Source organism: Impatiens glandulifera, chromosome 1 (genome assembly GCF_907164915.1).
Source record: "Impatiens glandulifera chromosome 1, dImpGla2.1, whole genome shotgun sequence".
Classification (NCBI taxonomy): domain Eukaryota; kingdom Viridiplantae; phylum Streptophyta; class Magnoliopsida; order Ericales; family Balsaminaceae; genus Impatiens; species Impatiens glandulifera.
The window spans coordinates 54,249,289-54,321,377 of NC_061862.1; the positions used below are offsets into that span (position 1 = coordinate 54,249,289).

General features: G+C 30.0%; 4 protein-coding genes and 1 long non-coding RNA gene across 8 annotated transcripts in view; all 5 read left to right on the forward strand.

Moving 5' to 3' along the window:
- The first annotated feature begins 20,431 nt into the window (after positions 1-20,431).
- LOC124928196 lies at positions 20,432-22,169 on the forward strand. Its single transcript, XM_047468730.1, has 5 exons — positions 20,432-20,566; positions 20,654-20,758; positions 21,156-21,296; positions 21,560-21,685; positions 21,783-22,169. The coding sequence occupies exons 1-5, from the start codon at positions 20,432-20,434 to the stop codon at positions 22,167-22,169; spliced, it is 894 nt and encodes a 297-aa protein (XP_047324686.1).
- Positions 22,170-24,761: 2,592 nt separating this feature from the next.
- Positions 24,762-27,958, forward strand: LOC124922339. Of its 2 annotated transcripts, XR_007097799.1 has the most exons (5): positions 24,762-24,972; positions 26,232-26,540; positions 26,608-26,848; positions 26,919-27,140; positions 27,210-27,958. It is a non-coding gene; the product is annotated as an uncharacterized LOC124922339 (long non-coding RNA). The 2 variants fall into 2 exon arrangements; XR_007097798.1 differs by having other exon boundaries at positions 26,919-27,958.
- Positions 27,959-35,378: 7,420 nt separating this feature from the next.
- Positions 35,379-47,341, forward strand: LOC124928204. The gene is made up of 7 exons (XM_047468740.1): positions 35,379-35,609; positions 45,871-45,975; positions 46,089-46,253; positions 46,323-46,484; positions 46,575-46,628; positions 46,731-46,880; positions 46,946-47,341. Exons 1-7 carry the CDS (start codon positions 35,379-35,381, stop codon positions 47,339-47,341), a joined length of 1,263 nt encoding a protein of 420 aa, XP_047324696.1.
- Positions 47,342-56,827: 9,486 nt separating this feature from the next.
- On the forward strand, positions 56,828-57,384 carry LOC124922509 (CDGSH iron-sulfur domain-containing protein NEET-like). The gene is made up of 2 exons (XM_047463240.1): positions 56,828-57,115; positions 57,178-57,384. Exons 1-2 carry the CDS (start codon positions 56,892-56,894, stop codon positions 57,275-57,277), a joined length of 324 nt encoding a protein of 107 aa, XP_047319196.1. The 5' UTR covers positions 56,828-56,891; the 3' UTR covers positions 57,278-57,384.
- A 9,234-nt stretch (positions 57,385-66,618) lies between these two features.
- The window catches only part of LOC124939457 (DNA repair protein RadA), a 16,277-nt gene continuing 10,806 nt past the window's right edge, over positions 66,619-72,089 (forward strand). Inside the window, exons 1-8 of one of the 3 annotated variants that reach the window (XM_047479939.1) lie at positions 66,619-66,707; positions 66,786-67,543; positions 68,112-68,167; positions 69,150-69,208; positions 69,605-69,676; positions 70,539-70,622; positions 71,415-71,522; positions 71,822-71,884. In XM_047479939.1, coding sequence (XP_047335895.1) covers positions 66,705-66,707; positions 66,786-67,543; positions 68,112-68,167; positions 69,150-69,208; positions 69,605-69,676; positions 70,539-70,622; positions 71,415-71,522; positions 71,822-71,884 — 1,203 coding nt within the window. In that variant the 5' untranslated portion in view covers positions 66,619-66,704. Of the gene's footprint in view, positions 67,544-68,111; positions 68,168-69,149; positions 69,209-69,604; positions 69,677-70,538; positions 70,623-71,414; positions 71,523-71,821; positions 71,885-72,089 lie in introns of all 3 variants that reach the window. The other 2 variants (XM_047479946.1, XM_047479931.1) reach the window with 2 other exon arrangements.

Genomic DNA, 72,089 nt, shown 5'->3' on the forward strand with positions numbered 1-72,089 from the left:
TTATTGAGTTAAGGTTGAAAAATCCAATTTTTGTTTGACTTTTGTCAAAACTTATTAATATACGTTGGCAATTATGTGTTACTGAAGTCATATTTTGTTGTAGTGTATTGTGAGGTGGATTTGATGTGCGGTTAGTTTGTTAAATGTCTTCATATATATAAACATTACATTACACTTGTAAGAAAATTATATAATAATATTATCACAATATTATAATATTGTGATAATATATTACCAATATATTATACATTCCTTCTTAAATCAAGATGAAAAAGACTTTGAAAACTAGAGGTTAAAGATGAGATTATGAAATGATAATGTTATATTTTTCAAACTAGATAAATTCGTGATTTTTGAGATTTATCCAACTACGAGATGATTTTGTAATTTATAATAAATCAACGAAGAAGATAGAATCTTATCGACATTAAATGTAATTAGGATTTGGATCCCCAAATTTGATCTGCTTGAAACGATCTGATGGCAACGTAATTTTTCTCATCCTCTGTTAAAGACGACTAATCTGTAGATAGTCTGAAGTGACTAGCTAAGGGGTAGTAACTGGTTTTATATCATACAAATTGAATTTGCTAAAAACTTTCTTCACATATTATTCTTGTGAAAGCTTGAAAACTTTTTTATTACTGAAAATTCTCATCCCAATGATTTGTTTTATACCACCCAATCTTTCATTGCAAACTTTTCAAATAACTATTTCTTTATCTTGTTAATCTCATACTATTGCTCCAACAATCAACATGTCATCAACGTAGAGGAGCTGAATAATGTACGATTTATCAAGCATGATGATATAGTAGCAATGATCAACTTAGCACCTCAAAAAATTGTTACTTTTAAATAAACTATCGAACTTCTTATATCACTGTCTTGGATCTTGGTTCAAACCAAACATACTTGAATCTAAAATTTACAAACAAAACCTCATATTTTTCTTTAATTTCAAATCCTTGTGGTTGTCGCATGAAAATCTCTTCATCCAAATCACCATGAAGAAAAGTAGTTTTGACATCTATTTGTTGAAGATGAAGGTCTTCTTTCACAACCAAACTCAAGATAGTTCTGATTGTCATCAATTTGACCACTAGAGAGAATATCACATTTTAGTCAATACCTTCCTTCTATTGAAATATTTTCACAACCAACATTGTCTTGTATCTCATAGTTTTATCATGTTCTGCTTTAATTTTGAAGATCAATTTTTTGTGACGTGTTTTATTTCCCTTTGATAGCTCAGTGAGCTCCCAAGTTTGATTCGACGTCAAAGAGTTCATCTCATCTTTCATCGCGGACTCCCACTTAACTAATTCATGAGATTGTATTGCTTCCTCGTTGCATTTAGTTTTTCCTCTATCTGTCAACAAGATATAGTTCAGAGACGGGGACCACTTCTCGACAAGTTTTTGATTTCTTGACGATCATCTCAACTGTATAACTGGTGTTTTGTTGATTTTTCTTTGGGACCACATTCTCAACGATTTCATCTTCAACAACACATTGGTCGTCTTTGACCGTCAATATATATTTAGCAGGAAAATCTCTCAAATTGATTGTACATATCAGTCTCTTCCATTTTGGAATCACCATCTAATGTCTTCCCAACACAATCTTTGTAGAGAACATGTTCATTGAAGATAACATTTCTTCTATGAATGATTTTCCGATTTTGATTATCCCATAAACGACAATTAACTCGATATCACCATAACCAATGAAAAAATATTTATTAGACTTTAGATCAAACTTGCTCCTATCACATTCATTAATATGCACATATGATAAAGAACCAAACACTTTCAAATAATAAATGTTTACATTTTTATTGTTTCAAACTTCTTAAGAAATTCTGAATTAAAGAGGAATAGAGAGTCCTCTATTTATCAAATAGGCAACAATATTGATAGATTTTACCCAAAAGGATTTAGGCAGTCCATCATGCATTATGCAATCTCATGATTTTAACACGCTCATTCAATGTTCGATTCATCCGTTCAGCTTTTCTATTCTCTTGAGGCGTTCAGGAACAGTCTTTACTATACTAATCTCATTCACAACACAATACTCTATTTAATCTTAATTAATGTATTCACCTCTGTTTGTTGATCTTATGCACTTCAACTTTTGATTTATTTTATTTTCAACCAAAGACTTCCACTTCTTAAAAATAACAAATACTTCAGACTTGTGATTTATAAAGTAAACTCATACTTTTATTATCGAATCATCTATAAACGTCACGTAGTAGTGTGATCTGCCATTAGAAGAAACATATGTAGGTCCCCACACATTAATGTGTACTAACTCTATCCTTTTTTTCTTGACCTCCTTCCCAAACTTTAAGAAACCCAGACGTTTCTGTTTTCCAAGAATGCAATTTTGTATAATTGATGTTCAACAAACTTTAGTTCTGGAATCTAACAATTCTTTAAAAGAATTTTCATCCTTTTTTATCTCATATGGCCTAACTTGCAATGACATAACTTATTATTCTTTGAGTCGTCAACAACAATAGCAACTGTGTCTGTGTGTATAATGTTCCAATTTTTTGACCTCAAGCAACAACTATTATTCATTTAGTCACCTTACACGCACCATTTCCCTATCTAAAAATGTGACCTTTGTCGTTAAGTTGTGAAAAAAGAACTTAGATTGCACATTAAACATAGAATATATCTCATCTTATTAATCTTCCAAACAAAACAGTTTGCCATATTCAATTTGATGTCTCCCCATGCCTACAATATACAATGCCTCTCCAACTACGAGATAAACTTTCCCATAGTTTTCAGCCACATAATTCTTTGTGGAAAGTAATATGGAAAGATGCTCTCGATTCTAAAACACATGAGTCTATAGGGATATCAATGCATAAGTGTCATTTTCTATAACTACGTTGGCTGCATCATTTTTATCATCACTGTTTCTTTTCGATGCTTTATAGTTCCTCTTCAAGTGACCTTACATACCACAATTCTAACTATCAAATATCCGTCCAAATTTGGACTAACTCCTCATGTTTAGAACTATATATACGCAGCAAGATTGAAAACATTAAACTCGCAACCGAAAATTGAAGGAATATGAACTAATTAGAGGAGTAACTGAGTACCTTTGTTAGTCCAAGGTTGATCACTAAGTATTGAGATGAGATCGTCGGAAAATTTGAGCTTGCCCTTAGCTATTGAATTGAGATGAATGATACAAGATTCAGTCACTAAGTATTGAGATGAGATCGTCGGAAAATTTGAGCTTGCCCTTAGCTATTGAATTGAGATGAATGATACAAAATTCAGTCATGGAAGCACAGAGAATTAAGAGCAGAATAAAAGAGAAAGGGCTCGTAGACACTAACGAACTAAAGTGAAGATGTAAGACGCTCGCAAAGCACATGTGAAGATTGGGAGAGAGGGAGAATGTAGAAGGATTAATCTTTGTGTGTTGGGAAAACCTAAATATCAGCGACGACCATAATATAATGTCATCGGTGATAATCTATCCAAAAATATTGCAAGAAAACCAGAAGCCTCTCTTTCGTAGAGACAACATTTATAACGAACATTGTCGCTAATAATAATTATCAAGGACGACGTTACTTGTTCGTCGCTGATATAGGTCGCTAATAGCCCTTATACCACCAGTGAAAATCATATCTATATTTTCTTTTGCTTGTTAATTTCTAAACATAATGAAACTTTAGAAGTCTTCTTTTATATAACTGACCAAAATGATTAATTTTCTCTATGCATTTGGGATATAGCGATAATCCATTTGTAACACCATGGATTCATAGAGGCCACTATAAGTCTATGACATTCATGGACCTTTCAAAGTCCAAAAGAACTATTACAACCATCAAGATTGTTAGAATATATTATGTGACCCAACTCATCTAAAGGTTACATCCCATCTAAAGGCTGCCCAATTTGGACTCTAAGATAAATCTTATTTATATATATATATATATATATATATATATTTTGTAACCCTGTATTATTATATCAATTATATATAAATATAAAATTATTTCCGAGAGGTATTAGAGTCGCTACCATCAGATCTTGTTGTCATCTGCCACAATCCAATTAAGCTTCGATCACCAACGCACCTGTGCGGTCAGATTTTTATTTCAACTATTTTTTTTATTTTTCGGATATGATATATTTTTTGAATTGTCTACATGCATTCTGATTGTTGTCTAAGTTCTTTATGGAATCTTTTAATATATTTTTTTGTCTGGTTATTGCTATTTTTCTATTTTCGATTATTCCTTTATGTCTCTTAATATGAATAATGTGGAGACATCCTATATTACGGTTATGTTGTTAGGAGACAACTATTATTTATGGTCGTAATTTATGAAGGGTTTTTTAATTGGTAAGTTATGGCAATATGTCACTAGTGACTTCACTATACTAGTAAAACATGTTGGATCTTTCTCTACTCCGCCGACTACAAAAGAAATTGACGATTATTGTGTGGCTATTGATGAATGGAATAGTAAGAATCATACTATTTTACCTGGATTTGAAATACGTTATCTAGGAATATCCAGATCTAGCTTTGGTAAATTGATACCACCAAGATAGCATGGGATTATCTAAAAGATCAATTACAGTGTACTAGAGGAATGCACCATTATCAGTTTTTGAGCTCGTTACATCCACTGAAACATGAGCCAAGACAATCTATAAATGGTTTCTTCTCTACTATCCAGTCACTCAGGAATCATATTGACAAGGCCAACATTATTTAGAAAAGCTTTAGTGTCATCCAACTACTGATTAAGCTTGGTCTTGAGTACAAGTCTGTTAGTAAATCATTGTTCCATCATAATCCACTGTCTTCGTTAGACATAGCTATGAAGGATATATCTTTTGGCTAATTACCTTGCCATGATTCGATCTTCTACTATTGATAATGTTATGATTGTTTCATCTTCTCTGCACGTGTTTCCTCGTATGAATGCTTGGAAAGATTCTCAATCAGATACGTCTACTAGATATCGTCGTTGTCCGAATGTTGATAATGTGTACACTCATTGCCCTAACATTAAGTTTTGTTATTGACACCAAAAGGGTCATGTCCTTCTGAAATTCCCAAAATTGGGTCATACATCTTCTTCTGATGGATCTTCCTCCTCCATAGCAGCTTAGATTCATAAAGTGCTCACTTAGATTTTATATGTCAATCCTTCATTTTCCACCCCATAAAGTAATCAAAAATTGTTCATAGACTCTAATTGTTGTAACTATATGACCTCTAAAACTAATCTATTGTATTCCCTAAAACCTCTTACCACCTCACCTCACCTCCCATTCACACTACAAATAGTGCAACTATGCACATCACACATACTGGTCATGCCACTACACTATCTCTCCAAGATATCTACTATATTCCCTGTATAACATTAAACCTTGATTTTAGTTGCTTGAGTAGGGACTTATGGTTACTTTTACGTCTTCTGGTGTAAAGGGTCAGAATTCACAGACGGGTCGAATTCTTGGGACGGGGTGCATGACGGGTCGTCTGTTTGAGCATTATTTCCTTCAACCTTTTTCTTCCATTTCTTCTGTCGTTTCTCCTTCCTAGATTGAGAGAGTTGTTCAAAAACATTTAAGCAACATCAATTACACCAAGATAAATAAAATAGGCGCGTTCCTGTACATGTCCCACCTGCTAAGAAGACTTATTAGCTCAAACCACATTTTAGCTCTTATGAAAATCATCACTATATATGAGGAATTGGTGGCATTTGTTTATTTTGTCCAATATTTTGAATTGTATTTGCATACTTTATGTTTCGCCTAATTGATTAATTCACCATAAATTATATCATAATGGATTGAACTTCTTTGTTGGGACGATTCACCATAATTTTTGTCATTTGTTTTTGTTAATAATGAAATAATGAATTGTTTAGATATTTTTTTAAAAAAAAGTTATATTTACAAAACTATTATAGATAATTGATTTAAAAAAAAAATAAAATTATGATTTGTTAATGATACAAAATCTTGATATAATTACAAAGAATATTTAACAATAGAAAATTAAATTTTTTAGTGTATAATCTTGATAAAAAAAAAATAAGATTAACACAAGAAAAAATTTAAATATTTTATTATGGTAATATTACAAGAAAGTATAATAACAATATTTTGTAATCTTTGGAATGAAAACTTGCAAAAGAAATCATATGTATGGTTTCTCATGTCATGTTAGAATAAAATGATATTGTATTAAATGATATATATTAAATAACCGTTTATATATAATATATAGATGTTACAAGGAATTAATAGAGTAATATAGTCACTATATTATAATATTTTAATAAAATCTTATAACTATATTATTCTATATAACATTAAACTCTAATACGGTTGTTTCCTTAACTCGTGACTAGAGGTACTTTTGCCATTGGTTGTAGACTCTAAATGTTTTATTAAGTGATCTTGATTTACTAATGGACATGAGAATTGGATTTTAATAATCTTGTTGGTGACACTAAAGCCTAAAAGATTTAGGTTCAAGTTAATAATGATCGACAAAAGGAATTGGTGCTGGTTTTAAATGAAAATAACAAAGAAACAAAATCGACAAAAAAAATCAAGTTGTTCCTAAAATTTTTAGGGTTGATTTTATATAATTGAAAACTAAATATATATTACAGTTATAAATGCAAAATATTAGATGAAGATGCAAACCATATTACAAGTCGAAGTTGTAATTATTAACATTGTTGAAACTTTTTAATACTTTTAATAATTGAATTCTTTGTGAGAAATGAGACCATCTAAACATTAATGAAGTTACAAGACTCAAGAGGTTATATAGTATTATAGAGTAGTTTTTATTTCACTTATATTCTTATCAAAATATTATTTATCGCGTGGAAGACTCTCCTACTTTTCTTGACATGTTTTAATTTTTAATTTATTTTTGTAAAACTCTCCTACTTTTTTTTATTTTCTATAATTTATATAAAATTATGTAAATTGTACTTTTGAAAACAAAAGAAATTGTATCCCTTTATAATTTATATAAAATTATGTAAATAGTATTTTGTTTTAAACAAAAGAAATGTCCTTCAAAGTATTAAGAAAATGTGTAGTTATTGCCTAAACACCATTGATCAAATCAGATATGTATTTCCTTTTTCTTCTTCATACAATTAATATATTTACAACATAAGAAATCTGTAAAGGTATTAAGTCCAGTCTGGATTGAGGTTTTTCAAAATACTTGAATATTTAAATGGTAATGATAGGTGATATTTTAAGGATTTAGAGATTTGTTTGGTAAAAATACTTAAAGTTATTAATATAGAATAATAATAATAATAATAAATAATAATAATTTAAAATAGAAATTATTTTGATTAATAAATTAAGTGATGTGAAGATATGATGAGAATGAGACGATATTTTTTAATTGGATTATTTAAATAATTCAAATGTTAGAATTATCCTAAATAAATCCTAATATAATGTGTGAGAAATTAAAATCTGAATGCGGTTTAAGCTTACCTTAATTTATTGATATGAATATTCTCTTTTCTTGTAATAGAAAAAGTCTTTAATCTCTCTTTCTTTAGATTTTATTTATGGAATGGTTCTTCCAATTTGATGAGTACATTAATAGGTTTCTCTCTGTTGATGGGACACAAAGGAGAATTGTTCGTACTTCAAATGGGGACCATTATCGTTACATATAACCATCAATAAGTTAGTTATTATAGTTAGGTCATTTCTAATTTAACCCTTCATAAAATTATAAATTCCACTTAAGTATCCTCACTTTATATTCATGACAAATACACCCATAAGCCATAAACTTAATTTCACATTAAATCACATTATTTTGATTCATATTAAATATGACATTTGCACAATTATTTATTATACTAGTGACCCTATAAATTCCAACAATCTTCCATTGGGTCACGTATGTACAAAAATAAATGTATCAACCATAATGCGCCTGAAGTTTTTTGTCATTTCAATCATTTCTATATAAACATTTTTATCAATTAATCATATCAACATAGGACTAGGATAGGTCGGTACGATATACCTTGGTATTTTATCCATACCTTATACCTTACCTAAAATTTCGGTATGCAAAAAATGCATATTTTTACCTTACCTTGATTTCGGTATACCTTGATTTCGATATACCTTAATTTCGGTATACAAAAAATTCATACATTTATCTTACCTTGATTTCGGTATACCTTAATTTCGGTAAGGTATCGGTATTATACCTTTCATACCTAAAAAATATATTAACTTAAAAAAAATCAATCTCATCGATAAGGTAGAGATTGTATATATATTGAATAATATTTCAGTATAATTATATTTTGATATTATTCAAAAAATATATTTCTATAATTAAATTAATATCAAATATATTTAATTATTTCTTTATAAGTATTATATATATATTTATATATATTTTAACTTATAAATACTATTTCGGTATTTCAGTATATCTCGATATATCAAAATTTTAAAAATCTCATACTTTTATCGTACCAATAATTTCGGTATGGTATCATACCTTACATTTTTTCGGTATACCTTAAATATCGATATTTTCGATATACTTTTAAAATCGGTAATTTTTTCCACCCCTACATAGGACCAAAGAGCTCATCGTTGTATTTGAGCACAACTAGACCCAACAGTGATCACATAAATCAATACAATTAATTGAAAAATCATATCATGAATGTGAGAAATGAAAATTCCATGCCATGTGATATTTTCATGTCTATTTTCAACAAGTCTTACTTGACTTTAGTGAGATCATATTTTAAACATAATTATACAAAGTGTAATAAACTAAATAATACTTAATTTCTTACCCGAATAAGAAACTTTATAAATATCTATAAAATAACTAAACTGAAAGACAATTAAACTACAAACTCCCACTAAAGTTAAAGATCGTTGATCTATACGACATTTAGACTAGAAATATTCTCATGAAAGACATTAGGCAATAAATCCATTGTCAAGGGTTCATAACCACAAAGTTTATACATAAATATTTTATACAAATCTATCAACTTTGTATCATTTTTTTCATAACAAGAAACTTGATGTCAATATCACATAATTTGATGCCTTGTAACATGTCAAAATTCCGCTACAATATTGGATGATTCCTTAAGTGTTTGTTTGACACTTTTTCAAGAAACGAAAAAACCAACTAGAGAAAAATATAACCCGAAGTAGATTTCATACTATTTTGGCATCCCGTAAGATCGGAGTTAGAATACTCAATGATCTCAAGACTATCCGACTTTCTATATGTGAGCATTTAATTCTTAGTTCTTTTCAAATATCTCATAACTATTGGGCTACTTAATATCAAGCAAATATGTGACAAATAAAATGTCACCCATATATAAACCATAAATAGGCATTTACTCCCACTGAACTTGTGATACACAAATAATTAATTAAATTCACCTCAAAACCAAAAGAGAGAATTGTTATTTTGTGAAATTTATGGTACCACTAAAGAGATACTTCTTTAAGTTCATAGATTAATTTCTTTAGTTTGCAAACCATATTAATTTGGTCTTTCGACACAAAATTTTCTCTTTTCACCAAATTGTTTTTCAATGTCTCCATTGAGAAACTCCTTAACATCTATTTTGGTGAAGATTCATATCAAAATATGCAATGAGTGCCATAAAATTGTCCATAAAGAGTATTTCGATTAAATTAAATTGTCATAAAGACACTTAATTTTGAGGTTGTTGAGTTTGTACTTTATAAACTTGATCATCACTTTCTTGTTACTCTTGATTTTTGAACTTTATCATCAATAGGAATAAAATCCTTATGAATGTCAAAAAAACATTTGAGATATAAATAAAATCTTCCTAAATATGAATTATTGCTCTAAATCATTTTCAAAGACAAAATTATTTTTCCCCTCAAACTCAATATCCTCAAAAAAAAATATTGCAGTCTCGTCTAAAAAAAATATATCTTTAACTTGATATCATAAAAATTATAGTCCTTAATCACTTAGAATATGTAATAATGTAGTTGCTCACATTTATAAAATTAAGTAACAACTAAATTCAAATAATGATTTATCCCATCTCAAAATACTTAATGCAACATTAATATCAAGTCTTTGGACAATAATATTAATTGTTAATAGTATTTTGGTGTAATGATCAAATATTAGTAATAAAATATATCAAATAATCAATTTATCTTTGGATAGATTAATTATTCACATAAATAAGACTTTATAATTATTACATATTTATCATCACAAGTATATATGAAATTATGTCAATTAATTATCAGCATTTGGGTCAAATAATATAATCACATGAATTACACAATACAACCATTCAAAATTGTCTTGAATTAATTTCAACAAACATTGTCACTTGGGTGATTATTTGTATCATTCAATACAATCCAAATAATGAACAAAAATATTATTAATTTGAATTTAAATGTCATATTATTGTATATAACCCAAATCAATAATATATAATTTACCAAAGAAACATTTAATTTATTTTATTATAAAAAATAAAATTATATGCTAAATCTTAATTCTTGAATTTGAAATTTTGTAATTTCTTAAATTAATCTACATGATTTATTTAAACAAATTTCAAAAAAATATAATAAGTGAAGAATTTAAATTTCTCTTTTCTAATTCTAAATTTATTATAAAAAAATGACTATACTCTTTTTTTAATTCTCAAACAAAGAATATAATTAATTTTTTTCTTCAATTTATTAATTTAAAAATGTGATAATGAATTCTCTCATAATATATTTATATGTATTATATATGGAAAAAAAATGGGACAACAGATTAAGTATGTAGCCTGCGATTAAGTATGTAGTCTGCAAACACACTTAATCATTTAACCAGGCGCAGAACTTGCCGCCTGACGGGCTCGAACCCAGGAACTTAGGGTTGAAATCCACCTCTTTTTGTCGCTAGTCTAGAAGAGGGGATAAAAATGGGGCAAAGGATTAAGTATGTAGCCCGCAAACACATTTAATCATTTAACCAGGCACAGAACTTGCTGCCTGACGGGCTCAAACTTAGGGTTAGTATCCACCTCTTTTTGCCGTTAGACTAGAAGAAGGGATTACTTTTACAATTATATATTGCATCAAACAGAAAATTCAAATATTCATAAATTTAATATTCATAAATTTAGGGATCTTATATTTTTAATATTGTAGAAAATTCAAATATTCATTAATCTATCTAATAACATCATAAAATTTAATCTAAATTCAAAATATATAATCTTAATGAAAATATAAGATATATATTCTTCATCAAATTGAATATAAAAATCAATATATATTTCTAATATTATGGTTTGAAATTATCAAAACCAATATATATATATATATATATATAATCCGAAAACATCATTTAAAATTATCATAGAATCTAAATATCCCTAAATCTAGGGATCTTATTAGATAATTCAAATATCTCTTCGAATCAATATTTATGATAACATTATACAATCTAATATAAAGATAAATATATATATATATATATAATCTGATTTAAAATTTCAAATCTAAAATATATATTCTTATTATCAAGAATTGATATGATTTGAAATTATCATAAATTCAAACACATATATCTTAAGCGGAATGATATATATATATTCTCACTACATTAATTAGGACGGGCTCTAATACCAGTTTTGTTAAAATTATCCTAATTAGATTCTTATATAATGTGTGAGAAATTAAAATCTTAATGGGGCTTAATCTTACCTTAATTCATTGATCTCTATTTCTTTAGACTTTATTTATGGAATGGTACTTCCAATTGAATTTGATGAGTACGCGTCAATAAGTTTCTCTCTCTTTTGATGTTGTTGATGGGGACGCAAAATAGAATTGTCCGTACTTTAAATGGGGACCATTACCGTTAAATGTAACCAACATTAAGTTAGTTATTATAGTTATGTCATTTCTAATTTATCCCCTTCATAAAATTATAAATTTCACTTAGGTATTCTCACTTTATATTCATGACAAATACACTCATAAGTCATAAACTTAATTTCACATCAGATCACATTATTTTGATTTATATTAAATATAACATTTGCACAATTATTTATTATATACTAGTGATCATGTAAACCGAAGAAGTATTTATATAACTCTTACTCTTAAAGAATGAATCCTCCTTGATGCATTTCTCATTTATGAGAAAATGGTGATTTATTTTTTCATTGATACTAGTCATCTCCCATCTGTTACACCATCTCCATCTCCATCTCCATCTCCATCTCCATCTCCATCTCCATCTCCATCTCCATCTCCATCTCCATCTCCATCTCCATCTCCATCTCCATCTCCATCTCCATCTCCACATTGACTTGTCAAAATCTAAAGGAACTATTCAAACCATCAAGGTCATTTCTCTGGTCACTCTGCATAGATTATAAAATATTTTATTTTATAACCTTAATTTTGAAATTGAAGAGAAATTAATGATGCATGGTTTTAACAGTTCCTTTAGGGTTTGACAAGTCCAAAAATTTAATAGTGGCCTCAGTAAATCCATGGTGTAACAAATGGGATATATCCGGTATCCCAAATGCAGAGATCGATGCATAACAAAATCACCATCTCATAAATGAGAAATGCGTCAAGGAGGATTCATTCTATCAGAGTAAGAGTTATATTTTGGCTTATTCAGTTTTGGTTATTTAAATAACCCATTGCCTTGTTATCTACAAACAAATCATTTTTTTATAATCCATTGATTAAGAGTTTGCAACTCAATCTTAACTTGGTAAAGCAGGTACATTATACCACAGAAGTCCCTATGGAAATATTTCATAAATTCTTAGTTAATTAATTAATCTTTATAGATAAAAAAAAAAAAGGGATAACTCTCTCCCCAAGAATAAGCTTATCCAGGGATGGCATAGAAATGAATAATGTCCATTTCAAACAGTCCCTATTTTGAGATCCCTTGACGTCAAACTTGGTCGTTTCAGCCACTTCCAGCCATCAAGAGTGTTGACATTAAAAAGCATGATATATGATAATGTTATTACATTTTAAATTTTATTTTAAAATAATTTAGTATAATAAATTAAAATGTTAGTATGCAGCGTTACAGACTAAGGAAGGAGCATACTATGGAGCTTTCGTCGTTCGTCTTCTCCTTCATCATTTTGCTCTGGACTACTTCTACGTGCTTCCTTCGTGATGTTCGTCTGATTAATAGTCTTATTGAGCGAGTTTGTTTTCTTACCTCGTAGTTGGTCTTCTTGAACATCCTAGTCCACTTGGCTATCGATCTAGTATATATCATGATTTGCATAACAAAATCTCAAAGACAATAAACTTGTTATGTTATGCGTTTTTATTTTTATTTTTGTTTACAAAGGAATTTTAGAATGTACTCTTGGACGTCTATCTCATCTACGTGTATACATGTATTTAATATATATAATAGACACATAATAGGCTTTCCAACGTGGTTATGTTGCTCAGGCACGACGAGTCTAATGACAATAAGTGGTCAAAGATGTCCCGTCTATGAATTTCAAGGTAAGAGAGAGTTGTCCAACCGACTAGGAAATTTGAAGGCTTCCAATGTAAGGAGGTTCTATTAATTGGGATATCCCTCTCACCGCCTCTCATGATCCCCTCACCTATTACTAAGGGACCTCACTAGATGGAAGAAATATTTAACCTTGAGTTTTATTCCAGGTTTAAATTTCACGCAACATCGCACAAAAAAAGACAGATCGTCATCCGGGATAACGATCTCAACATGCAAAGCGCAAAAAAGGACAGATCGTCATCTGGGATAATGATCTAAACATGCAAATCAATATTTGTAAAGATAGTGCATAACGTACCCCTATATTATCTAAACATAAACAAGCTCATGCACGTCACAAAAAATTGGATCTTAGGTACCCTTTAAATGTAAAATATATTTTTTCAAATGGATAACCAAAATATCATTTCAAGTTAAGCATCAACCTAACAATATGTTTTGAACATGCAACCTAACAAAACAATTAAAAACGGTTAAAAATAAAATTAAAAATGCTAGAGATATGTTTTGAACATGCAACCTAACAAAACAATTACAACTCTTTAACCAACTAGGCTACAAAGAATTTATATTTTAAATTCAACACCAAATTTGATAAACGCGGGACGTTTTAATATTAATATAAGTTTAACTTTTTAACTAACTAATCTATATATATATATATATAATAATGCTTAATTTTTAAAGTCTCCGGATTGCCGGGTCGAGAGCTTTGGTTAATTTGGATACTTTGGTCGATTTGTGGGTTGACCCGCCTTTAAATTTAAAACGGTTAAAAATAAAATTAAAAATGCTAGATTTATATTATTAATCGTGCAAATGCACGAGCTAAATGCTAGTATATATAATGATGCTTAATTTTGAAAGTGTCCGGATTGTCGGGTCGAGAGTTGTGGTTAATTTGGATATATATGTGAGAGTAAATGGATACTTGGGTCGAACTGTGGGTTGACCCGCCCATAAACTTAAAACGGTTAAAATAAAATTAAAAATGTTATAGGTATGATTCGAACTCACAACCTAACAGAACAAGTATAACTCTTTAACCAACTAAGCTAATAACATTTTAAATTTTAAATTCAACACCAAATTTGATGAACGTGGAACATTGTAACAATATAAGTTCAGCTTTTTAACTAACTAATCTATATATGATGATGCTTAATTTTGAAAGTGTCTTGATTGCCAGGTCGGTATGGTTCAAACTCGCAACCTAACAAAATAAGTACAACTCTTTAACCAACTAGGCTAATAACATTTTATATTTTAAATTCAACACCAAATTTGATGAACGCGGAACGTTGTAACAATATAAGTTCAACTTTTTAACTAACTAATCTATATATATAATGATACTTAATTTTGAAAGTGTCTAGATTTCCGGGTCGAGAGCTGTGGTTAATTTGGATATATATGTTAGAGTAAATGGATATTTGGGTCGGATTGTGGGTTGACACGGCATAAACTTAAAACGGTTAAAATAATCTATATATATGTAATGATGCTTAATTTTGAAAGTGTCCGGATTGTCGGGTCGAGAGCTGTGGTTAATTTGGATATATATGTGAGAGTAATGGATATTTGGGTCGAATTGTGGGTGGACCCGCCTATAAACTTAAAACGGTTAAAATAAAATTAAAAATGCTATAAGTATGGTTCGAACTCACAACCTAACAAAACAAGTACAACTCTTTAACCAACTAGACCAATAACATTTTATATTTTAAATTCAACACCAAATTTGATGAACGCGGAACGTTGTAACAATATAAGTTCAACTTTTTAACTAACTAATCTATATATATAGTTGTGGTTAATTTGAATATATATGTGAAAGTAATGGATACTTGGGTAGGATTGTGAGTTGACCGCCCATAAACTTAAAACGGTTAAAATAAAATTAAAAATGCTACAAGTATGGTTTGAACTCGCAACCTAACAAAACAAGTACAACTCTTTAACCAACCAGGCTAATAACATTTTACATTTTAAATTCAATACCAAATTTGATGAACGTGGAACGTTGTAACAATATAAGTTCAACATTTTAACTAACTAATCTATATATATATATAATGATGCTTAATTTTGAAAGTGTCTGGATTGTCGGGTCGAGAGCTGTGGTTAATTTGGATATATATGTGAGAGTAAATGGATACTTGGGTCAAATTGTGGGATGACCCACCTATAAACTTTAAACGGTTAAAATCTATATATATATATAATGATGCTTAATTTTTAAAGTGTCCGGATTGCCGGGTCAAGAGCTGTAATTAATTTGAATATATGTGAGAGTAAATGGATATTTGGGTTGACCTGCCCATAAACTTAAAACGGTTAAAAATAAAATTAAAAATGTTATAGGTATGGTTCGAACTTGCAACCTAACAAAAACAAGTAAAACCTTTTAACCAACTAGGCTAATAACACTTTATATTTTAAGTTCAACCCAAAATTTGATAAACGCGTGACATTTTAACCATATAAGTTCAACTTTTTAACTAACTAATCTATATATATATATATATATATATATATATATATATATATATATATATATATATATATATATATATATATATAATGATGCTTAATTTTTAAAGTGTCTGGATTGCTGGGTCGAGAGCTGTGGTTAATTTAGATATATGTGAAAGTAAATGGATACTTGGGTCGGATTGTGGGTTGACCCGCCCATAAAATTTTTACCGTAATATTTTTTCATGGTTTTTTATATTATTACTCGTGCAAATGCACGGGATACATGCTAGTTTAAGTTAAAAATAAGTGTCTACCATCGTCAATGAATATATTGATTCGACTAACTTTAGAAGCGATAAATGTACTTTTGTTAAACTCGATAACGAAAAAGCATATATTCATGTTAATTCATAATTTTTTTTATAATATGGTTAAAAGGAGTATGTGGGAGAAATAGATCGGATTATGAAATTATAATGTTATTTTTTTCAATCTGAATTAACTCATTAGTGTTGAGATTCATTAAACAATTGGATGATAGCATGCCTTCTATTAAATCAACAAAGAAGTTATAATTTTATCAGCATTAGCAAAATAGCATCTAAAAAGAACTACGAAGTCACTCGCGAGTTTTAAAATCCATCCACAACGAAATAAATGTGTATTGACTAAAAAACAACAAAAGGAAAAATCTCATAGACATTGAATGTTAGGGTGAAACAACAACTAAAAAAACTTCAAAAATATATGATAATTGAACAAAATAAAAACATCAACAAAAATATAAAAAAAGAAAATTAATTAGGTAAAAAATTATAATAATAAATTATTAGAGATTTAGAGCCCTCCATAAATAACTAAAATAATTAGAGGCAACATAAAACTAAATTATGATTTTGTGTGTTCAATAACAAAAATTTGAACTAATATCATGTTATAATAGAAAGATATTGTATTAAATAGTATCTATTAAATTACATAATTTATATATAATATATAAACATTACATTAAATTTATAAATAATTAATATAATATAATTGCAGTATTATAAAATATCGTAAAAATATCAGACAACGAATGACCAATACCACCCGAGTGTTTTTATAACATGATCTAATAATCTTGTTGGTGAGACTATAATCTAACAGATTTAGAGTTCAAGTTATTGACAAAAAGAATTGGTGTCAGTTTTAAATGAAAATAACATAGAAACAAAATCAAAAAAAATAATTGTTCTATTTTAGAATTGATTTTATATATAATTGAAATTATTATTAATTATAAATATATTAAAGTTATAAATGAAAATTGTTAGATGGAGATGCAAACCATGTTATGAGTTGAAATTATAATTATTAAGATTGGAGAAATATTTTAATACTTTAAATAATTGAATTCTTGGTAAAGAATAAGACAATCTAACCATCAAAGCTACAAGACTGTATGTGATATAGTCTTATAAAATAAACTTTATTTCACTTATATTCTTATTAAAAAAAAAAAATTGTTTGTCGTGTTCTCATGTTTGTTTGAGTTTTCATTTTTGTAGAATACTGTGTTACCTTTTTTCATTCCTTTATAATCTATATAAAATTATGTAAATTTTAATTCTTTTTTTTTTAAAAAAAAAGTCCATGAATGTAATTCTTATTTTGAAAAAAAAAACATTTTATCTCTTTATAATTTATATAAAATTATGTAAATCGTAATTTATTTTTTTGAAAATAAAAAGAAATATCCTTCCAAAAGGATTAGATTATTTTTTATGATGCAATTCATTTTGTATTAAATAAAAATTTATGTATAATATATAGACTTTGACAATTCGATGTTGAAGACGAGATTGTGAAATGATAATGTTATGTTTTTCAAATTAGATAAACTCGTGAGTGTTGAAATTCATAAAAAAAAAAATGGGACAAGATAATAGTGTACGTATTTACTAATAAATCAACGAAGAATGTAAAATGTTACCTGCATTAAATGTTGTGGTGAAATAACAACATAAAAGAATACGAAGTTACTCGTGAATATTGAGATCTATCAAATAACGGGATGACTAAATAAATCAAGAGAGAAGGTAGAATCTCATAGACATTGAATGTTAGTGTGAAATTAGGGATGGGTCGGTACGATATATATACCTTAACTTTTTATTCCTACCTTATATCTTACAAAAAGTTTAAGTATAGAAAAATCCATATGTTTATAGTACATTAATTTCGATATACCTTGATTTTGGTATAGTATCGGTGTATAACCTTCATACATAAAGAACATACTATTAATTTTATTCACAACATTTTTTTTCTTAAAATTGTGTGGAACAAACCCTTTCTTGCCCTGTCGTCTCTTTCATTGATATGATTTGACTTTTATCAACCTCACTTGTTTCGTAGAACAGACTCAGCTTACATATTTTTAATAAATTGATGTATTTTTTCATCAACTTTTCTTCTTTTCATAGTTCTAGAATATACTTCTATACTATTTAGGAGTTACAAAGAGTTTTGATTTTGAAGTAATTTTTACTCTCTCTCGAGTCGTGAACTCGTGTGTTTCAGATTTTATTGTGTTTTATATTTGAAATGAACTTGATAATATATTAGACCGCATTGAATATGTTTTGAATAAAAAAAATATATTATCGTGAAATAAAATTAGCTTAATATATGTATATAAATTGCATATATAGAATAATATTACAATATAATTATTTTTTATTTTACTTTGAAAAATTATATTTTTATAATTGAATTAACAAAAAAATTTATTAAAATGTGTCCGAATAAGAAAATAAATTTAATAAAATTCGTTAATTCTTTAATAAACTTTTGATCTTACTAAAAATTTCATACATTTGTGGATATATTTTCTAAAATAGAAATTAAAGTATAATTATTTAAAATTTAATTAGTAATTATATATTTCCTTGTAAATAATATATATATATATATATATATATTTAATTTATAAATATTATATATCGATATACTGAAATTTTGAAAATCTCGAACCTTTACCTTAAAAATAATTTCGGTATCGGTATTATTTTTTACAATTTTTGGTATACCGAAAAAATTGATATTTTTGATATTTTATGGTACAATATTTTTTATATAACGATAATTTCGATAATTTTTTCATCCTTAGTTTAAACAATAACTGAAAAAAAAATGTAAGTCTATGATAACAGACTAAAATAAAAATATTAACAAAATATCTAAAAAAAAATGATTATTGAAACTAATATATTATAATAAATATCTCAAATAACCATGGATAAAGCAACAGAAAAAAAACTAGACTATGATTGTAGTGCTTAAAAATAAAAACTTGGTTCTAATATAATGTTAAAATATAAAGATATTATATTAAATGTATATATTAAATAACACCATTTATGCCTAATATATAGACTTTATATTAAACTTATAAGCAAATTAATATTTTTATAATATTTTATAAATATATTATTATATGACATTGATCTGTAATATATACAGATATGTTTGTTTGAGTTTATATTTTCGTAAAAGACTTTGCTATTTTATATTTATATAAAATTATGTATATCTTAATTTTTTTTTAAGTTTCATGAATGTAAATCTTATTTTTGAAAACAAAAGGAAATTTTATTCCTTTATAATTTATTAAAACTAGTATTTAAGTCGTGCATTTGCACAAGTAATGATATAAAAAATCGTGAAAATAAATTATGCTAAAAATGTGATAGCATTTTAAATTTTATTTTTAACAGTTTTAAGTTTATGGGCGGATTAACCGTGTTTATCTAGTTTTGTATTAAATTTAAAATATAAAATCTTATTAGACTAGTTGATTAAAGGTTGTAGATGTTTTTGTTATGTTGCAAGTTCGAAACATATTTATAAAAAATTTTATTTTATTTTTAACCGTTTTAAATTTGTGGGTGGGTCAACCCACAATCCGACCCAAGTATCCATTTAATCTCACATATATATCCAAATTAATCACCGCTCTCGATCTGGCAATCTAGACACTTTGAAAATTATGCATTATTATATATATATATATATATATTACGTAAAAAAAAATTAAAAACAAAAAAAAAAGAAATGTCTTTCCATTGGATTTGATTATATTTTATTATGATGCAATTAATTTATTTTAAAAGAAGTGTATAATTAATGCCTAAACACCATGGGATTAGGTCTATATTTTTTTTCTTACAATTAATAGATTTAAACATAAGGAAGCTCTAGAAGTCTTATATAACCCCACCACCAATGACTCTCAAAGAATGAATCCTCCTTGAATGCATTTTTAAAAATGATGAATTTTCTTGCATTGATCTCTGCATTTGGGATAATAGCCATAGCCCATTTGTTACACCATGGATTTATAGAGGCCACTACAACAGTTATTAACTTGTCAAAACCCAAAGGAACAGTTAAAACAATCAAGGTAATCACCATCACCGTCATCATTTATTTCTTTTCAATTTCAACATTAAGGTTATGAAAAAAAAATAAAAAATTATGGTGTATGCAGAGTGACTACGGAGATATTATCGATTGTATTAGTATCTACAAACAAATCAGTTTCGATAATCCATTGATTAAGAGCTCGCAACTCAATCTTAACTTGGAGAAACAGGTACAATATACCACATAAGTACCCTTTGGAAATATTTCCTAAATTCTTGGTTTGTAATCTGAATTCTAATTTTAATTATATTATAAGATTAAGCTATTTAATTAATCTTTATATATATATATATATAGATGAAAAGGGATAACTCTTTCACCAAGAATAAGCTTGTCCAGGACTGGCATAAAAATGGAGAATGCCCATTTCAAACCGTCCCTATTATAAGATCCCTTAGACGTCATACTAAGACATTTCAGAAGCCACTTTCAGCCATCAAAGTCGGATACAATATGAATCGTGATGTATGATTGATTATGTTCATTACATTTTAAATTATGTTTTTTTAAAAAAAAAAATAATTTGTAACAAATTAAAATGTTAGCATGCGGTGGTATGGTATAAGGAAGGAGAATACTTAGGAGCTTCTGCAAAATTCAGTGTTCCGAATCCTCGAACTCAGCAAGATGATTTCAGTTTAGCGCAAATTTGGCTCATAACTGAGATGGACACACAACGTTTAAACGCTATTGAAGCCGGTTGGACAGTAAGTACAAAACTCAATTGAACATTTTACTTATTTATATATATGTATAAGTTTTAATCATTATATTTATTTAATTTTGTTAGGTCCATCCCTTATTGTCTGGAGACCATCAAACAAGGTTTTTTATATATTGGACAGTGAGTTAGTTCTCTCTATACTCTTCCAACATACATAATGGGTGTTTTTATAAGATTATTATTCAACATAATGTTTGTTGACAATTTGTTTAATTAGTAACCTAGCTAGTTCACGTTGCAATGCAGAGTGATCGCTATAACAGAACAGGATGTTATAATCTCTTATGCGAAGGCTTCGTGCAAACAAGCCGGACTTTTGCTGTCGGCTCTCCCCTATCGATTTCCAGCGAGATAAAAGTTTCTGTCTTCAAGGTTTGAAATATCGTGTCGTCGTATTCCTTTTAAGTGTATGTCATTATTGGAAAATGAGTTGTTATTTAACAAAATTTGACGTGACAATGACATGCAGGACTCTGAAACAGGAAACTGGTGGCTGCAAGTGGACGACGAATTTATAGGATACTGGCCACGTATAATTTTCAACGCTTTAAATTCAACCGTGGACAAAATTTTATGGGGCGGAGAAGTGTATTACAAAGATCATTCAGGTGAACACACGACTACTGAGATGGGCAATGGTCAATTTCCTGTGAATGGTACGAGAGCTAGTCATGTCCGCAATCTTCAAGTCATGAAGAGGTTACACAAATGGAGTAGTCCTGACTGGTCTCTTACACAAACGGTCACAAAGCCTAAATGTTATGACTTAAGAATTCCAAGTTTTCTTAAGAGGAAAAGTGATTGGGGGGTTTATTTTTATTATGGAGGTCCAGGAAGATCTAGAGAATGTCCATAATTTTTATATATTACTAATTATATATGGAACTCAATCCAAGATTTGAATTCAATAAGCCAGCAAATGGGTTGACCTTATGCAATAAATTCTAAAAAGACACACACATATATATATATATATATATATATATATATATATATATATATATATATATATATATATATATATATATATTATGTTTTCTTTTCATTATTATTCATATTTCTCTTTTTTCTCCATCAATTATTTGTCTTTCTTATTTTTCACTAATTTTGAAATATATATATAAATATATTTTATATTGTTTGTATATTTTTAAAATAAGTAATAATATGAAAATAAATTAAAAGAAAAAAGGATTGGAGGGTTTATGTTTATTATGGAGGTTCTAGATTTTCTTTAAAATGTCCATAAATATATATAGTGTATATCTTCACTTTTATGGAGGTTCTGGATTTTCTTTAATATGTCCATAACTTTTATTTAAATTCCTAAGAAAGACATATTTAGTGTATATCTTAAACATCAAGATAGCCAAGGTAAGAAAAAACAAGCAAATCAAAATGAATGTATTAATGTGTCTCAATTGTTTCAATCAACTCTTACTTTTTTAGGAAATTACCACAATTATGGCCTTACTTTTAACTTTCATCACTTGAGGTACAAATATGACCGTGTTTTACTAAAACCTAATCTTTAGTTGTGGTTAATTGATCGTGGTTTCCAATGTCAACTATCGGTTCACTAATTCCGATACAGGATGCTTAGCAACTGCCCATTCACCTAGGCATTTATGGTTGAGAATTTAGTTATTAAAGATAAACTTTAGCCGGACAATGGAACTTCACACTATTCATAGTATAACATGGTTCACTAACTAGTATGTTTGGAAAATGTGAAAACCCAAATTGCCAATTTGGGCGGGTTAAGGAATGGATCAGAAAATTACTTTTATATACTAAAAAAAAGGAAATTGTGCCGAGCAAAGAAAGACATTAACAAAAAAAATTGGGCTTATCTAGCGAACATTGAAAGATGAACTTGCACCTTCACTTTGTATTGGCAGATCATAACTAGCTGCATCATTAAAATCATTATATAGTACGAATTATTGTTGTCAACACTCAAATTTGGTTAAACATTAATTTCATCTGAAAAATGTACAAAATGAGTTGATGGTTCCCCGTGTATGATAATTCTCAATGAAATCACTACGATAAAAATAACTTTCTACAGGTTTCTAAATCTTGAAATTTACGATTTCCACATTTTCTTCATAGACACAATATATTTCATCTATTCATACCGTTAGCATTGTGCATAGAAACTCGAATAAACTCTTCTACCCCACTAGTAAAAAAATGGGGTTTACCGAAAGATTTTTTCGACAAATTTTTATATCTGTCGGTATATGTGCCGAAAAGAAGAAAACTGTCACTAATGAGAAAAAATGCCGACAGTCTCTACATTTTTTTTGGTAATTAGAGACAATACCGAACTTTGAATCCATCTAAAAACAGTCTTTTTTGAAGGTTTAATACTGAAAGATATATACTATATCTTACGGCTTTGATCCCTTCCAAAAAAATTCAGAAAAACCGGCTAAGTGTTGGATTTTCTTTAAGGGATATACCGAAAGATATACTATATCTTTCGGCTTTGATCCCTTCTAAAATATTTTAAAAAACAGCTAAGTGTTGGGTTTTCTTTAAGGGATATACCGAAAGATATAAACCAAACCCTAAACAAGATTTTGGTTTAGGGTTTAATTACTAAGTATATAATTGTGTTTAAGTTTTTAAGGATAAAATATAATCATGCTTCAATCTAGTAAAAATAATAAATTTGAAAATGTCAAATACCGAAAAATTTGCCTCATATCTTTCGGTAGTCAAGTGTAAAACCGAAAGATTTATCTACATCTTTTAGTTTTTCCCACTTCTTAGCAGTTTTTTTTTGTTATCTAAGACCAAAGACGAAAGATTTAAGTATATCTTTCGGCTTAGCTAGTAGATACTGAAAATTTTGTAGTAAATCTTTCGGTGTTGGTCATTCTTCACTAATTTTTTCCCCCTTTTTCAGTTTGTGTTTTGGTTTCTAAGTATATGAATCTTGTTTAATTGTTCAAACATATCCATTGTGAGTCAATATTCCAAGTATATGGATTGTGATTGAAGTTACAAGTATAGGTTTGAGTTTGATTATAATAGTAGGATGTATAAGGTTTGTGTTTGATTATACTTAGAATGAGTGATTATATTTTATATTTGTATGAGTAGGGGTTTTATATAATTACGAAGTATAGGATTGTATGTAGGTCTAAAGGATAAAATATAATAATGCTTCAATCTGATAAAATAAAAAAATTTGAAAAGAGCCTAATACCGAAAGATATACACTAAATCTTTTGGTATTCAAGCGTAAAACCGAAAGATTTATATATATCTTCTGGGTTTTCCCACTTCCCAGGCACTTTATTTTTTGGGGTTATTGAAGACCAAGCTCAAAAGATATGTGTAAAACTCGCCCATTATGGAAGAGGCAATACCAACAGATTTACTATATCTGTCGATATTTCCCTTCATATTGTATTTTTTTGGGCAGAAACCCTCCCCTACGCTCTTTCTCTTCTCCAATCTTCTCTGCCGAAACTCCTCCGAAGTTGTTCTTTGCTCTACCGAAGCCGCAGATCGAAGGTAGAAGACGTCGAATATCCACCGCCTCCATCAGAGCTCCTCAGATCCCGTCGTCTCTTCGTCAGAACTCCGTAGATCCGCCTCCCCTCTTCATCTTCTTCGATCTCTTCATCTTCTCCGATCTGCAGGTAAGTAAATCCATTTCTCTTCATTTTTTGGATTTCTATTGATATATATATATATATAGGTTATCTATTTGTTGATGGTTGATTTAGGATGAAATTTGGGGGTTAGTTGTTTGTTTATTTAGGGTTAGCTATTTTTTAGATTCAGGGTTATCTGTTTCTTGATTTGTATTCAAAATATGAATGGATTTGAGTTTCAAAGTTTTTGTGATATTGTAATTAAGATTATCAGTTTAATTGGCTGAAATGTGGTGAAATTAGTATGAAGTTATTGTGATATTTGGCTGAAATTATGTGAAATTAGTTTGAAATCCTTGTTGACTAGTTTTCATTGTGATATTGAACTTGAAATTAGTATGTATTGTGATATTGTAATCAGTATTATTATTAGTTCAATTTTATGAAATTTGGCTGAAATTTGGTAAAATTAGTATAATATTAGTTCAATTTGTTGAAATTTGGTGAAATTGGTATGAAATTCGGTGAATTAAATCATCCAAAATATGAGGAAGGAGTTGACCACTTCCTAGATTTTGTAGTAAGTAGTACAGGACGAAAAAATGTGAAATGTCCTTGCGTGAAATGCTTGAACATGACTTTTATGGATATAGTCAATGTGAAGACTCACCTCATTGTTTATGGAATAAATCTGAATTATGAATTATGGTATTGTCAAGGAGAAAAGAGGAGTACTACTAACATGGTTTATGATGATGACAATGATGATGATGATGACGATGATGATGACGATGGTAATCATGACGATGACTCGAATGATGTTGTGCGAGAAGTCAATACTCCCCCGAATTTGAATAATACAGTCAAAGAAGAACATTATATGCAAGATTTTATACATGATATGTTCTCTAGTGGAGTTGTTTTTGTAGGAAACAACGAACCGGATACTCTGTCATACTACAGAGGTTTAACGAACATAATCCAAGTATAATATTTTTCTCACAAATAGGTTGTTCTCTTCAAGTGTAAGTGGTTTGATGCACATTTTGGAAAATGTTGAGTGAAAGTGGATAAATATGAGTTCGAAAGTATAAATGTCAACCGGATTTTAAAAATACAAAGCTAAGAACCTTATATTTTGGCGAGTCAAGCAAAACAAGTATTTTACGCACCTGATATGGCGTCATGACCCGGTTGCAAGATTGTGAAAAAAATAAATCCACGTTTTACAAATATATAGTTAAGATTAGATTAATGTTTTACCTTAAACTTCAATATGCTTGTACTAATATATTTGTGAATAGGTACGTACCATGCCACCAAGAAAACTCATTAAGACATTCAAGGGGCTCATTTCACAGGTTGACGACCTTACCACCCGGTCTTCAGGGAGTCGGGGGAGCATTCAAGGGAGCCGATAGGGGACCATGTGTTCAATCTGGTCTCAATAGCTTCTGCCCCACCAAGACACCAAACATAGGATAATGAACTTGAGAAATTCATTGAGAGTACATATGCGGAGCCTGAGCTGTAGTAGCAAGAGAATCCAAAGACTGAGCAGGAGCAGCGTGAGGACGAGAATGATCATTCCACTCTAGACACTAGTAGTACCGGTAAGTTTTTCACTAATATTTATTGTTTATATTTATTTTGACCATATATTATTAATTGCTACAACAGGTTCTTCCTCCACACGGAGATGAGGTTGTAACCAAAATATCGAGCTTTCAAGAAGGCCCTATGGATCGAGGGTTCCACATAGATTTCGAGATATAGATGGGAGGTCAGATGGTGATGCTAGATGCATGTGGTCTAGACATGTGGGTCGATGGTGCGGGACCCCGCACTCATCTCACATCGCCATCTTAAATGGAAGGCCTTGAGTACCGATCAACTAGATTTACTATGGCGTGTCATGACGGTGAAAAATTGGACTTGAATTTAATTAACTTTTAATTGAAGTTTAATATTTATTGGTTTTCATTTTTCAGGATCCATTCGAAAGCACAGATATCCCTTTAGACATGTATAGACAGACCGAGATTGCACACGCCAAAAAAATATGGGAAAGGTGGCGCTCCGATTTGAGTCGGGATTATGTGCGGATTCATAACGGAGATGAGGCAACTGTACTTGCGCGTCCCCCACAATTCTATGATCACGCAGATTGGGAGTTCCACTATAAAAAACAATATTTCACGAAGAGTTTCAAGGTACATAAAATTTCAGAATAGAAATATGTAGGGATGACGGTTTCAACTATAATTTTATTTTAAATGTAGAAAAAAAAGTTCAATCAATATTGGAAACCGAAAAAAATGAGGTTTTCCCACCATACGGGTTGTAAAGCATTTTCACAAGTGGAAGAAGAACCGGTATATACATTATTCTATTCGATTAAACTTGCTGATTATAAATGTAACTAATTTACTGATGAACAATTTATTTGAACATGAGGCTAAACTCGGACGTCCACCGACTATTATAGAGAAGTTCAGAAAGACTCAAACCCCGAGAGTCACCAAAGACAACCCGACCCTAACGTCGGACCAACTGTCACAAGAGAAGATCGGAAGTTAAAGTTTAATTGAAAATTTAATAAAATTATAGCTTAATTATATAATGATATTTTAAAATGTACAAGCGGAGATGGAGCAAGTAATTAGTGACACACCCGATATCTCCGACTTCGAGGTGACCGAGAGAGTCTTCGGGCCCCAACAATACGGGACGGTGATGGGTATGGGTTCAGGCGTGCGGCCATCGCGCTTTCACGGTGATCGGCGGAGGAGCGGAAATTCTCAACGTGGAGGGTCGTCGCTAAGGGAGGAGAACCAACAGCTCCGGGCGCGGGTCATTGAACTCGAAGAGCTAGTTCAAGTTAATAAATATAGAACACAACAACAGATTGCAGAAATATTAGCAAGGTTATAAAATCAACCACCACCTCCGAGTTAGTACGTTTATTATGTATTTTTTGGATTAGTTTATAGTGTTTAGACAAATACATGTTGTATTATGTTTTTGGATTAGTACATGTGTTTGTAATACGTATTGATTTAGAATTTTGGAAAATGTAATGAATTTTGTTTGACTGATAATTAACAGGTTAAGGTTATGTAAAAAACAAAAAAAATATTAAAAATCTGTAAAGAGGAAACCCGAAAGATAAACATAAATCTACTAGAAAAACCTATCTATACAATTCCGACAGTTTTACATAAATTTGTCGGTAAAGGGTAAATCTTTCGGTAAAGGTAATACCGAAAGATTCATTGAAATCTTTCAGTAAAGGGTTTACCAAAAGATATTCAACAGATCTTTCGGTAAAGGCATTTCTGAAAGATTTCACCAAATCTTTTTTTATTTATCTGAATAAATATTAAATAGCCTATTCGGTTTTTATATATCCAAGTTGTTGTCGGCCTAATTAGAAGAAATACAATATTTGTTAAAATGTCATTTTATAATTAATGCCGATAGATCTAATCATATCTTTCAGAAAAAAATATGCCGAAAGATCTACAAACCTTTCGGTATAAACTCTATCGACAGTTATGAAATATGTTTGTTTATGTCTCTATACCTTTACCGACAAGAGCAATGCTGGAAGATGCCGACAGTCTGGAAACTTGTCGGCAAAGGAGTATTACCGACATGTATAAGGCTTTTACCGAGAGATTATACTTTTATGTAAAAGACCTATTTTTACTAGTTCCCTTTAATACAACTCGTTGGTTAATCCTCGATCATCTGAAAAATTTTTGTTGTACATCGATAATCAATTTTCTCTCCTATTTTCCTGTAAAAATTGTTTTTGTCCAAAATTATTATTGAAATAACACTTGATAGAATTTATAGAGAAATTTTTAACAATGATTACAAATAAAACAATAATCAAAGTATAAAAATGAATTAACATATGTAAAGAACATATAGGGATAACACACTCATCAATTACAATGAAACTCAGCCTCCTAATTAATTTTTAGAAAATATTTAATGTTGGAATACTTCATGAGAAAACATAGTTTGGAGTTCTACAAGTAGTATAAAGCAAGCCATCATCCCGAAGTTCCATTTTCAAATTTCACATTTACCAATTCTACTCTCAAACTTAGGCTTCACCACTAAAAATGACACATTAAATAAACTCATTTTAACAAAATACTTCATAAGTCATTATTCATACTTAATAGAAGAATAAGACTATGCTCATAATTATTTCAACACAATATTATGTCATTTTTAAAAAAAAATATTTTGATCCAAATAATGAAAATATAAGTTTAGTTTTCCTACTTCAAATAAAAAAAATGTTTCCAAATGTGGTTCCTTGATTATTAGTCTCTCTGTTTCTTTCTTTCTATTGTATATCTCTCTCCCCATGTTATTATGCATATCAAATAACATCATAAGTAAGGCAATCAAACTCTAGATCAAAAGTAATAACTTTAGTATGATCTTAAAATATTGGGCTAAACAATTACAGATAGTGAAGCCAATATCCACTTTCTAAACTCTTAGAAGAATGCCTTGGATGATTTTATCTTGCACTTGAGGGGTGAATTTTTAACTTCAAAATTCATAAGAATTGTGTCTCCTGTCAAATAGAAAATAAAATGTTTCAGCTTTGTATGTTTTATTGACAAAGATTACTTGGTTAGTTAAAATAGTTACACCGTCTCCTGTTTGAACTGGAGAGTTTCATTGGTGGCTACTTCCTAAGGTACAACGGAACCTGCAATAGTTTAGCACAGAAAAATCACTATAACAACGAACTAGACAAAAATATTTGAATCACAAACACCGGGTTTCAAGAGAATTAGTTTAGTCACGAACTTAAAGAATATTCACAAAGATAATGCAAAATTTTTGGAATTCTAGAGTGAAAAATAATCAAATGATGTGTATAAAAGAATTAGAGTGAAGGGATATATATATAGTTGAAAATTAAACCCTAAAACCATTAATCAATTCTTTAATTCAACGACCACTAATTTATCCATCGAATAGTTATCATTGCTTGCCTTTTCATTATCCTTGCAAGTTACATTCATCAATAAGTATTTTGTAGTTACAATAGAAAGTAACAACATTTGTTAATTGTTTCATAAAGGCATTAACAAATTCATTTTCATTTGGATTGAATTTCACCTAAATTCACATTAAATTTGCTTTGAATTTTATTTAGATTAAATTTCACCTTAATTCATATTTGAATTTGGTATGAATTTCATTTGGTTTAAATTTCACCATTAATTCACATTAGAATTTGGTGTGAATTTCATTTAGATTAAATTTTACCATTAATACACATTTGAATTTGGTATGAATTTCATTTTCCCAAATATCATTTCCATTTAATTAATAAAATTAATTTTATTCAAATAATCCCCCCACATTAATGGAAATTGAAATATTAACTTGGTAAAATCTTCAATAGTTGAATCCAAAATATGATAGGTAAGTGTGACCCTTTGAACATTCTCTTATGAAACTATATGTCTAGCCGATTAGTATACTCGATATCTTTAAACTATTATGTCTTTTGTGTAAGAAATTACACACTTTCACATATAATTATTTTTGATACATGTCAGTTCTTATGATTGTGTTTATTTTGACAGTCTGGTTTAGTGAGAGGGTCTAGAACTGAGTTATACAATTATTTCAAAGCAGCCCCACTTCTCTCTCAAATAGGTGATCAATTTGTTCACAAAAAAAGTCTGTGTGATTATCATTTCCCGAAATATTATTTTATCGTAGAATTTTTCACTCATAGGAATCTACCAAATTTAGTACAATTAAGTTGTCCTATTGAACCTAGTTCTTAGGATCTATAGTCATCATATGTTGAGTTTCCCTTCATACTAACTTATTGTAGGCTTAAGTCTCATTCTTTTGAGGACTTTAACATCAACTCTCTATTTCACCATTTGGTTAGCGGATCCGCAATATTATCTTTTAATTTTACATAATCAATTGAGATAATTTCAGTAGAGATTAATTGTCTAATTGTATTGTATCACGACGTATATGTCTAGACTTACCATTATACATATGGCTCTTAGCTCATCCAATTAAGGGAAGGTTCAAAGGGTTACACTTACCTATCATATGTAGTATTCAACTATTTAACTCTATTTAAACCGTTGGTTAGCATATCCGTAATATTATCTTTTGACTTACGTTATCAATTGAGATAATTCTAGTAGAGAGTAATTGTCTAATGGTATTATGTCTACGATGTATATGTCCAGACTTACCATTATACATATGGCTCTTCGTCGTTCGATTAAGAAAATGTTCAAAGGGTTACACCTACCTATCCTATGTAGGATTCAACTAATAAATCTGTCATCGAGTTAATCTTTCAATTTTTAAAAAGTGGGGGATTGATTGATTTTTTAATTAATTTCATTAATTAAATGGAAATGAGAAATATGATAAATAAATTAAATGTAATTTAATCTAAATAAATATAAATTCGTATCGAATTCAAATGTGAATTTTTGGTGAAATTTAATGCAAATGGATAAGATCGAATGTGAATGGATAAGATTGAATACCAAGAGTTTAGGAATGACAGCCATTGGATGAATTATCAACCAATGAATTGATAAATGAATTTATTATGATGGTTTAATTTCCAGCTATATATATCCCCTCATGTTGGAATTCTTTATATATTTATTATTTTCATTCATCAAATTATCTCTTTAGAACTCGAAGACATTTTCTTTATTTCTTGAGTGTTATTCGAGTTCTTCACTCAACCAAGTATTTTTCGAGTTTTCACTCAATCGAGTGTTCTTCGAGTTCTTGACTCGTTGTATTTCCGTTGAAACTTATTGATCGATTTAGGTACTTTGTCAAGTTCGTTGCGTAGTGATTTCAGTGTTGAATCATTACTAGATTCGGTATACACTATGAGACAACCATCTGCGATAAGTTCCAACACAAGGGGAAATAGTAAAACTATTTTAAGGTAATGTGTTAAGCACATGCCTCGAATCAACATTGTATTTTGATGATTTCATTTTCTGTATATTATAGTTCATTTTTGTTGTAACATCGTATTTATTTATATATATATATATATATATATATATATATATATATATTCTGTTATTTTGAAGACAAAAATGCTAACAAATGTAAGTATTTTGTGTCAATTAAACACTTATTATGGAAGTCATGGTTCCGAGCATCCATTATCAAAGCATGTTTTGGATATTGTTGGCACACTTTGTAAGTAGAAGATGACAATATAAGCAGGTTAAATCATTGCTTTTAAAATTATCTCTTTTAAATAATAAGTTATATCATTTGGGTAGTTTAATATAATGTTTGTGAGTTTATAGGCTTCTTTCTGAGTTTTTGGGAAAAGAAACTATGTTGGCACTTCTATGCAAGAATTATGAAGGAGTTAAAGATGGAAACGCGTGATAAAGAAGTTGATAAGGCCACTATGTCTATGATAATTCAATAATAGACGGAAAGCTGCTGCCCTAATACGATTGACATTTGAGATGAAAATTTTGATGAAAATAATTGTAAAAAACAAAGGTGAACATAAAGTCAAAAATAGCTTCGAAAATTTCCGACAAATTTTCCATACCAGATTTTTTATACGGTTTTTTTGGCTAACTAAAAAAAATTCGACGCTCAATTATTTTCGTCGTAAATTTATTCCAAAATATAGTATGAATTCATTAATGAATTTTCAACGGAATTTTATCTTGTATTTTAGCGACGATGATTGATCATAAGTAAATATTTTTGTTTTTTACAACAAAGTTTTCTTTCTTCATTAATATTTGTAACGATTCATGTTTTTTTAATTAAACCATCAAAATATTCGGCGCATATTTCCGACGTCAATTAAATGTCGGTAATTATGCGTCGCTATTTAGGAATTTTTTAGTGATATAATGATAAACATTAATGGAAAATATATAATTAGTGACGGTAGAAACCGTCACTAAAAACCTTAATGTCGTAGCTAATAAATATAAGTGACAACGAATAAAACGCCATCGTTGAAAGACAATGACTTTTAGCGACGGCGTAGTGTCGTCGCTGATAATTAACAATATCAGTGACGGAGGATCATTTGATGTCGTTGTTGATAGTTAACTATATCAGCGACGGTAGATCTCCATTCGTTGTCGCTGATAATCCTTGCTCTCGAGTTTTTGGAACATTTTTTGTCAAGAGCAACCTGTTTCATATCTTTTTCAACTACGATTAACAAAAAGACCAGTCCTAAATAAAAATAAATTTGTATTAATGCAAAAATCTCAAATTGTATAAATACAAAATTATCAATCAATGTATACTACTGATTAGGAGGGGCATCTTAGACATAATCATAGCGATATGCACTCGTAAAGCATCTTGTTTTTCTGTTAGCCATGCCTAATTCTCTAAACTCAGACGGAAACGGATGATTGGCCATCATATTAGGCAAGACATTACCACCACTAATAGGAGGTCTACTTCCGGTCCCAGCTCTTTTTAGGATTGACCAAATGATACTAAATGACATTAGTTTCTTTCTAACGCAAGTTGTGCAAGTTGTTGTTTCTCCAACTTTGAGATGCTAATGATGAAATAAACAAACCAATTGAATCGTCTGGAAGATTCAAATTTCCATCAACTGAAAGTTGTACAAAGTCATTGTAGAAAGGATGTGCACTAGAAGATGAATCCATGATTTCCGATAGAGAAGTCATTACATTAATACCACTATTCTCAAGCCTTCTGTAGGCTTTGTTAGCATTAGAAGACAACGACAATAATTGGTCTTTATAAATCCTGGTGTTAACCTCAGGATTTTTATATTCTGATTCAAGGTATGAAAATGAACCAATTCAACATTAGAATCATGGAATTAATTTTTAATTATGAAAAAGAAAAAAAATAACCTCACCATCAACCAAAATCACTCAAGGATTCAAATCGTTTAAGTTTATATGATTGTGAGGAAGATGAGCAATACCCTTTATAATATCTACAAGGAGTTTGTCACTATCTCCAGTCATATTAGAAGAAAGAAAATTATGTCAGCCCATCATTACATTCTATTTCACCCAAACCCTAAACCCTAAGATTTAGAAAGCATAGAAGAACAATTCATGAAAATAAAAATCTTATAATAAACCATTGTCTACTCTAATTAATCACCTGTAATGTTATCTGTTGATTTGCTCGGTGTAAATGAATTGTATATAGCCTCACTACTAGACAAATTCCTAGAGCTTGAGACCGTATTAAAACACCACATATAAAATGAATTAACAACAAACATATCGGTCATGCTTTGTAATTGTAAAATAAAATCATATATCATAAACAACAAAGAACTTCTAAGGTTTTTTGGGTCTTATTCAATTTTAGACATTTTATTGTGTGCATTGTAAGCTTGACAAACAACCAACACTTTCTTTTTGAATAATCATTCTATTGCTGATAAACCTTTTTCGCTAGTTTACTTAGATATTTAGGGGCTCTCTCATGTTGGAACATTTCATGGTTATCAATATTTTGTGATATTTGTTGATGATTATTCACAATTTACATGGATTTATTTTTTGTAGAATCGTTCTGAACATGCCTCTACTTATTCCATTTTTGCGAAAATGATTCAAACACAATTTTTATGCCTTATTAAAACACTTGTAATAATAATGCTCTAAAATACAATGATTCTACCTTTCTTGATTTTCTTTCCACTTAGGGTACTATTATTCAACGCTCATGTACTTACACTTCACAACAAAATAGTAGGGCATAACGTAAACATATACACATTCTAGATATTATTCGTTCCATATTTCTTTTCGCTTCATGTCCAGATAGGTTTTGGGGGGGAAGTTGCCCTTGCTGCTATCTATACAATCAACTAAATACCATCTTTTGTACTTCATGATGCTACTCATTACCAAAAACTCTTTGGTAAGCCACCATATTACTTCATTCTTTGACCATTTGGTTGTGTTAGTTTTTTCCACCTTCCCTTGCATGAACGAAATAAATTGGAGTATCAGAATCGTTTTTGTTGTTTTTGTAGATATGGGGTAGAACATAAGGGTTATCATTGTTGGGATCTTGTATCAAATTGAATTCATGTTTCTCATCATATTACCTTTTGGAAATATAAGATGTTCTCTTATGAGTCCAAGTTTACCACTCCTTTTTAGACTGATTCCCCATTGTTTGTTTTAGATCAATGTCCTTCTTTTACATATCCCGAGCTCACTCAAAATTCTGTTGACACTATAGCTTCTCCTCCATCACCCCCAGTTAACCTACTTATGTCTCCTAAACAAGTACCAAATCAAGTACCTTAGGTCCCTGATGTCACTAATCGACATTCTATCCGGGTACGTTGTCTTTCTCCTAATCTCCAAGATTACCATTGTTTCTCTTCCATTTTGCTAACCATGAGCCTAAGACCTTCGGTGAGGCAAATTGTGATCTATTGTGGCGTGAGGCTATATCTGAGGAACTACAGGCTCTTGAGAAGACTGGGACTTAGGATATCGTTGATCTACTACCTAGCAAGAAATCTATTAATTGCAAATGAGTTAGATTTAAAGAATGTTTTTCTTAATGGAGATCTTTCTGAGAATGTTTATATGAGTCAACCGTCGGGTTTAGACATTTCGGGAAAGGTATGTGAGCTACGTCGTGCTATTTACTGTCTAAAGCAAGCACCACGATCTTGGTTTGCCAAGTTCAGCTCAACACTTATTTAGTATGGGTTTACCGCCTCTCCTATGACTCTACTTTATTCATTTTCCGCTCCTCATTTAGGATTATTATTATTATATTATTATATGTTGATGATATGGTGATCACTAGCGACGATGCCTCTTGAATATCTGATTTACAAACCTATCGTCTTCAATACTTTGATATGAAGAATCTTGATAAGCTACGTTACTTTCTAGGTCTTGAGATTTCCGACACAGTAGATGGTATCTATTTTTCACAACCAAAGTATGCTTTTAACCTCATCTCCCGTGCTGGCTTGACTGATGGCAACTTACTCGACTCCTCTTGAGGCAGATTGTCGTCTTACTCCTCTCGATGGAATCCTTCTTAAGGATCCCATGCTTTATCGCCAGTTAGGGGCTCGTTGATATATCTGATTGTCACTCACCCTAACATAGTTTATGCAGTTTACATTGTTAGTCAATTCATGACAAGTTCTCGTACAGCTCATCACTCTGATGTGTTATGTATTCTCTGCTATATTAATTAAGGGCATTCTCTTACATAGTCTTCACTCCTCTGCTGATTCATTATTGATACTAACTGGTTACGCGAATGATGATTGGGTAGGCGATCCCACTAACCGACGTTCTTTCACTAGTTATTGTTTCTTTTTGGGGAATTCTCTTGTTTTTGGCGAAATAAGAAACAGACTATCGCTTATTTTTCATGCGTTGAGTTAGAGTATCGTGCACTTGCTAATTCTACTTCTGAGCTTCTTTAGATTCGACGACTTCTCTATAATCTCGGCATTCCTCAATTGCCAGCCACCGATCTTCATTGTGATAGTCAAAGTGCTATTCATATTTCTCGGAATTATGTGTTTCATGAGCGCACTAAACATATCGAGATCAATTGTCACTTTGTACGGCAACATGTTGGTGCTGGTACTATACAATTACGGTATATGTCTACCGAACACCAAATTGCAGATGTCTTCACCAAGTCTCTCTTGCTGGGTCGTTTTTACATGTTATTGAGCAAACTCAAGTTGATCTTTACTCTACCACCTTGAGTTTGATAAGGGATGTTAGAATATATTATGTAGCTCAACCCATCTAGAGATTGCCCTAAATTGGGCGCTAAGATAAACCTTTTATATATGTTGTAACAATGTATTATCATATCAATTATATATAAATATATAAATATATAAATATTTCCAACAAATGTCATCGTAATCATCATCATTAATTTCTCTTCAGTTTCTACATTATGGTTATAAAATAATATGTTGTATGATCCATGCAGAGTGACATGAAGATGTTATCGATTGTGTTAATATTTATTACCAACCTGCTTTCGATAATCTATTGATTAAGAGTTTAAAGGACGAGTAGGTAAATCATAGGTTTATATATATATATATATATATATATATATATATATATATATATATATATATATATATATTGTAACACTTTGTAAGAACATATTTCCATTGTAATCTTACAGATGAAAAGACACAACTCTTTGCTTGAGAATAAGCTTTTTCAGAGTTGGCATAGAATTGAAGAGTGCCCATTTCAAACTGTCCCTATTCTACGTCATTTAAGTCACCTCCATCCAATAAAATCATTGACATTAAAAAGCTTGAGGTATATTTATATTATTGCTAAATTTACATTAGCTGCACATCAAAATACTATTTAAATTTTATATTATTTATTTATATGCTAGCATGAAGTGTTAAGGACTAAGGAAGGAGCATATTATGCAGCTTCCACAAAATTTAGTGTTTGGAATCCTCATGTCGAGAATAATGATTCACAACTTTGGATTGTAAATAATGATCGTGACAAACAAAATTTAAACACCATTGAGGCCGTTTGAAACGTGAGTACAAAACTCGATCTATTAACAATAACTCGATTGATTAACAATATTATTTTACGAAAAATTAACTATTAAAAAATTTCCATTGAAATAGGTCTATCCCCACTTGCATGGAGACAACCAAACAAGATTTTTAGTCTATTGAACTGAGTTTCTCCTGAGACTCTCCAACATATTATCGAATGTTGTGTTGTGGTTAACTGCTGCATTTGGTTTTTTTATACTGTATTTTATGTCTTTCATTGCGCGATAGATCTCAAATTTCGGGTGATTTTCCAGATAATTATTAAAAATATTTTATAACTTGAATTAAAATATTCTTAATGAATTGATAAAAATAGAGTTTTATTCTTGAAAATGTTAAAAAGTTATTAGTACCTAGTCTTTTTTATTTTCCTAATTTAATGGAATAAATGTTAAGATCATAAACCATGTTGAATCTGGTTTATGATTTTATTTTCAAATAAAAAGATTAAATTCTTAAATTTAATTTTGAAATGAGTTTTTATATAAGGTGGGTGAGAATGGGCTTTTGAATGAGTAGACCAAGACGGGTGGGTCAACTCAACAAGCACTTTGTTTTATTCCCTTAGAGTGTGCACATAACATCAACAACAAATATGGATTTTGGAATCCCTGCATTCGGCCTCTAATCGCGAATGCGAGCAACCCGTGGGGCTCCTTGCGATGCCACGTTAGGTTAGGTTTGAGCTCATATTTTATTAGAGTTTATATAATTTCTTCGGTAGACCAACAATCTCATTCATATATTTAACCACTAATATTTTTTTTACCAATTAATCTCCCATATTATTCATCGGGAAACCAATCACAAATATCTTATAATTGAGAACCCAATGTTACTTGTCTCTTATCCCTCGGAAAACCAACCATAAATTTTAATCACACTTTCACAAGTCTCTTATCCTTGGAAAACCAATGTTATCGACCACGTCTGCACCAACTCTCTCAACGGTACCAACATATTTAAACTTCACTTTTGACAAATCAACAATCTCATCATATCACTAACCTATTTAGGTTAACTTCTTTGATAGACCAAAAATCTCATTCATATATTTAACCACTAATATTTTTTGTTTGCCAATTAATTTATCATCTTATCCATCGAAAAACCAACCACAAATATCTTATAATTGACAAATCAATGTTACTAGTCTTTTATCCCTCGTCTAACCAATCACAAATCTTAATCACACTTTCACAAGTCTTTTATTCTTGACAACTAATTTTATTGACTTCTTATCCCTCGAAAAATCAACCACCAAATCTCAATCGACCTCTTATCCATCGGCAAACCATATATCAATCACATTTTTCACAAGTCTCTTATCTCTCAAAAAATCAACCACCAAATCTCAATTGACCTCTTATCCCTTGAAATATCAACCGAACTCTTATCCATCGGAAAACCACATCTCAATCTCAATATTACCGCGGGTTCTTATCCATCAACAAATCAACCATAAATTGACCTCTCTAATCTTGTAAACTCACTCACTTCTGTACTTAACTATTTCAAACTAATGTTACCGGTCTCTTTTTCCTCAGTAAAACCAACCACAAATCTTAATCACACGTTCACACATCTTTATCTCTCTCAACAAATCAACCACCAATCTCAATCGATCTTTAATCTTGTGATCTCGCGATTCTTTGTTAGCGACCTCTCACACACTTTTACACGTCTCTTATCCTTGTAAAATCAATGTTATCGTTCTCTTATCCCTCTTTAACAAACTAACCACCAAATCTCAATCAATCTCTTATCCATCAGCAACCCACACCCCAATATCAATCGACCTCTAATATCTTGACATCAAAATCATTTGTTATCAACCTCTTATCTCTCGCCAAACCAATCCACAATCTCAATCACACTTCCACACGCTTCTTATCTTTCGGTAAACCAACCATTAATCTACATTTAATCTTTCGAAAAATTAATCACCAATCTCAATCAAGCTTTAATCTCGTGACTTCATACTTTGGTCAATCAAATATATGATTCATATATTTTAACCATCAATATCTCATTTGTTACTGGTCTTTTATCCACACATATAATTTACTTAAATTTGTATTTGCAAAGATTCGAACTTTTGTCTCGTGTGCAGAAGATGATCACTTTAACCATCCGTTTATGATTGATGTATTTTATTTATAATTTTGTATAGGCATGTTGTTATATATTTTGTAACTAATAAAATTTTTAAATTTTAATTTTATTTATAAAATTCACAAATAACATTGGAGCATTTTTATTATTAAGTTAAAACTATTTTATTAATATAAAAAATATTATTTACACATCAAATATAAATTGCAGACAAATAATCAAAAATAATAATTTATTTTTATTTAAATATATTGTAAATTAAGTTTAAAATATATTGTTTTTATATATATATATATATATATATATATATATATATAATTTTAAAAAATGGTCTATATATAATATTTATATAAATTATAAAAATAATGAATCCAAATATAATTATACATATATATATAAATATTTATTTATTTTAAAAAAAATTATAGAATAACACTTATTATGTTAATATAATTAGATTAATTTTTTATTCTTAAAATGGATTAATTTGAATTGTTATTGTTTTATTTATTAGTTAAAGAGAGAAATGAAAAAATAATAAAAAATATATATATTTTTAAAAAATTGTGTAGAATTATTATTATATATATATTAAAAAAATAATAAAGGAATTATGATTTTAATATAATTTAAAAAAATATATTCTTAAAATTTATTAAATTTTTAATTATTAATATTGATTATATATTTCATTTATTATTTATAAAGATAAATAAAAAAAAATATAAATAATTTTATCCGTTTTTTTAACCGTATTCATTCTTTTTACACAATATTCAAATTCACTGTGTCAAGATTAATTAAGCATTATTATTATTATTATATATATATATATTAATATAATTATAATATTTTAATCATATATTATTATATAGGATAACATAGACATTGTGAACTCTGATACGGTAAACATAGAGAATTGAATTTGGTTTTAGTTGTAGACTCTTATGTTTTTTATTAAGTGTTCTTGATTTATTAATGGACTTGGGAATTGGATTCTAATAACCTGGTTGGGGACACTAAAGTCTAAAATATTTAGGGTTGAAGTTCATAAGGATCGACAAAAGAAATTAATGTCGGTTTTAAATGAAAATAAAAAAAAAATCGATATAAAAATATTAAGTTCTATTTTTAAGATTGATTTTATATATAATCGATTGAAATTATTAGTAAAAAATATATATTAGAGTTATAAATGCAAAATATTAGATAAAGATGCAAACTATATTATTAGTCAAAATTGTAATTATTTACATTTAGAAAGATTTTAATATTTTTAAAAATTAAATTATTTGTGAGGAATGAGACGATCTATCCATCAAAGCTATAGTCTTCTAGAGTATTTTTTTTATTTCACATATATTCTTAATATAATTTAAGATTGTTTGTAATGTTATTGAATCTTGATATATTATCATTTTTGTTTTATAATTGTAAAAATCTACTACTTTTTTATTACTTTATAATTTATATAAAATTCTGTAAATCGAATTTTTGAAAACAAAAGAAACTTTTTATCCCTTTATAATTTATATAAAATTATGTAAATAGTATTTTTTTTTTTTAACAAAAAAAATGTCCTTCCAAATGATTAGAATTATTTTATTATGATGCAATTCATTTTTCTTAGGGTTCAAGTTCATAAGGATCAACAAAAGAAATTGGTGTCGGTTTTAAATGAAAATAACAAAGAAACAAAATCGATAAAAAAAAAATATATTAAGTTCTATTTTTAAGATTGATTTTATATATAGTTGAAATTCTTAGTAAAAAATATATATTAGAGTTATAAATGCAAAATATTATATAAAGATGCAAACCATATTATTAGTTGAAATTGTAATTATTAATATTTGAGAAAGATTTTAATATTTTTAATAATTGAATCATTTGTGAGTAATGAGACAATCTATCCATTAAAGGCTTTTTTATTTCACATGTATTCTTATTATAATTTAAGATTGTTTGTAATGTTATTGAATCTTGATATGTTTTCATTTTTGTTTTATAATTGTAAAAATCTACTTTTTTTTATTCCTTTATAATTTATATAAAATTCTGTAAATCGAATTTTCGAAAACAAAAGAAACTTTTTATCCCTTTATAATTTATATAAAATTATGTAAATAGTATTTTTTTTTTTTAACAAAATAAATGTCCTTCCAAATGATTAGATTATTTTATTATTATGCAATTCATTTTTCTTAGGGTTCAAGTTCATAAGGATCAACAAAAGAAATTGGTGTCGGTTTTAAATGAAAATAACAAAGAAACAAAATCGATAAAAAAAATATATTAAGTTCTATTTTTAAGATTGATTTTATATATAGTTGAAATTCTTAGTAAAAAATATATATTAAGGTTATAAATGCAAAATATTATATGAAGATGCAAATCATATTATTAGTTGAAATTGTAATTATTAATATTTGAGAAGATTTTAATAATTTTAATAATTGAATTATTTGTGAGGAATTAGACAATCTAACCATCAAAGGTATCTTCTAGAGTAGTTTTTATTTCACTTATATTTTTATGATAATTTAAGATTATTTGTGGTGTTTTTGAATCTCTATATGTTTTCATTTTTGTTGTATTTTCGTAAAATAATTATTATTTTTTATTCCTTTATAATTTATATAAAATTATGTAAGTTGTATTTTGTAAAAATAAAAGAAACTTTTTATCCGTTTATAACTTATATAAAATTATGTAATTAGTATTTTTTTTTTTTTTTATCAAAACAAATGTCCTTACAAAGATTAGATTATTTTATTATGATGTAATTCATTATTCATAAAATAAACAAAAATGTATAATTAATGTCTATACATCATGGGATAATTAATGTCTATAATCTTTTTCTTGTTCTTACAATTAATAGATTTAAAACATAAGGAATCGTTAGAAGTTTGAAATGTATTATCTTTTATATATATATAATTATATATATATATAATTATATATATATATAATTATACTTAATTTTTAAACTTTTCGGATTGTCGGGTCGAGAGCTATGATTAATTTAGATATATATGTGAGAGTAAATAGATATTTGGGTTAGATTGTGGGTTTTCTTTTGGGTAAAACAATTTAATGTCATTTCATTAAAAATTCCCAAAAACGGGGAAAAAAAATCAAATGAGTTTCTTTATTTTTCTAGACAAGTCTAGGAAAATTAATTTCGTTACAGTCTAAAAACAAATAAATTATAAACAATCATCGGAATTACAAACAAATTTAAATTGTGTTTATCTCACTAAAAAAATAGCGTCTTTGGTGACTTCCTGATATGATACCTTCCAGTTTCTGCGAAACTTCTAATTATGTTCGTTTTTTGGAGCTCTTCTCCACGTCTGGATGTTCGCGCTACAGTCAGCTACAATATCATCCAATGTCTACTCCAGATTTCTTTGATTCCTCGAGAATGCCCTCGCGTTTCTCTCTTGCCAAATGTTAAAAACTATTGAGTCGAATCCGCATTTGAAAATTTTTGACGTAAACTTTGTGCCATTCGCTTTCTTCATAGACACTTCCTTGATTTCTTTCCAGTATCATGGGAATCTGGTCATCTCCATATTTTTTGCAAATTTATTCCAAAGTTTCGAGAAAAATGAACAGTTTCTGAAAAGATGATCAACTGTTTCTTCATTCCCTTCACACAATAGACAACTTGAATCCAGAATTTCTATGTACTTCCTAGCAAAATATCTCATGTTTAGCCTTTCCCGAAATGCAATCAATATGATGAATTTGTGTCTTGGGATAACCTTTGACGACCAGATCAGATTAGATCAATCTACTGTTTGCTCCTTCTCTCGGATGGTGTTCCACACTTTGTTGAAATCATCTTCCCGTTTTCCTTAGCTTTTCATCGGTGTACGTCTGTTCTTTCGTTGAATTGGATGTTACTGATATGTTCGAGAATGCGTCGCCGCACTGGTCTTCGTCTAAGGAGCGAATTTCATAGCTCGTCTTTAATGTCTCTAACCTTGGTAGTTAGGCAGACCCTCCTGATCCACATGTTTCTGAATTCCTCTTTATTGATTAGCGGTTGGTCTTCAAACCAGAGATCGTACCAAAACAGTGTATTTTTTCCGTCTTCCCGGTTAATGTCAAAAAGTCTTGCAATATTGTTTCTTAGCTTAAGGATTTTCTTTAACGACCATCACATACCTTTGCTTATTTTGGATGTCCAAACGCTTGATTCGTGTTTTACAAACCAGGTGTGGACCTAATCCGCTCGTAAACTTCAAACGGTTAAAAATAAAATTAAAAATGTTAAATGTATGTTTCGAACTTGCAACCTAACAAAACAAGTACAACATTTAACCAATTAGGCTAATAAGACTTTATATTTTTAATTTAACGCCAAATTTGATGTACATGAGACATTTTAATAATATAAGTTCAAATTTTTAACTAACTAATATATATATATATATATAATGATGTTTAATTTTCAAAGTATCCAGATTTCTGAGTCAAGAGTTGTTATTAATTTGAGTATATATATGAGAGTAAATGGAATATACTTGGGTCGGATTGTGGGTTGATCTTCCCATAAACTTCAAACGGTCAGAAATAAAATTAAAAATGTTATATGTATGTTTCAAACTTACAACCTAACAAAATAAGTATAATCCTTTAGCCAATTAGACTAATAAGACTTTATATTTAAATTCAACACTAAATTTGATAAACGTGAGACATTTTAACAATATAAGTTTGACTTTTTAATTAACCAATCTATTTGTATATATAATGATGTTTAATTTTCAAAGTGTCCAAATTGTCGGGTTGAGAGTTGTGGTTAATTTAGATATATATGTGATAGTAAATGTATACTTGGGTCGGATTGTGAGTTGACCAGTCAAACGGTTAAAAATAAAATTAAAAAATAATATATGTATGTTTCGAACTTGCAACCTAACAAAATAAGTACAATCATTTAACCAAGTGTGATTAACATGTGGTTTGTCGATGGATAATAGGCTAGTATCAATTAAAAGTGGTTTAAAAATATGAATCAAATATTTGATTGACTCAAGTATGAGGTCACAATGTTAAATGTTAAAAAATAAAAATTAAATATTTGATTGATCAAAGTGAAGATGTAAGGTCACGAGATGAGAGGTCATTCGGAAAAAAATATGTGATGAGACATGTGAGAAGATAAGTTGTTTTATCGAAATGAATAAAATGTGGAATGAGAGTGTTCTATTTTTTATTTTAATATATTAATTTTAATTTATTAAGAATTTTAAACATTGAATACATATTATTATTTTTTTATTATTAAATTTGACATGTGGTTTGTCGATGGTAATAGGTCGGTATCAATTGAAAATGGTTAAAAAATATGAATCAAATATTATATTGACCTAAGTGTGATGTCACAATGTTAAATGTTAAAAAAATATAAATCAAATATTTGATTGACCAAAGTGAAAGTGTAAGGTCACGAGATGAGAGGTTCATTCGGAAAAATATGTGATGAGATATGTGACAAAATAAATTATTTTATCGAAGTGAATAAAATGTGGAATTGTTCTATTTTTTATTTTAATATATTATTCTTAACTTATTAAGAATTTAAACATTTAATACATATTATTATTTTTATTATTAAATTTATTTTATTTATATTTTATCCGTGGGTATCGCACGGGAATCTTCTTAGTTTAAAAAATAATGATAGATGATAATTTAAGTGGTTAAAATTTTGTTTAGTAAAAAGACTTAAAAGTATTAATATATAATGATAAAATAAAAATAATAATTTAAAATAAAGAATAATTTAGTATTTTGATTAATGAATTAATTAAAATAAAAATACGAGGATGAGTGAGATAGTGTTTTTTTAATCAGGTTAATTAAATAACCCAAACCGAATAGACCCTTATATAAACCCACCACAAATTACTTTTAAATAATAAATACTCCTTGAATGCATTTCTCATTTACTAGAAAATGATGAATTTTCTTGCATTCATCTCTGCATTTGGCATAATAACTATATCTCATTTGTTACACCATGGATTTGTAGAGGCCACTATGACATTTAAGGACTTGTCAAAACCGAAAGGAACGGTTAAAACCATCAAGGTCTCCATCGTTAATTTCTCTTCAATTTCAACATTAAGGTTATAGAATAAAATCTTTTATAATCTATGCAGAGTGACAACGGAGATATTATCGATTGTGTTAATATCTACAAACAAATCAGTTTCGACAATCCATCGATTAAAAGATCGCAACTCAATCTTAACTTGGAGAAGCAGGTACATTATACCACATAGGTCCCCTTTGGAAATATTTCCTAAATTCTTGGTTTCTAATCTGAATTATAATTTTAATCATATTATAAGATTAAACTAGTTAATTATCTTTATAGAGGAAAAGGGATAACTCTTTCCCCAAGAATAAGCTTGTCCAGGGCTGGCATAGAAATGGAGAATGCCCATTTCAAACAGTCCCTATTCTAAGACCCCTTAGACGTCAAACTTCCTCGTTTCAGCCACTTCTAGCCAGCAAGAGTGTTGACATTACGAAACGTGAGGTATGATTATGTTATTACATTTTTTTCTTAAAATAAAATAATAATTAATGTAACAAATTAAAATGTTAGCATGCAGTGGTATGGAATCAACAAGGAGCATACTATGGAGCTTCTGCAAAATTCAGTGTTTGGAATCCTCGAACTGAGGAGAATGATTTCAGCTTAACGCAACTTTGGCTTGTAGATGAGGTTCACTCATCGAAATTAAACTCCATTGAAGCGGGTTGGACAGTAAGTACAAAACTCGAAACATTTTACGTCAAAACATTATTGTATATATATAGATAGTTTAATTAATTTATAATGGAATTAATTTCTTAGGTCCATCCCAACTTATTTGGAGACAATAAAACAAGGTTTTTCATATATTGGACAGTGAGTTTTCTCTAGACTCTTCCAATATAATGGGCATTTTTGTAAGATTATTATTGCAATGTGTAAATTTGTTTATTAACCTAGTTAATGGGGGCAATGCAGACAGATTACTATAACAAAACAGGATGTTATAATCTCGAATGCTCTGGCTTCGTGCAAACAAGCCGAACTTTTGCCCTCGGCTCGTCCCTATCATTACCGATTTCCAAATATGACAAGAAATCAAGCGAGTTAAAAGCTTCTGTCTTTAAGGTTTGAAATTGAAATGTCTATGACCATGTTCTTATTCCTTTAATTAACAAAAATTGGCGTGGCAGAACAAGGAATCAGGAGACTGGTTGCTGGAATTGGACAATGAAGTGATAGGATACTGGCCATACGAACTTTTCGACGGTTTAAATGCGAGCGCCAGTCGAATTTCATGGGGCGGAGAAGTCTATAAATCAAACAGTTCAAGTAAACGACACACGACTACTCAGATGGGCAGCGGACACTTTCCCAAAGAAGGTTACTTAAGAGCTAGTCATATCCGCAATCTTCTAGTCATGAATGAGTTAAACAAATGGACAAGTCCTGGTTGGACGTCTCTTACAAAAGTTATAACAAAGCCTCAATGTTATAGCTTAAAGATTCCAAATACTTTACAAAGGAAATTGGGTTGGGGAGTTCATGTTTACTATGGAGGTCCTGGATTCTCTCCACAATGTCCATAATTTTTATATATTATACAATTATTTGGTTGGAATTTGGAATTTGGAAATGTTTTATTATATTAATGGAAATAAGAATGCAATAATAGAATTAAACTCTGAAATTAAAATCGATGTAGTGAGTTTTTCCTAATTGACATAAAAATAAATTGATATATTTTGATTATTTTTTTAATTGAACAAATCAATTAAATGAAGTATTAATATTAAGTAGCATTGAACCTCTGTGTTGTAAAAAGAAATATATATTTTATTTTTTTGTTATATAAAAAGAAAAAGAAAACTTACCTCAATTATATTTTAGATATACAAAGAGTAAAATAAAAGATAAAATCATAATACATTTAAAATTTTAAAATCACAAAATCTCTGTATGTAGGATTTTTGTTTAGATCTATAGTAACGAGCTATGTTAATCCCTAATAGAACAAATTATTTCTCATTAGCGCAGATAGAGATCCAATCCATCGATCAATTCCTATATTTGTATAGAAACAATGTGAATGAACATGTTCAATTAATGGAAGATAACCTCCAAACATTTGATTGTATGATATGTCATCTTCAAATATTAATCATTCACCTCCTACTCCAACAACGATAATATTTCGTCCTATTATGTTAATGTCGTAAATCTGATTTACAAAGAGTTACAACCTGCAACATAGAGTAAGATCGAATATCACAAATTACTACAAGTCAGTTCGATTTCAATTAATCAAAATCCCCCTTAATCCAAAATTGAATAATCAAATTCTTATTATTAAGAATTCAGCAACAATAGTTTACCTCATTATGGATGTCAAATACAAATATTGCCTTCTTTATCGCATCATTTTGTTGAGTCATTCTTGTGTGGCTATTGGTAGTGCATTTTCCACTGAATATTCGTTATCTCCAGGACTAGTATTTACTGAAGAAAGCATAATATGAGGAGATAGTTAAATGGTCAGTTGATGCAATGAAAGAGTTAGAAGACTCTCAAATTCAAGACCTACACTATTAGGAGTAATTCAACATGTAAAGTCAATAAGGTATTGAAGAATAAAGCAGAAAAAAAATCTGAAGACCATGCCTACAAAGAAAAAGTCTACTTGGGAAATATTCAAACAAAGGTAGAGAAATATATTCACAACTCTTCTTTGAAATTCAAGCTACCTTCCAAAGTAGATGAGAAATATATTGAAGACGGTGAGTTTGTGGTGGTTGGAAACTTCATTGGGAAAAATAGAGTATCATTATCAACTACCAAAAAGGCTTTAATTAAACAGTGGGGAGAAAAAGGATTGAAAAAGTTTCTGTAAACATACATGACTTCTACTTCCTACAGTTTAAAAATGGCTCAAATTTGAAAAAATCATGGATAAAGGGTATACTTACATAGGATCAAATTGCATTAAGCTGAAAAAGTGGTCATAAGAGATGAATCTGCAAAGAAAATCAAAGGAAACAGCACATATTTGGTTCAAGCTCTAGAACATTCTAGCCCACATGTACAATGCTGAAGTAATTAGTCATTTTTCAAGTACAATTGGGAAATCATTATTATTCCTCCCACTTTTAAAATTTTAATTAAATGGTTCTCACCGTTTTTCCAAAAAAAATACAAGGGTTAGAATCTCTCTAAAAGTAACTATTATATGTAGGTAATCGAACATTGGTAGATGAATCGGAAGCAATCTAATGTTAAGCATCATTATCTATCTATATATATATATATATATATATATATATATATATATATATATAATAATGCTTCATTTGAATTTGTTCGGTCGAGAGATGTGGTTAATTTTTATATATATGTGAGAAAATTGGATACTTAGGTCGGATCGTGGGTTGACTCACCATAAACTTAAAACGGTTAAAAATAAAATTAAAAATGTTATATGCATGTTTCGAAGCAATCTAACAAAAACAAATAAAATATTTTAACCAACTAAGCTAATAAGACTTTATATTTTAAATTCCACACAAAATTTGATAAACACACTACATTCATAACAATATAATATATAAGGTATAAGATATGGATAAAAAAATTAAATATATCGTATCGATCCACGCACCTTAGTCCTGTCATCTTAGAAAAAGAGAAATTGATGCTAAATCTGATTATTCTTTAGATAAATGTTCTTAAGAGTAGTTTTTAAAATAACAAATGTCACTTCATAATTAAATTGTTGACGCTGGTTCGAGAAAATATCAAATGGTCTATGTCAATTTATTAGTCGGTTCATTAGTTGGTTCAATCGTTTTTATTTAAATATACTATTATACTAAAACTTTGTTTTAAAAAATAAAAATCTAACATTTATATTTGTATAGAAAAAATCAATGAAATAACATCTCAATTCAAAACTTAATTACTTAGATAAATATTTAATTAATAAACTATTTATGAGTTTTTAACTAATTACCAATTGTTTTACATAATCATGAATTGATAAAATTTAATTTAATGATTTTATAAATGGTTCGTCATTTGATAAATTTAAAAAAAAAAAATCATTTAGACAGGTGTACCTGTACAACTAGCTCAATTAGAATTATGAACTAATAAAATATTATTTAATTATATATACTATCAAAAATATGCTCATTTAGCATCGGTTAATAAACAAAGTTAAATTTTATTTTTTAATTTATATATTTATTTATTAAATATTAATATTAATATTTTTTACTCTCAATTTTTTTCATTAATTAATCAACTTTCTTCTATACTTTTATTATCTATTTCATAAATTTCTTATTATTCTTATATAAATTTTTATTATTAATTATTTTTCTTTTTTTTCTTTTCATTTTTGTCTTTTTCTATTTCTTGTTTTCTATATATACGAGCATTCATGGTTAATTACTTTAATTTTATATTTCTTCTTATTTTTTTTATGTCTTATTCCGATATAATATTGATTATTAATTATTTTAAAATTGTTTGATTTCGATGGTTGGATATAACAATGGCTTATCTCTTCAACAAAAAAAAGTAATAATCAAGAATGGGACAATAATAGTAACTTATTTATCACACAACAAAAAAGTAATAATCAAAGATTAGACAAAAATAATATTTCTTTATAAGTTATGAATAAAAAATTAAATAAAAGACTATTTGTTTCATTTTTGTTTTATTTTTGTTCATATTAAATTAAATAAGAAATAAATCATTCCTAAAAATAATATAGTAGAACAAAATTTTAAAATAAGTTATTAAGATGAAATAAAAACTAATAAAAATTAAAGATAAAATAAAAGAAAGAGAAACTAGTATATAAATAATAAAAAAATTAGAAATTAAAAATAAAATAAATTGTATAATTAGTGAGAAAAAAAAATGAGAATAAATATATTAATATTTAATTAATAAATATATAAATTAAAAAAAATCAATTAACTTAATTAAATGAGTTTATTTTTGATTGTATATATATTTAAATGATCATTTATTAAATTATATAAATTATACGTATATGTGTTTTATACCTGATTTTTTTTCCCTTCAATTTTATACATACTTTTGTGAGGTCACAATACTTTACTTTTCATTGTTCTCAAGTGGTCGACCCCACTCTCCATACTCCTAAATTAACTGGAATTTTCTTGAATAATTTATTTTTTTATTTATTATTAAAAAAAATTAAATTTTATAATAATTTAAATAATAAACGGAGTTTATTTGAAATTAAATACCATTTTTATAATTAATTTTTTTTCTAATTTGTCATATTATTTAACTTTTGAATTCGGTTTAATTTAAATTTTGTAAACAAATTTTTATATTTTAATTTATATTAAATGAAATGAAAAATAACTTTTTATAAAGACAAATTATAATTGAAACATCTCAAACTCAAAAATTTATTTTTTAAAAAAAAAAATATATATATATATATATATATATATAATTCAAAATTTCATTTTCAAACTTAAAAAAATATTTTCTTTGACACTATATATATTTATTGATTATAAAATTATACCACAATTTTTTTTAAACATACTCATTACAAAAGTTATGATAAAATTAATTATAAATTAACAATTTATACATAAAAAAACAAATTAAATGTTCATTATTATAAATTTATGATTGGTAAAAAGTATTAACAAAATTATATTGAATAAAAACAAAAATTTAACATATAAATAAATTATATAAAAGGCTAAATATAAAAATTTAATTAAATTAAAAATTAAAAGACCAAATTAAATGTTTGAAGTAAATTATATAAAAAAAAAATTAAATATTCAAATCAAAACTTTTAAAATTTTAAAAATTTAAAGGGCCTATAACTTTATAACTTACGCGGTTGGGGTTATTTAAATAACTCAACCCACTCAAACATTTTTTCACTCTCCCTCTCATCAATTACATCACTCAATTCATTACTCAAAATACTAAAATATCATTTAGGGTGTGTTTGATGATGGGGAATTGGAATTGGAATTGGCATTGGAATTCTAATTCCAATTCCATGAGAATTGGCATTGAATTACAATTCAATTCCTATGTTTGGAAAAATGATAGAATTATAATTCAATTCCAATTCCTATGTTTGGGAAAATGATAGAATTGTAATTCAATTCTAATTCCAATGTTTGTAAAATAAAATATCGGTTCAAAATGTTAACTTTTAAAATATGTTTTGGCGTTTTGGCACGTTTATACGTTTTTGACATTTTTTCACATTTTCACACGTTTTTCACGTTTTCCACACGTTTTAACACGTTTTTCACATTTTCACACATTTTTTACGTTTTTCACACGTTTTAACACGTTTTTCACGTTTTTCACGTTTTTCACGTTTTTCAAACGTTTTTCACATGTTTTTCACGTTTTCCACACGTTTTCACGTTTTTCACACGTTTTTCACGTTTTTCACGTTTTCACACGTTTTCACGTTTTTTACACGTTTTAATACGTTTTCACGTTTTTCACACATTACAACACGTTTTTCACATTTTCACACGTTTTTCACGTTTTTCACACATTATTCACACGTTTTTCACACGTTTTTCATGTTTTCACGTTTTTCACACGTTTTAACACGTTTTACACGTTTTTCACGTTTTCACGTTTTTCACGTTTTTCACGTTTTTCAAACGTTTTTCACGTTTTTCACGTTTTCAAACGTTTTCACGTTTTTTACACGTTTTAACACGTTTTCACATGTTTTTCACGTTTTTCACACGTTTTCACGTTTTCACGTTTTTCACACGTTTTAACACGTTTTTCACGTTTTTCACGTGTTAAACGTGTTAAAACGTGTTAAACGTGTTAAAACGTGTGAAAAACGTGAAAACGTGAAAAACGTAAAAAACATGTGAAACGTGTCAACAACGTGTTAAAAACGTTTTAAACGTGTTAAAAACATGAAAACGTGTCAAAAACGTGTTAAACGTTCCAAACATGTGAAAAACGTGTTAAACATGCCAAAACGTGAAAAACGTGTTAAACGTGTCAAAAATGTGGTAAACGGGTGAAAAACGTAAAAAAAATGTTAAATGTGTTAAAAACGTGAAAACATGTTAAACGTGTCAAAAACGTATAAAATGTGTTTAATGTGTCAAAAACGTGAAAACGTGTTAAACGTGTCAAAAACGTGTTAAACATGTGAAAATCTTGTTAAACGTGTCAAAACGTGTTAAACGTGTAAAAAATGTGGTAAACGTGTCAAAAACGTAAAAAAATGTGTTAAATATGTCAAAAACGTGAAAACGTGTTAAACGTGTCAAAAACGTGTTAAATATGTGAAAAACTTGTTAAACGTGCCAAAACGTGAAAAACGTGTAAAACATGTCAAAAATGTGGTAAACGTGTCAAAAACGTAAAAAAACGTGTTAAATGTGTCAAAAACGTAAAAAAACGTGTTACATGTGTCAAAAACGTGAAAACGTGTTAAACGCGTCAAAAACGTGTTAAATATGTGAAAAACTTGTTAAACGTGCCAAAACGTGCAAAATGTGCCAAAACGTAAAAAACGTGTCAAACGTGTCAAAAACGTGTTAAACGTGTTAAAAACGTGAAAATCATGTTAAACGTGTCAAAAACGTGTTAAACGTGTCAAAGGCGTGAAAAACGTGTTAAATATGTTAAAAACGTGTTAAACATGTCAATGACGTGAAAAACGTGTTAAATGTGTCAAAACGTGTTAAACATGACAAAAACGTGTTAAACGTGCCAAAAACGTGTTAAACGTGTTAAAAACGTGAAAATCATGTTAAACGTGTTAGACGTGTCAAGAACGTGAAAAACGTGTTAAACGTGCCAAAAACGTGTTAAACGTGCCAAAAACGTATTAAACGTGCCAAAAACGTGTTAAACGTGCTAAAATATGAAAATATATTAAGCGTGTAAAAAACGTGTTAAAAACGTGTAAAACGTGTTTAATGTGTGAAAAACGTGTTAAATATGTCAAAAACATGAAAAACGTGTTAATTTGGAATTACAATTCCGACCTAAAAAGATAGGAATTGAGAACTATCAAATTACACTACATTGAATTCCATTGGAATTCTAATTCCAATTCCAATTCTTAATATTAAAGTGTCTAACAAACATAAGAATTGGAATTGGACCCTCCAATTCCAATTCCAATGCCAATTCCAGGGCTATCAAACACACCCTTATTTTAAATTACTATTTATTATTTTATTATTATAGATTAATACCTTTAAATAATTTTACCAAAAATATTTTCATCTCCTCAAAATTATCACCAATCATTACTCATATTTCCCCTCTAAATTATTACAATAATCTCAATCCAAACAAAGCCTTAGTTAATTTGTTAGGTTTATGAATAATAACAAAGCAAATATGTGTGATTTGAAGGAAAAATATATGTTATTTAAATTTTATATTTGCCTTTGCTTAGGATTGGAGTTGAAAGGGATATTAGGATGCGCTTACTATTGTGTTGTAAATGATTTTAAAACTTCTTTCTCGAAATTTTTTTATGGGAAAATTTGACGAAATGACCTTAAAGATAGGGTTATTTGACCTGGTGGCAAATAATAATTTTATTTGCTCTCATGGTCACTTTTATTTTTTTGGACGAAATTACCCTCTTCGCGTATGCGAAGGGACTTTCCGTTTCGCAAAAGAATTTTTTTTATATAAATACTTAAATTTTTCTGTTTCGTCATTTTCTTTCTCTCTCTTTCCTCTCTTCTCTCTCTTCTCGCGAGGACACGGCGGCGGCGGAACCACGGCGAAACCCTAAACCTAAACGAACACATTATACAGATCGACGGCGAAAACACATTCTAATATTAGGTAATTTGATCGATTTATGTTTTATTTTCATTATATTCATCTTCAAACCTAAACCATGAGGTTTTTTTATTATTCATCTTATTGTTCATCGTGGTTGTTTATTTTGTCGATGATGAAGTTAATATTGCTCTAATTCGGTTCCGTTTCAGGGAAGATTCATTTGATTCTCGTGACTTCATGTTTCACGAAGGGCTTCATGTTTCGCGAAGCGGCACGGTCGACACGTGAAACAGCACACGAAGCAGCACGGTCAGCACGCGAAGCAGCACGGTCGACACGCGAAACGGCACGATTGACACGCGAACATTACGCGAAGCGGAACAAAGTTGTACTTAAATTTGTGTAAAATGTTTTTTGCTTAATTTCTAATGTCACTCTTCAAATAATCATTTTTTGCTTAATTTCCTTTTCAAATCGAACATTACAATCTCATTTATGTAGCAAGTGAGTATGATTTGTATAGTGTGAATGTTTTTGCATGTTGTTTTGTAATTTCATTGGATGGTTCTTTATCCTCATTTGTTATGTTGCCAGGGCCGGCCCTGGGGTAAGCCCGACAAGCCCACGGGCTAGGGCAGCCCACTCCACAGGGCAGCCCATTTATTAAAAATATTAAGGTTTTAGTTAAATATATTGTAATTTTGAACATAAGATACTGTAGTCTTTTGGTTTTAGATAAAAACTTAAAATGTTTGTTTTGGTTATGGGTTCAAACCTCACCAAAAACCATTTTTTTATTAAATTTTTTAACTCGATCTAGGGCAACAAAAAATATCGAGAATTTTTTTAACGGGGGCTGGGGCAGCCCAAAACTCGGGGTCGGCTCTGTTAAGGTTGCTTAAACGATTATTTTATATACAAATCTGAAATAAGTTACGTAAAAATAAAATCTAGAGAAAGTGAAGAAGGGGGTATTGGCCAAAGAAGAAAAAAGAAACATTGAAGAAGAACTTGCTTTTATAAAGAATGTTGATGACAAGAATTACTCATTCCAATTTTCCATTACACAACAGAAGCAAAAAAAAAGCCTTATATAAATACATCTTCGGTGAAAGCAAATGATTGAAGAGAATCTAAGTACAACTCTGTGTCGCTTCGCGTAACGCGATGTGCCGCTTCGCGTAACGTGATGTGCATTCACGTGCCGACCGTGTCGACCGCGCTGTTTCACGTAACGCGATGTGCCACTTCGCGAAACGCAAAGTACTTAGCGAAATGCGAAGTGAATCTTCCCTGAAACGGAACCCATATGACATGCAAATATCATCATCGACAAATATGAACAATAAGATGAACAAAAATATGAACCAATATGAACAATAAAAACAGATTAAATTGATTTAAGGTTAGGGTTTGATTAAGAACAACATAAATCGTTTGAAATGAAGATAATAGAAATAAGAACAGTATGATGAACATCGATTCATTAACAAATATGAACCAATATGAACAATAAGAATAGATTAAATTGATTTAGGGTTAGGGTTTGATTAAGAATAACATAAATTGTTTGAAATGAAGATAATAGAAATAAGAACAGTATGATGAACATCTGAATGTTAGGTTAGGGTGTTAGGGTTTTCTTATCTTTGATGTTTTCGCCGTAGCCTTCGCCGCCGCCGTCGTCGAACAAGAGTAAAGAGAGAAGAGAGAGAAAGGAAATGAAAAAATTTAGGTATTTATATAAAACCCTAATTCACTTCGCGAAACGTGAAGTCCTTTCGCGTTACGAGAAAAAGGATAATTTCGTCCAAAAAAATAAAAGTGACCATAAGAGCAAATAAAATTATTATTTGCCACCAGGTCAAATAACCCTATCTTTGAGATTATTTAATCAAATTTCTCCTTTTATGTTGTATTCAGTCATGGTGGTTAATTGTTTTTATTTTATTTTATTTTTTTTTGTCTACCACCGTACGTCCGTGACTTGTTCAATTTCTTTCCGTGAAACAAATAGAATTTATTTGATCGAATATATATTATTATATTTCTTAACATAGATCCACGTAATTATAAAAAAAAATAACTAATTATTTTCAAAGAGGGCAATAAAAAATTATTTAAATATGGGAAGGTTTTTATACACATTTTTTATATGTGATAAAGTGTTTGTGGGTGAGATGGCATGGTTTTGTCCAACCATCTATGATAAGAAAGAGGTGCGCGTGCTATCCATATTTTCTATAATAAGCAAACAAAAACTCATATCTATTTCATTATTCCAATTCATCTACTATTACTAGAAAGATAGCTACTGCTGCTTAATTAATGGCGTCCATTGTTAGCTTCTCCGGTGGTGTTGGTCTCCTGTACGGCGGCGGATCCACGCCGGAATTGGTGAAGTCCGGCAGAGCCAGTTCTCGGGTGGTGGTGAGAGCTGAATTGGGTGGTTCTGGTTCAAATGTAAACCTTTCTGTCAGGAAGGAGGAATCTCAAGTCACTGATACTGTTCTTGTTGCTGATCTTGCCAAACCAAACACTGCCTACTGCAGGTACTTTTTTAAAAAAATTTAAAATTAATTTGTTGTTTCATAACAAACAAACAATATTATAGGTGTTGGAGGTCGAAGACATTTCCTTTGTGTGATGGGAGCCATGTAAAACACAACAAAGAAACTGGAGACAATGTTGGCCCTTTGCTTCTCAAGAAGTAATTCATTAATTCATGCTTTTTATCACATGTAATAATAATAATAACAAGGCATGCCATACATACATTGCAAAATCAACCCATTAATAAATTCATTATATGTTACTATTACGAGTTTGCTTAAACGAGACAAAATATTAAATTAGAAGTGAACAAAAGTCACGAGTTCGATTATTTTCACCTCCAAAATCTTATGAATGAAATGTCATATCCTTCCTTCAAGACAGGGATCATGTTCAACTTAATTTCTTCTGTCTCATCCTAGCTAGGGAGCAAATTATAGATATTTAACAAAATGCAAGCAAAAATAGAACGAATGAGAAGTTTTCAATCAAACCAATTATAATAAATACATATGGGTTGAATGCAATTCATGAAAAATGCAATTGATTGCATTGAATGATTTTCTTTCGTTGTTAAATAATTATTTATTATGATTAACTAATTTATTTTGATATAAATTCTCTGTTGTTCACCTGTTGTTTAAGACAATACACAATTGTCTTGTTTTTCTATTATTTTAAATGGTCATCACAATTATCTTAATTTTTCAAAAAAAAAAAAACATTCCTTTAATCATATTAAATAAGACTTTGTGTCATTCCATTTTTTATTTTTATTTATCAAATTGATAGTTTGCGTAGTGATTATACTATTGAATCATAATATGATTTGTTCCGACACAATAAGGAGACGGTGAAATCTATATATATATATATATATATATATATAATCATGCTTAATTTTTAAAGTGTCCGGATTGCCGAGTCGAGAGCTGTGGTTAATTTGGATATATATGTGAGAGTAAATGGATACTTGGGTCGGATTGTGGGTTGACCCGCTCATAAACTTAAAACGGTTAAAAATAATTTTAAAATGTTATAAGTATGTTTCGAACTTGCAATCTAACAAAAGTTTGATTGTGGGTTGACCCGCCCATAAACTTAAAACGGTTAAAAATAAAATTTAAAATGTTATAAGTATGGTTCAAACTTGCAATCTAACAAAACAAGTACAACCCTTTAACCAACTAAGCTAATAACACTTTATATTTTAAATTCAAGACGAAATTTGATGAACGCGAGACATTTTAACAATATAAGTTCAACCTTTTAACTAACTAATATAAAGTGTTCGGATTGCCGGGTCGAGAGTTGTGGTTAATTTTGATATATATGTGAGAGTAAATGGATACTTGAGTCGGATTGTGGGTTGACCCGCCCATAAATATTTTTACCGTAATGTTTAATTTTTAAAGTGTCTGGATTGCCGGGTCGAGAGTTGTGGTTAATTTGGATATATATGTGAGAATAAATGGATACTTAGGTCGGATTGTGGGTTGACCCGTCCATAAACATTTTTACCGTAATGTTTTTTCACGGTTTTTTATATTATTACTTGTGCAAATGCACGGGATACATGCTAGTTATTATAAGAAAAATGTGTCTAACATATATTTTGGATCAACTTTTAATTTGATAATTTCGTGTTTATTTGTATATTATACTTTATTTAATTGATGTATAACATCATCCTTTTATATATATATATATATATATATATATATATATATATATATATATATATATATATATATTAATCTCAAACAAGGTACCTAACACTTTATTTAAATTCTTAAAACTAAGTCATGTTTGTGTATATCTTAAACAGGCTCAACTCTTTTAAGCAAGATAATCAAGGTAAAAAAAAAAAGAAATGTAATGTGCCAAAATTGATTTTGACAAATCATTAAATCAGATATAAAATAATATTATATGTTTTTTTTTTAAGAAATTGGCACAATAATCATAATCATATCCTTACTTTTAACTCTTATATCTTGAGAGGTAAGAAAAGTTGTATTGGTAGATCATATTCAAAATGTAAGAACACAAACGCAACAAAAAGTTTAACAATTCAAAAGTGTTTCAAATAATCAGTTCCTAAACTGACTTTATTATTTTTTCAACACGATGCTAAGTCGGATTGTTACTTTATGTTATATAAATGAATTATTTAGTACCTTTTTCCATGAGAAATCATTTATTTGTGAATATTTCATTTGATATTATTCGTAAATTTATTGAGTTTTTATTTTTAATATTTGTTTGACAAAACTCACTAAAATAATTTAAGTAAAATATCGTAAATAAGATATGAAAGTGATTAGTTTAATTCTCCATGAGTAATACTATGCTTCTAAATTAGAAATATATATATATATATATATATATATATATATATATATATATATATATATATATATATATTATTTGACAAAAACATAAGGTATTCAAATTTTTATTGAATTAAATTATTATAATATTTTATTTATTTAAATTTTAAATTTTATATAATTAATAGGTTCTCAAGTGTAAATGTAAGAACTTGTGTTTACAAAAGTAAATTTAGTTTTAATTTAAAACATATTAAGTTGAAGGGAATAACTAAGGCCAATAATTTTGACCCGACACAAAAATACGATCCAAATCGAATACGAAAAATTTAGGTTAAAGTCATGTATTTTTTTTCGAATGAAAATCAGGTCGGTCTGTTTAACCTGATTAATAAATATGTTAAAATCGGATTGACCTGAAATAACTCGAATTAGACCCGATAACTCGTTTATAAGTTTCTTTTGACCTAAGAGAAAAAAAAAACCCTAGGGCTTGTTTGAGGAAGTGAGTTTTTGGGGTTTACCTGTTTTTTTTTTTCCTAAAAACCCTTGTTTGATAAAAACTAGGAAAAACTAGTTTTTAAAATTTTAAGACTAATTTACCCTTGAGTTGAGAGGATACGGTGAATGTGAGAGAATTGTGGATTAGACAGAGAAATGATAAGGTGGCTTAGAGAGAGGGGTAGTTTTGATATTTAAATGAATAAAATTGATGATTAGATTGTTGATATGATGTTTGGGATAAAAATTGAGTTTTATCTCAATAACCAAACATCAAACAAGCCCTTAGAGAGAGAAAAACTTTGGAGATTTTTTGCTAGAATTCTCTAGCAACAAAATCTTGAATTTCTTCCCCAAAAACGTGCTCATTCTCATATTCAATAAAAATCGCGTCGGAATCAAGAGTGTCGGCACATTTAGCACGATCGGCACATTTGGCACAGTTAGCTCGGTCACACGATTCAATTGATTTGGTAGTCGGTTAGAAGAAATGTGGTCGGAGTAAAGATCATTAGTATGTTTGGCACGTTCTGTATGATCGACACGGCAGGTACGTATGGCACATCGTGAAAAATCGTCTAGGGTTTTGACTAAAGTCATTTCAAGATTGCTGCTCTAATTTTAATCCCCTGTTCTGAAGTCTTATTAAAATATGGGTAAAAGGAAAACAACAGGGCGAAAGAAGTGCATGACTTTCTTTTTAAAAGAATCAAAGAAACTGCAAAGAAGGAAATGAACAGAATAGTTGAATAAGTAATTAACGAAAAAGTGCAGGAAAACAGCAAAGACTGTTGGCTCTGACTATCCCATCTTCTGAGAACAAATATGAAGAAATGAAACTCTAGAAAATAGATATGGACAATAATATTTGTTAAAGAGGAAAAGTCCTAAAAGTCTTAAGTGTTGTATATCAACCTTACAAACAACCCTTATAAAGGAGCAATTAACATAAAAACACTAAATTACTTATACATACATGCCCAAGCCCACTAATAATTAAATCATCCCTAATTGCATAAAAGACAATTAAGACCAACAACTCTCAATTTACTGACAATCAATGCTTAAACTCACAATCTCCCCTATAAGCTTGATTTGGTTTGAGATTCTTCACGCCGAGAAGCTCTCGCATCTCTGTGAATTTGACTCTTACTAGCACCTTGGTGAGAATGTTTACACGTTGCTCTCCGGTGCTTACAAACTCTACAATGATCTGTCGGTTCTTGACACATGCACGGATGAAGTGGAATCGGGTATCGATGTGTTTGTTGCATCCATGAACCACCGGGTTCTTCATTAATGCTATTGCGGACTTATTGTCTACATAAAGGGTTACCGGTCTCGGTTCGCATCTAAGTACCTTGCTCAACAAGTTTCTCAGCCAAAGTCTTTGACACGAATCTGCAGTAGATTCCATAAACTCATCCTCACATGAAGATAAAACAACACTTTGTTGCTTTTGAGATTGTCATGTGATCAAATTCCCGTTAAGATAAAACACCATCCCTCTAGTACTTTTTTTATTGTCTGTGTCACCGGCTAGGTCACTGTCAGCAAAACCAATGAGTTCTTCAACTTGTCGTCCTCTTCTTAACTGAATCACATAGCTCGTCATTTCCTTCACATAACGAATAATGTATTTTACTGTCTGTTGGTGTAGAGTGGTAGGTTGCTCTATGTATCGACTCACTATACCAACTACATAAGAGATATTGGTCGAGTGTGTATCAAGTACTTTAGACACCCGATGATACGTATATATTCCTTCGGATCCACTAAGCTTCCTTTCACATCCTTTTCGAGCTGCAATTTTGCTTCCATAGGATACTTGCTCGGGTTGCAATCCTCCGTTGCAAACTGTTTCAACACCTTCTCTACATAAGCTTCCTACTTCACCTCTATGTTATCTTTCTTTTAGTCCACCTTGATACCAAGATAGTACGAGAGTAGCTTGAGATCACTCATCTCAAATTCCTTCATCATCTGTTTTTTGAACTCCTCAACACCCTTGATGCTTGATCTCGTCACGATCAAGTCGTCGATGTATACGCCAACAATGAGTACTTCTTCTCCATGGTTTCTCATGTACACAGCCTACTCTTGAGAACATTTCACAAAGCCGAGACTCCTTATTCTCTTATTGAGGCAAATGTTCCACGCCCTTGGTGCTTGATGTAGTCCGTAGATAGCCTTGTATAACTTGTACACCTTGTGCTCTTTATTTTTTATGATGAAGCCTTCAAGTTGAGTGACGTAGACTTCTTCTTCGATATCACCATTGAAAAATGTTGATTTGACATACAAGTGGTGGATCTCCCATCCACGGTGAGTTGTGATGGCAAGAATTAGCCTGGCTTCATCAAGTTTTGCCACCGGTGCAAAGATCTCCTCAAAGTCAACACCTTGCTTTTGCACATAACATTTCACTACTAATTTCGCTTTGTGTTTGAGGATGTTGTCTTCGATGTCTCTTTTCAACTTGAAAACTCACTTTAACCCAATGGTCTTGTGACCGAGTGGTAAGTTAGTGAGCTCCCATGTCTTGTTCTTCCTGATGGACTCGAGCTCTTTCTTTATGGCCTCATACCATGACTCTTTGGTTGATGTCTCATTATATGTTGTTGGCTCGTCGGTGGTGAGCAACAACAATTCATCACGATCCATCTCTACCAGTGGTGTCTCCGCATAGACATCTCGTAGGATTTCAAACTCCATGATAATTTGTACGAGCTTATTATTGTCGTTACAACACTCCCACTTATTCTCTTGCTCGAACACGGCATCTCTATTCACACAGATTTTCCCATAAGTTGGATCAAGAAACTTGTGTGTCTTTCTTCCGTCTTCGATTTTCACATTTTCGGTAATTTTCTCGTCGAGCTCATTGAGCTTCTATCGATGACCCATCATATGGTTGCTTTCTCCATTATTAAGGTACCACACATCGGTGTGATTACACTCATCGCCACTTGCAAGGAGTTTCACCATGACTTTCTCTTCATTGAGCAACACCACATATGGTTCCTCCTTGGATGATTTTTCCACGAACTCTTCAAGGTTTGTCTCCTCGTCTCCGAGCAAATTATTCGTCACTCCTGCAACAAATATTAATACTAGCTCCTCGTCATAGAAGCTAGTGAAGTTTGTCTCATCATCTTCAGGAAAGGCATTCATCACTCCCTCAGCAAACATTAATGTTGGCTCATCGTCGTAGAAGCTAGTGAGATTTTCCTCATCATCAAGCATTTTGTTAGGGAACTTAGACGTGTAGTACCACTACTTTTAACATGCGTAACACTTCATTGTGCTCTTGTCTTTGCGGAGTTTGGTGTTTTCTTGTCGAGGTGAGCTTTCTCCACAACCTCGACCTCCACCTCGCCCTTTGTCACGACCTCGATTATCTTCACTATTGCCACTACGACTCGACGATCTAGAAGAAAAATTGTTCGTGACATCCATTCATCATGCGTGAGCAATAGGTGCTCCTCCTTTTGGTCTTTGTAGCTGTGAAGTCTCTCCTCGTGGACTTTGAGACGATCGACGATCTCCTCGACGATCATATTCTTGAGGTCACCAAATTGTTCAATCGTCGTAATGATCTGTATGTATTTTGTAGTATAGCTATAAGGAACTTCTTGACGACGGAGATTTCCTCCACCCTCTCTCCCAACGAGCGGATACTAGTCACGATGGATGTCAATTTTATGGCAAAATCATCCACCGATTCCCCATTCTTCATGTGAATCGCCTCGAATTGTGTCTTCAAGGTTTGCACTTTTGCCTCTCTCCACTACAACATGAATTGTCTTTAACGTCTCTCATGCTAGCTTGGCAGAATCATTCGGCCACCATGAGAAGGACGTCCTTAGGGAGCGCTTGATAGATGACGGTAATGGACATTTTATCCTTCCGTTCGTCGATCTCATCGAACATCACGACTTCTCACACTCCTTGTTCTTGTAAGTTACCCGCATCTTCAATTCCCACACCGAGTAGTTACTCTTCGTGAGTAACGGATATGAGAGTGTCATGTTCCATTCTCTTCCAATCTTCATTGCCGCTGCATCTCTAGTTGATCTTGTCGACGGCATGTTCTTTAGATAGACTCTGATACCAAATGTTGGCTCTAACTATCGGATCTTCTAAGAACAAATATGAAGAAATGAAACTCTGGAAAATAGATAGGGACAATAATATTTTTTAAAGATAAAAAGTCTTAAGAGTCTTAAGTGTTTTATATCAACCTTTACAAACAACCCTTATAAAGGAGTAATTAGCCTAGAAACCCTAAATTACTTATACATACATGCTCATGCCCACTAATAATTAAATAATCCCTAATTTCATAAAAAACAATTAAGACCAACAACTCTCAATTTACTGACAATCAATGCTTAAACTCACAAAGACCCGGTTGTTTCCCAAAAGATGCAGAGATCAAGGCGAATAAAGAAGGAGTTTAGATGATAGAGTATTATCAAATGACCAATTTATTTGGACTAAAAACCAAATCACCAAACTCCTAATGCATGTTAAAAAAAGAAGAGATCGTACTTAGCAAAAAGAAAATACAAAGCACAACAGTCCAACTTAACATTCACTATATCTCCAAGACTGGAATTTACTCAAGAATGATGAATATGAAGTGATAGTAAAATGGTCTGTTGAAACAATGAGGGAGTTAATGAAGATTCTTAAATCGAAGACCTATACTATCATAAGTAATTCTACATGAAAAATCAATGAAGTCTAGAAAAAAATATTGGAAAAAAGGCTGAAGATCATGCATACAAAGGAAAAATCTACTTGAGCAATGTATAGATAAAAATAGAGGTACTAAATTATCCTTTTAAATTTAAATTGGCTGCTCTAGTAGAAGAAAATTGTGTTAAGGAATGGGAAAATGTAGTGGTTGAAAACTACATAGGAAATAATAGAGTTTCATTCATAGTCATCAAAGAAGCACTTATGAAACAATGAGAGAAAATGGACTAGAGAATTTTAGCAAATGTACATTATCTCTATTTTCTGAAATTTAAGAAGGGATCAAATCTTATGAAATTCTGAAAAATGGGCATACATAAATTGGATTCAATTGCATGAAGTTGGAAAGATGGTATGAAGATTTGAACATATTAAGCAAATCTAAGGAAACAACTCAAATATAGTTCAAACATTGAAATATACCTGCACACATGTATAATATAGAAACTCATAGTCATTTTGCAGGTTTATTGGGTAGACCATTATATATGAACTCAATTATTAAAGGAGGAGAACATTTTTCATTTGCTAAAATTAGCATTGAGGTGCATCCTCGAAACACATTGCCAAATAAAATGACAGTGGTTGACAAGAAAGAAAAATTTACTATCATGGGAATCACTTATGAGTGGAGGTCACACATGTGTTCATTCTATAATACCATGTTGTATGAAATGTGCTCAAGCTAAAGAAGAAGAGTAGAGAATACTGAAAGAACGGGAAGAAAAAATGTAAGAAAATAAAACAGAGGAGTTTAACAACAAAGAGCAAAATGTAGAGGAATAATAGAAAATTGAAGTCAATTAAGAGTCTGAAAAGGAAGAAAGCAATGTGATTGAAGAAAATAGGATAAATGAGACTTTGATTAAGAAGAGGATAAATGTTATAATGAAACAGAGGTTGAGGAAGAAGAATGAAGTTGATTCTCAAACAAGTCAAGTTGTAATAGAAGAAACCAGAGAGAAAGATACTCAGACTAATCAAGTTGAAGAAGGGGATATCAAGGATGATGTAAAGAATACCAAAGCTGACGCTGAAGGAAACAAATGCAAGAATCCTGAAATTCAAGAAGATGACAATACATATAAGAACCTTAAAGTCCTGAAAAAGAACTCTTTCTATTAGATTAGCACGGATTCGTACAAAGAAGTATTACACAATGGGAATAAACAAACCTCATCATCTTCTTCAATTCAATCTCCTTACATCGTAAGAGGAAAGAGAAGAAGGTCTTATGAAACAACATGTTTATATAGACATAAACACCCTGATTGTGGTAGTTATGATCTGTCTTTGATTGTATTTTTGTCATTTATAATCACTGTTGTTTGTTTTTACGAAAGTTACTAATCATTTATTTTTTAGTGTCTTTTGATTATCATCCTTCAATCATAGCTATAGTTTGTCTAACTTTGATTCTTGACCCTCCCAGTTTTGAGATATTTAATGAAATGGTATTAACCGTTTTTTAAAAAAGAAAGTTTATTTTGTTGAGTTTTGTATTTTTCTTTCCTACTCACTCACTCATTTTCTTTTGTAGGATTTTTTTGTAAGCGAATTTGTCATTTAACTTCATTTTTGTTTTGTATTGATGTCATTTTTATTTGAAACAAAAATATGTTAATTAATTAATCGGGTTTTATTTTAGTTGAGTTATGTTAATCGATCGAACCATCACAACTAAACATGTTCATCACGAATTACTAAACGGTTAATGTCGGCTCAATCTGTTAACTTTGAAAATGACCCGAATTATCACTAGAATTGTTATTAACTTTTAAAAGGATATTATAAAATAAGATGTGATATTCTCATTTTTAATTTTTAAAATTCAAAATTCAATAATTCAACCTAATATATAAAATGAGAAAGATAACTAAAACTTTGTAATTGAAGCCTTATAATATGAATTGCTTAAGCCCAGTCGCACAGCTCGAGCCCGGAAGGGTCTTCAAGTATTGATGGCGCGGGAGGAGATTCCAAAACGAAGATGGTCTCAGCAGAGTGACTCTCGTTCTCTCTCTCTCTCTCTCATACACACACAGTCACACTCACTCCGTCTCTCATGCAGGTGCTAGATATGAGGACAGTCAGAGCGGTAAACTCCCAGAAACAACTCTACACTCTTCTTTGGAAGCACAATCTGTCATCAGATCCTCATATTTCCTTTCCACGTAGTTCATGTCAAAAGCTTAAAGTTGCCCGCCTTTTTTGCCACGCTGATCGACTCACTTTACACTCCACCCGCCGCTGTTTAAGCAGAACATTCGCCACTACCACCACTGGCGATTCAAAGGAATGGAGCGGCCCAAATTCCTCATCTGGAGACACTGGTTCAAAACACGGTTCAAGCTCTGGTGTCTACACGGTTTATGATCCAATATCCCGACGGATGGTAACGAGAAAAGGAACTAAACCCTACGTCGTTGAGCAGGAAACGGAATCCACAGCTCCCTCGAATCCGGTTGACGAAGTTGATTCGACGGGGAGGATTTATGGTAATGTTCGGGAGCCTAGTAGGTCCAAGCAGGGTTTTAGTTCGGGAAATGTGTCAGGGTATAGGAAAAAGGGGAAGAACAAGATTGTTTATGTGTGTTCGGACTGTGGGTTTTCTGATGGCCAGTGGTGGGGACATTGCAGAGAGTGTAGGAACGTTGGCACCATGAAGATGTTTTCAGTGAACGAAGGTATTGAGGGAAAAGTTAATGGGTCTCAAGTTTCCGAGAATCTGATACGCTCGTGGCTTCCACAGTCATCCGCGGAGCCTGTTCCTTTGAGGCTGACAGAAGTGAATCGGAGAATCAACCACGCCGATTGGCGTATTCCCCTGTAAGTGTGCTAGATTAATGCTTGAAAGTAGTCTAACATGTAAAATAGCTTTAAATACATATTACCTATTCCTCGTATGTGAATGAATAGATAGCTGTTATTATCACATGGCTAGCTTATATTTATTGCTCAAGTTGTCTATGGGAAGATTGAATTCATACCATAGCTCTTTTTGCTAATCACCGGAAGATAACCTTTCTTTGGTCGAGTAGACAAATTCAAAATAGAATGCACCTGTTTTAATTTCGGATGCTGAGATATTCAGGCTAAAAGTTATCGTGGTTGAATGGCAGAGCACATAGAACTATAATTTCTGTTATTCAATTTTAGTTGCTTACCTAATTTCTGTGTATATAGAACGATTCTTTCTACATATTTAATTCAAGTTTATCTCACATCTTCAATTGATCAATTTGTTAACAATTAATATCTGATTATCACAATGTATACCAAATCTTTAATAAAATATACTTATGTAAACTGAATATGTGCGAGTTATTCTTACACGACTGATATGGGCTTTCTCTTTTTATGCATAAACCATTCTGAATCATATTATGATGATCAGGCCTGGAACTTTTGGAGCTGAAGTTGCTAGAGTTCTTGGGGGTGGTGTTGTTCCTGGTATACTTCTTTCTTCCTAAATTTTTGGTATTAACATTGGCCTGGTATCTAATATCAATATGGCTAATTAAGAGAAACATGAGCCAATTGCTATTTAATTTAATAAATAGGAACTGCTTGATAAAAAATGACAATACATTGTATATTGAACCGAGTTACTTCAACTTCAGAATATGGCATCTTTCTGCCAAACTTAAAGTTCAAATGACTACATTGCATGCCGGGGATGGTTATGTTTTTGGCAAAGAACCGTGACTTTTTTCATTTTTCATTAATCATGAGAAGCTGTTACCCTTAGTTATGGAAAGAGGCACATTCTACATTTATTTGTATGTGTAAAAGAGCAGTGCAAGCTGTCTGTGAATCTCAATTGAGTATGATTTTTTACATGGACTAGTTGTATAAGAATGTGAACTCACACAATGCGTCAACTTAATCAATAATGTTACAAAAGACTTTGTAAAGACTCATTCTTTCCATTAGTTTTTACAAACTACTCTTGGTCTCTTTTTTTAATATAACTTTCTACTGAATTCAATTGTGAGCTTACTGATATTGTGTTTAATTAGTTTGCAAAGTTAATTCTAATTTAGACATGGGGAATATTATATATACAACTAACAATGCTCTATTAAAAAAACATTGTAAAATTAGAGATGAATTTCAAGTGCGACTTTCTGAGCTCCTTCACACCAGTTAGAGAAGTTATTGTCACGTGCATGCTTGATTCAAGTAAAAATGTTGTTGTAGTGGAGATCCAAATGCAAACTTTTGAAGTTTCGCAAAAGACCCTATGAGAAACCAATCTACTTACAATTATTGAATTATACAACACACATACTTTATAATATACTAAGACATCCTAGTACATGAATGACTTTATGTTAAAATGTTATTTCTTATGCACTATTGTGTTGTCTGATGCTTGTTAGTAAGTGCTAATACAGGGTAATAAATAAGAACTTGATGTTTAATTCTGTAGGTTCCTTAGTTTTGGTTGGTGGAGATCCCGGAGTTGGCAAGAGTACATTGTTATTGCAGGTAATTGATTTCTCCCTCCTCTGGTAGGTCTAAAGTAGTTGAGTTGATACTACTCTTTGGGAATGTTTACATCGTTGTTCTCTACTAAACTTGTTTTGGAAAACTGTAAAAATAGTATTAGGGAATATTAGTAAATAGTATAGGGTTAACATTATAAGCAACTGACCTACTAATTTACTCTACTAATGGCAATATTACCCCTATACTAGTATATCTCTACTACTGCTACTTTACCTTATGTTCCACTAACATGCACAATTGACATGTTTAGTGCTGTTTCACTAAATAAGTTATGGCAAAATCATCAGGAGTATTTTCTTTCCATTTCAACTTCTATTTAATACTACATACATGATGATCTAAATTATTTGTCTTCTTTGACTGTTGAGTTGTAAGTTGGCATCAATGATCGCAGAAGGGTGTGGTAATGGACAATCAGCACCAGTTATCTATGTATCTGGGGAAGAGGTAAGAACTTATCTGTGCTTATTTACCTCAATTAATTCTTTAAACAAAAAACTTCTATTCTCCTAAAATTAAGTGGGCACCCACTTATCTCTTATCACTTAGCTTGTCAAGTGAATACGGGCAGAGTCTACTGATCAAGGAAGAGGAGAGACTAGTTGTTAGAGTTTAGCTGATAAGAGAGAGTAAGGCAGACAAAGTCTTGCTTTTTGTATTTTAAGTATATTTTACATGAGAGGGTTATGAATATAAATACAAAAGTTGTTTGACAAGTAAGGAAATAAATGTTTCAATCCAAATCAAATAAAAGACTTTTTCAACCTCATATTTTAATCACCAATCAGTCAGCATTTAAATTGATTTCTAAAGGAAATTTTATATTTCTGATTTTGCTGACTTTCCACCATATTTTCCACATTAAGTATTTTTACAAGAGTAAATCACTCACTCACTGCAAGGGACGTTAAGGGGTCCCTTCCCGTTGGGGTCAGATTAGGACCGGAAATGGGCAAAAAAGGGAAAATTATTTGGTGATCAAGTACTAAAAACATTCCTTGGTCACATTGTTTTCATGGTTTATCTGGTAAGGCCGAAGTTATACCAAAACAATGGTCACTTCTTTGCCCTCCGTGTATCTTGAAATTTCATTTAACTCTGCATTATTCTGTTCCAATTTCCCCCTTAAACTTCCAGTCAGTTTAAGTGAATTAGGATGTATCATTTCATATTACCCAAATGTTTTAGGTGCCTGTAGAGTTTTGCTACATAGATGCTAGTGCTGTACTTGTGGCTGGTCCTTTCTATATATGTGTATGAGAACACAATGTGAGACTTGCTGATCTCTTTCTCTGCTTCCTTGTGGCAGAGTGTGGAACAAATTTCTGACAGAGCGGACAGAATGAACATTGGCACACAAGATCTTTTTCTATATTCAAGTACAGAGATTGAGGTTCCACTTATGAACTTTGCAAATTCACTTTCTTGGTGTGCATATCTGCGATTTGATTAAATAACTAATTAATAATGGTTATTTTCTTTCATGTGATACTAGCAATTAAATGTTGAAAATCAGTGTTCCCATTTATTTTATTTTATTTTTGTACTTGTTAATAGTGGCGTTTCTGCTTGCCAGTAAGTTGTTGTGTAATAGCTTAGATCATAACTCTCTAATTTTAGTAGAATGTATTGAATAGATGAGAAATTTAGTTTATCAATCAATTCTAAAGTTTCAATGATGAATTAATTTGGTTTTCTTGAGAATAAATGAAAATTCCAAATAATTGAAATAGGAAGAATAGTAAGGGCTAGTTCCAAATATCTATTAGTTGTTAGATAACGAAAAATGTGTTTTGACTGAATTTAAAATGAGTGAATATAAAAAATCTAAAAATAAAATCATATATTATATTAATATTTATGAAGCAAATCTTGCCCTACTTTCACTTCACATCTGAGATTTTGAGTCTTTTGCTGGAGATGATTGGAATCCAATGGGTCATGCCGGTTAAGGTGAATGATGCTCATATCTTGTGTCTGTAAAATCTGGATTCTTGAGAATGGTTTTTACTTCACTGTCATTTCTAGAAATTAGAGACTACTTTTAACTAAATTCTTTATAAGAACACTGTTTATGCATGATGATGAAACATGGATTTCAGGTCTACAGGATTGCATATGTTTATTAAATAAACATGATATATTTATTTGCTTGTTGGTTTAAATTTATTTTTACCTTCTTCAGGATATACTGGAGAAAATTACACCACTCTCGCCCCGAGCTTTGATTGTGGATTCCATCCAAACAGTTTATTTGAAAGGTGTAACAGGAAGCGCTGGTGGTCTCATTCAGGTTTGGCTTGGCTGAACATTTAATCAAAACCTACTAACTAAAAATATTCATTTAACATTACAAAATTTGGTCCTTTGTTTTTTAGTTGAAATTGTATGAACTCTTGAATATTCATAGTCTCCATTTTTTATCCCATATTTTAGTTAATTTGCAAAATTGATGGATCTATTTTGTTCTTAGTGATCTCTTGTGTTTTGAAGTATGTTATACATGTCATTGATTACATGTATCTATGTGGTTATTGCATTTAACTAATGCATTCAATGTTAACTTGTTTCCTCAATGCTCCTACATGACAGGTGAAGGAATGCACTTCAGCTTTGCTCCGTTTTGCTAAGAAGACAAGCATTCCTGTCCTATTGGTGGGTGCATAACCTTATAATCAAGCTCCCTTACATCTTTTACCATTTGAGCTGTCTCATAAGAACTTAGAATATGATAGATATGTCCTGTTATAATTTCCTCAGTAGTATATCATTAAAGTAAGATGTCTAGGCTAGACAATTGGAATGCTAGTTTGAGTCTTTCAGACACTAGTGAGATTTATTAATTTGTTTGTTCAACATC

Bases quoted from the DNA above. Each gene is read 5' to 3' on its own strand.
- LOC124922509 (XM_047463240.1), top strand. From the start codon at position 56,892: ATGGCGTCCATTGTTAGCTTCTCCGGTGGTGTTGGTCTCCTGTACGGC. The intron at 57,116-57,177 runs GTACTTTTTTAA...ACAATATTATAG, and splicing joins CCAAACACTGCCTACTGCAG to GTGTTGGAGGTCGAAGACAT.
- LOC124928196 (XM_047468730.1), top strand. From the start codon at position 20,432: ATGATGAATTTTCTTGCATTGATCTCTGCATTTGGGATAATAGCCATA. The intron at 20,567-20,653 runs GTAATCACCATC...TGGTGTATGCAG, and splicing joins GAACAGTTAAAACAATCAAG to AGTGACTACGGAGATATTAT. The intron at 20,759-21,155 runs GTACAATATACC...GTATGGTATAAG, and splicing joins ATCTTAACTTGGAGAAACAG to GAAGGAGAATACTTAGGAGC.
- LOC124928204 (XM_047468740.1), top strand. From the start codon at position 35,379: ATGAGCCTAAGACCTTCGGTGAGGCAAATTGTGATCTATTGTGGCGTG. The intron at 35,610-45,870 runs GTATGTGAGCTA...TAATCTATGCAG, and splicing joins GTTTAGACATTTCGGGAAAG to AGTGACAACGGAGATATTAT. The intron at 46,629-46,730 runs GTGAGTTTTCTC...GGGGCAATGCAG, and splicing joins GGTTTTTCATATATTGGACA to ACAGATTACTATAACAAAAC.